The following is a 72,089-nucleotide window of genomic DNA, read 5'->3' as shown; positions in this document are numbered from 1 at the left end:
TTGATAAGTAGCTCCGGCGTTCTTCAACCCAAACGGTATTACTCTGTAGCAGTATGTTCCCCACGGGGTGGTGAATGCAGTCTTTTCTCTATCTTCTGGTGCCATCACTATCTGATTGTACCCTGAGAAGCCATCCATGAATGAGAGCAAAGCATGCCCTGCTGTGAAGTCCACCACCTCATCAATATGCGGTAAGGGAAAGTCGTCCTTCGGACTAGCTCTGTTCAAATCCCTGAAATCCACGCATACCCGGATCCTGCCATCCTTCTTCGGGACTGGAACGATGTTGGCCAACCAAGTCGGGTATTCGGATACCAGCAGGAAGCCTGCATCAATCTGCTTGGTGACCTCTTCCTTAATCTTGAGAGCCCAGTCCAGACGGATCCTTCTGAGTTTCTGCTTGACAGGTCGGGCTTTGGGGTCAAGGGGGATCCGGTGCTGTACAATCTCAGGATCGATCCCAGGCATGTCTTCATAGGACCACGCGAAAACATCTTTGAAATCTTTTAATAAAGCGACTAAGCGCTCGCGTTCCTCCGAAGACAGCATGGACCCGATCTGGACCAGCCGCGGGTCCTCCTCAGTACCAATGTTCACGATAATGATTTCATCCGTTAAGGGTTTGACAAATCTCTCCTGCTCCTGCTCAATTAAACGTTGCAAAACTGGAGGAATTTCGTCCTCGTCGTTTTTATCAAAATTTTGAAAGTCTGAGTTTATGCAATAAATTAAGGGCACAAAAAAGTACTCAAAAACCACAGTTACTTGATTCTCATTAAGCTCATCCAAATCGTCCGAATTCTCGGTTACAACAGACTCAAATGAGAAAGAAAAAGACGACCTGGACATAACTGTGGCATCCGGGTTATCATCCCTAGGATTACCAGACTTAGACTCAATCGAGCTGGAACCTGATTCTGACTCACAGGACTCGGTGGAATCAGATTCCGGCTCACTACCTAACCCGGTGTTGCTGGACAAAAATCCCTCCTCGTACTGCCAAGTGAGAGAGGGTGCGATAGATGCATCCAAGATAGTCGCTGGAAAGCCCGCAGCTGTTTCATCTCCAATCATGGAAACCGAGGAGTTATCCCCCAAGCACTTTTGGTCGATCGAAGGATCTGAAAGTAGACACGCCAGCGCTACCCCCATCTCAAGTTCGGTGCTCTCAGAATCCACTGTCTTGTACTGCTCAGCCTCAGCTGATGGGTCTGTCTGCTCTTCGGCAACGTCATCCCCGGGTAGTTGCAAGTCGAAGAAGATCTCGAAACCAAGCACGCGCTTCTTCTCCGCGTTCAGCCATGGCTCTGGGAAGCCGCAAAATGAAAAGTCTTCCCCCTCCCGGACGAAGCGTCCGTTTAGGGTACCCTGAATGGGCCGATGCATTAATTCGAAAGGCTTCCCAGCCTTCTTTGCTCTGGCTCTTCCGGCCATCTCTTTCCCCTTCCTCACCCAGTCCTCTTTGGTGGGCAAATAACCCAATCCAAAGGTGTGAGGGTTGTGTGGCACTTCGGCCAATGCTGCGACGTCTTTCCGGCCGCTTCTTCCCAATCCCATTCCGGGGATGTGTTGTAACTTGTTCATGACGTAGACAGATTGAGCGCTGACGTACACCCCCTCATTCACAGCCATAACATTCTGTACCACTCGAGCCTCAGCCAAAGTGAACCCTGACAAGAACACATCCTCAATGCCATGCTCGATTTCCAATACTGGTGTGGACACTTCCGGCGGCGGATGGATTGATGAATTCCCAAAGACAATAGCTACCCCCTTCCCGTGAGGGTACTTCAGCATCTGATGTAGAGTGGAAGAGACTGCCTTGACTTGGTGCAACCACGGTCGCCCCAAAAGTAGGTTAAAGGTTGCGGGAACGTCTAAGACATGGAATTCAATGTTGTGTTGTCCTGGACCAACCTTGGTTTGAATTTTAATAGTCCCCATCACTTCCCTGCTGGTATTATCGTATGCTCTGATTACTTGAGTAGTCGGCACGAAGTCCGCAGGCTTCAACCCGATTGCATACGCTGTTCTGGTTGGGCAGACATTAATAGCAGACCCGGTATCAACAAGTACCACCGGTATCCATTTGTCTCTACACTCCACGGAAATGTAGAGGGGTTTGTTGTGATTCGTGCCCTCAGGCGGTAGTTCTTTGTCTGAAAAGGTTAAGGCCGGGGAACCTCCTCCTAGAAAAACCAGCCCAACCAGCTGCTCTGGTGTGGTATCTATGGAGAGTTTGGACTTGTCCATAGCAGATAGGACAGCTTGCCTATGTACTCGCGATGCCATAAGCAGTCCCCAGATGGAGATGTCTGCTTGTATCTTCTTTAGCTGTTTCAGCACAGCTTCCTCTTCAATCTGCTTCTCCTTCTGTTTCTCCGCTTCTTTATCCTTCCCGGATGCCTCGGGTTGGTCTAGGTGCGGGGGCTTGAAGTACCGCCCGCTTCTCGTCATGTGATCCACCTCATCAAGGTACCAAGTGTCATCCGGTTGATTACTTCCCCAGTCTTCGTCTGTGTGGGCGAGACATAAGTCATCGTCTTCCCACTACATTCCGCTGGCATTCAGAAGGCACTCGTCTGGTTCGGGCATGTTCGTGCTCACAGCACTTTCAATCTGCATGCCCACAGCATCCTCTGTTCTTGTGCCCGCAGAACTTTCGATCCCTTCATGGATCTTGGCTTTCCCGGTTCTCTCAGAACCCTGTTGTTTTATCTGCGTCAGTACAGCTTGTTGTTCAATCTTCACAATGCTTCCATCCTGAGCGAAATTCTTCGTACCGGCGCTCTCCGGCAATGTAACTTGACTTCCGGCCCTTCCGGCCACAGCTGATACCCTCGCCCCTGCCGGGCCCTGTTCTGGTTGGGATTCTCCCACTACATCTGGTTGATCATCGAGCCATCCAGTGGCCTCTGCCAATTCCTCATAGTCGAACCAGTTGATTGCCGCGTCTCCTGATTCTTGATTATCGAAAAATTGTAGGTTGGCAAAGTCCCCCTCTACAGCTGTCAGATCATCTGCCCCTTGCTCAAATCCATCCCCCCAGATCACACACAGCTCTCCTGTCTCTGGCAATTCTATATCCAGCCCAATCTGGTCTGTTGATAAGATGTACTCACTTGGATCATAAGCTCCCCCAGCAAGACTCTGTTCAATCCCAGATTTAACAATCCCATTCTCTCCTGAAGTCTACCCTACCCCATCTTCGATGGTCACCACCATCGGCTCTGGTTGGGTTGTGCAGATGTTCAACATGCACAAGAAGTCAGTGCAGTCAGGGAGGAACACCTCCGGCTTGGGTAGATGGGTAGGAGTAATATAGATGCTAGGATCGTAAGACACGACCCCAGTCTGGATAAGATTGACTCTTTTAGGAGGTGGAGTTTGGTTGTGTGTAGGGAGGGAATTGGTTGTGACGTTGGGTTTTTCTGGTGGCAAAATCACATTTTTGTCAACGAGGTCTTGAATCTCGTGACGCAGCCTGAAACATTGGTCGGTATCATGGCCGTGCTGCTGGTGATATGCATAGTACTTGGCTGGGTTGTGAAAGAGAGGGAGTGGATTCGGCAATGGCCTCGGCTCTAGGGCTTTTAGATGCCCCTTTCTGATCAAGACCCCCAGAGCCTTAGACAAAGGCATGTATAGTGGGGTGAAGGTTATTTGGCCTCTGGGGGGGTATTTGGAGGTTTGAGTATTGCTTCCGGATGCACCGGAGAAGGGTGTGGCTGCCATGGGCCTTGGAAGGGGAGGGGGAATGGTGGTGACCATACTGACCTCCGAAGCTCTTGCAGTTACAGCGCCACTCGGGCCTGCATTGTTGTTACGGTTGAAAATCCTCCTCGGTTGCTCCCTATCCTGGTCAATCAGACCTTGTTTCATTGCGTCTTCGATTTGTACCCCCATCTCGTGTAAATCTGAGAAAGTAGGAAAGGGGAGTACAATCATTCTCTACATCAACTTTGGTTGGAGATTGCGCACAATCATCCGGATTTGGTCCTTATCAGTGGGCCTCAAAGTCATCATCGACGCCTTTGCCCTCCACCGGGTCACAAAGTCTGAGAAAGTTTCCTTGGGCTCCTGCCTTGTCGTTTCGAGATCACGAGTTGTAATCTCGATCTAAGTGTTGTACGAGTATTGCGCGACAAAGGCCTCAGCCATTTCATCCCAGCTTCTTTTTACTTCATCCTCTAAATTTGCGTACCAGATGGCGGCCACACCGGACAGGGTTCGGCCGAATAGTGAAAGCTTTTATGGTCGGGTCAGGCCCATTGGCCGCAGGATGTCTGAGAATAGCCGAAGATGGACCATGGGGTCGCCGGACCCGTCAAAGCGGTCAATTTGCGGCATCTTGAACCTATCAGGCAATGTCACGGCCACGTCGGTATATCCGTCCTCGATATCCGGGATAGCCCTTACCCCTTGCGATTTCTTGAAGAGCTTCTCAAGCTTGCTCAATTTCAGAGCTGTATGGTCAATCTCGAACTCAAAGGGGGAGTCCGGGTGGTTGGGTGTATGGGTTTTGGACAGTTGAGGCGGAAGCGAGGGCGGAGTTGGCCCCGTTGGAAGGTTTGTGTCCTCTTGTAGGTTCTGGATATTTGGCACGGTGTTTTGGGTGTTTGGCAGAGCGTTCTGAATAGTAGGCGCCTACTCGGGTAAGGGAGTCCCTGGCGGATGAGGAACTTGATGTGAAGCAGATGCCGCATTTTGCTGTTGCAATCTGGTAATTAGCTTGGCCTGTTGGGCCACGATCTCAGCCTGTTGTTTGGCAAACTTATCCCGGTGAATGGCATCCTATTGCATGGCTCTCATGGTTTCTTGCATCTGACGCATCATTTCCTCGACTCCTGTCGGTGTTGCCATACTGCCCTGGTTTGTCCGAACTATTGGCAAGTCTATTTCTATAGCGGTAATTGGGATCCCAATCTAACTGTCCACTGACGGGGTAGTCCTCTGCTCGGATACACTACGCTTCCTCGGTCTTTGCCTGATAACCGGGGGTAGAGAATGGAACACTGGCTGTCCTTCAATTAGATCCTCAGATCAATTGAGTCGACGACCTCGTGTCCAAAGTGCTTGGGGAATGTCTGCTGGGTTGGAAGCAATTGTTCTAGAACTGCCCCTAGCAAAAGATAAATAAAGCGAAAAGGAAATAAATAAACAGATAAACGGACAGCATAACAGCTTAAAATAAATGCATGACACACAGCCTGGCATAACAACACACGGTCGACAAGCTGAATACACACTGTCCTCAATCACTGATTATTATCCCCGAATCACTGTCCCCAAAGACTGAATTTGATACCCGCAGATAACTGATTCTCAAATACTGACTGATGCCCGCAGGCCGGATACCCACAATACTGAACTGACGCCCGCAGGCCTGATGCCCAAACCCTGTAAACTGATACATGCATTCGTATGGAGACGCACCCCAAAGCACATAACAAGTAAGTGAGAGCCAAAACACCCCTATGTTGGGGTAAGGTTTCCCTGCCCTATTTTGTCAGGAGCTAGGGTTTCACTACGCACACAGCGGTTTCAAACAACCTATAAACGGATAAGCAACCTGTCCTAGTTTGGAATGGTTACTACGGATTCGAATATGCACTAGGTCGAATGGTCAAAAAGGATGCCCCGGTAAAATCGGGGTTTGTGTTCCCATACTGGCAGAGCCCACAACCGGTCAGCCTTATGGTCATGCCTTGACAAGACAAGCCTCCGGCAAACCGTTCAGGAATAGCATATGGCAAACACGGTGTCCTAGGCGCACCAATGCAAATGCAATGCAAAGAAACACACAAGTGTAATCAAAACAAGATATCATGAGTTCGAGTCAAGTCCTCTAAATCCCGAGCAGAGTAGCCAGAAACTGTAGACGTCCCCGAACGCCCCAAGAGGAACGAGCTCCCGTTCCGTTCATTTGGGGTCACTACAGCTCAGGACTCTCAAATTGTCATGGTTCTAAGTCTGAACCAAAGAGTCCAAATCCAGCAAATCGTTTTGAGAAAATAGATTTTTTGAAAGAAGTGCCAAACATGGACTGCTTTGCCAGATACAGAGTCGCCACCTAAATATTTTATTTTGGGAGGAATTTAGGAAACCCTGACTCGTTTGCCTAAGGCCACGTATCCGTCATCACCAAAGTTGCCTCGGCTCGAGAACTTGGGTACGATTGGGGAAGGTCACTTCGTGAGCACCCCCGCTCGCCCGATCAAAGATCGGCCTCTACTAACCATGATATCTAGTTTTGAAAACATTGTGTGTTCTTATTCCGGTTATTAGCCTAGATTTACTATGTGATGCGCACAGCATACAAAAATAGACTGGATCGCCTGAATTGGAACAAAACATTTCCTGCTTGTTTTTTTTTGAAAGACGGTTTGCTACTCGCAAGTAGGCTTAAAATGCAGATTTTGCCACCCTCAGGTGGGCTTAAGAAGAGATGGTTTTGCCACTATCTAGTGGACTTAAAACTCACAGTTAATGATTTGTTCCAATCCAGATAACCCAACCTTCACCCACAGGCATTCAGGCAGTTATATCACATAAGCACATAACCTCATGGTAAGCATGCTATTCATGGCAGTCACTCACACGCATGCAAGGATGCTAAAGCATAAAACTCACCGAGTACTCCAAGCCAAAACAAAAGCTCATTAGAAATCCATGCATGATCCTAATTATACAGAAATGCCTAATGCAACACATGCAAAGTGCAACTATAGCAGGCTCGGCTATTCTAAACATGGCATATGGAATGCTACAGCTAACATGTATTCAACTTGGAATTGAAATACAAATGCAGTTATTATGATGCGCCGAGCCCGGTGCATGCAAAACAGATGAATGAATGCAAACATGCTATCATACTGTATGCTAATTGAAATATGCCCTAATCTAACCATCATAAGCAGGTAAATAAAAGGGAAGAAAGACGTGGGGTTGGAAGACATACATCACACTCACGCACACTTATTACAACATTGCCCTCGCGCAGAGGGTCTGAATAAATATACAGTCCCGAATAAAAGAATAGTACAGTCCAAATAAATATTATAGTCCAAATATGTACAAATTCCTAATTAATTAACAAATTAACTAAGAAAATAAATAAACTGGCATGCAAGCCAGGGACTGCCTTGATTCCATTCCGGATGATGAATGATGCATGCCCGGGTTGCCTTTGCGCGGAAATCCATGACGATGCCCCAATTAGCCTCTGTTTGCACCTGTTCTTGAAATGCGTGCCAAGCCTCGGAAGACCGCTGATTCTTGATTTGCTGCAACAGAGAACAGGAAAGGGGCATAGCAATGTATTTTCACAAATATATGCATGCCTCGATCCTCGTGCCACCAATCACGCATCTCGATGCATGATGGTCGAGGGGTCGAATTGCACAATTCAATATAGGATGAATGCACATGAAAACACAACTAAAACCTAACTCCATCATGGACAATCCGGAGTGTCGGTGACTGGGGAATTGAGACACGTTCCGTCACTCGGAGTACGAAATGCACCTCGTTTCCCGTGCCCGGGCTAACTCCTATCCCGAACACGATGCAATATGCATGACATGCATGAGATGCAATATGCATGACATGCATGAAATGGCATACACAATCCTAACATACACAATGTTATGGAATGGCATACAAGCTGCACGAGGTAATACACAACTGAGCATACACAATGCTATGGATGAAATGGCATACACAATGCACAATGGACTTACACCAACACGAGTGGACCTCAGCCACACTCACACAGGAGGCCATTAGATGAAAACAAGACAACTCGTGCACGCGTGCACGCAAACCGAGGACCGACCTTCAGGCACCGAAATGCCACTCTAATGAGACATGGAAAAGACATGGAATATGATATGCAAACATGCAAAAATCAGTAGCAAAATGAGGGGCAAAATAGCCCCGAAACAAGGCGAAATGACACCCGATGTATGGAATTTCTCCCGAAATGCAAAACTAGGTACATGAAATGGCTTACAGCTATACAAAGCATGCATAATTGGTACATGAAGTATGAATACAGAAGCTAGGAAGCCCCAAAACAAGCATGTTTACAATTTAAAGCATGGCCAAACATGGAACACAAATGAGGCTAGATTAGCATACAAAAATGGGGCCAAGAGAGGGGTAATGAAACAACTCACAAATGCTGGCCCCAAACAGAGAAGGGGCCTTCTACAATATTGAAGAGGGGCCAAAAATATGATGTTTTAAAGTTGATGGCCAAGCCCAAAACAGTATACAAGTATGCTCAAAATACTATGCAAGATTAAGGCCAAAAAAAGAGCTACAACATAAAGTGTACAAAGGGTGTCTCAAACAGCCATAGACCCTTAATGAAACATGAAGAGGGGGTCAAAATAGGGCCATTTTTAGTTCGGACCAAAGTCCAAAAACAGAGACACAATAGGCTAATAAATCATGCAAAAATGGGGACCAAAGAGGGGTATAACGACAAGTGGCACATGGAGGTCCCAAACAGTGATGAGCCCTTCTTCAATGTTGAAGAAGGGCTCAAAATAAGCCTATCTACAGTTTACATCATGCTCCAAAACTGTCACGCCCCAAACCCGCCCCTAGAAGTTTGGGCATGACCACTTCAGAAACGGACACTTAACCTGTTTTATATCTATATATATGGGGCCTGAACGGAAGCACTAAATATTAAAATTTGACACTGGAAACAAACTCCATCGAGCTACTACTATCATGCCAAGATCACAAACTTTTAACAAACAAATAAAATCTAAAACATACACCTGAACATCGGTTATATACATATATATATATACAGACCCAGCCCTATTATTGGGCATATACAAAAACATGAGAGCTATATACATCACTCTTAGATAGACATTCAAAAAGCAAGCCAGCATCTTATCAGCTTAACAAAATCAATGACTGTGTATAGTGCTTGGACACACGAAGGTTGACAAAAGAAGGCAGCGTCATGGCTAGGACTGACCATCTGATTGGTGACCTACAGAAACAGACATAACAGAGAGTGAGCCGGACTCAGTGAATAGTAATACATAAATAAAACGATGCTTAATTTGAAACATAACGCAGGGCAATGCATATAAAGATGTAGAGTTCACATAGTTAGTCTGATTCTGTGCTAAGTACATAATGGCCTTAGGTTCAATCTTGCAACATAAACATGGTGGCTATAAGCCCTTGAAACATGTGGCATGAAGCCCTTATAACATATGGCACTAAGGCCCTTGAAACATGTGGCATAAAGCCCTTGTAACATATGGCACTAAGGCCCTTGAAAAGTTGGCATGAAGCCCTTGAAACAAAGAACTTGTAACATCCTTGAACTTGTGACAGACTTAAACTTGTAACATACATAAACTTGTAACATACATAAGCTTGTAACAACATAAACTTGTAACATACACTTGAAACATACCTGAATATGCTTGAACTTGTAACATACTGGAAACATGCCTAAAATATACTTGAACATCATTCATTAATTCGAACGGAACATATCATAACTAGAGCATTTCTTGTTGTATCATGTCATTATCGTACGCTTAACAATGAGAGACTAATTCACATTCTCATGAGGGTCACACAATGATTCTAAACTTTGCACTTATAACGTAGATTCTGAATAACTTCCAATTTATAAGCATCATAGCAAAATAACTTCAATTCATATGGATGCACATAGCTACTCTTATATTTACTCAGAATCCATCATTCAAGAATGAACATAAGTTCTTTTGGGTAAATGACTTACTCTACGTGCTCTATTAATCAATAGCATACACCTTTGTTTAATCATTCTTATATGTTAACATAGTTGCCTTGCCTTGTAATTAACAGAGTCCTAATGGTAACCGTTACATCATTCCCATGAGTTGACATAATGAACGTAAAGTTGACAGGACATTCCTGATAACTAGTAACGAAAAGTAAGCATATTTTCATTAGATTACAGATGACTTTATCGGTGTCACATAACTTCATATTTCACAAATGGCCCTTGGCCACATAGATTCATAATTCACAAATGGCCCTTGGCCACATAGATTCATAATTCACAAATGGCCCTCGGCCACATCGTTTCATATTTCACAAGTTGGTGATCCATACTTCACAAATTCAAGATGCATATTTCACAAATCCTTTTTGATGTTTCCATAATTTCACAATGTTCCTCATATAGCATACACCTTTGATGTTTCCATAATTTCACAATATTTACGTAGCATACATAACATACATGTCAACATAATTCTTATGACGAAGGTCATAACGTCAATAACAATAATCATTAACGGTTAGAGATACATCGAAGTACTACTACTCACAGTGCTATAACGGAGTGCTCGTCCTTCTCAGGTTATGCCCTACACGTGTACACAACTTATACAGTAAGGCATTAAACACAAATTCCAGGAATACCAGAGGGTTAAGCATGTAAAACAGAGCAAACAATATTTTGCAGCATGAAGTTTCAAACCTACTTCTCCAACTCAATATATATATATATATATATAAGATTACTAGTCTTACAAAACACATTATGGAATCTACACCCATTCATCTTCTATTCAAAGAAAGAAAGGATTTTTATGAACATTTCCATGTTCCCCAAAACTCCTTAAATTTCTAGTGTTTTCACCAAAAACCAAACATTTCCCCATCCCCATAAGAAATCCTATTAAATCATTCTCTTGGTTTAATAACTAAGCAAGCCCACAAATATTTAGTAAAATGATTTGGGATTAAAACCATTCTTGAAAACTTCACATTTTAGGTCACAAAAATTAATATCAACATAGTTAATACCATCCCACATAATCATCACAATTCAACATATCTCAAAAGGAATTCTTAAATTCCATTTCAACATTCCATAATCGAATTTATATCATCCACATTATCAGTAAATCTTTTCCCCCAATTTCCCTTTTATTAGAACATAATTTACAATGTATTTAACAAAGTTCAATCGCAAAATTTAAACATAATTTTCAAACATAACCAAATTCCAATTAAACTTGAACACATCTAATTCAACCTACCACTTTCATGATTCAACTATCAATTTGGGCCAAATCATGGATTATCATCAAAAATCAACCTAGGGTTTCTAAGAAATCTACAAATTTCAAATAAAATTTTAAATCTTCTTAACCCATTACTTTTTATTTCAAATCTTCCTATTTATTAGGCACCCTAGGTCCATAACCCATAAACCATACTCTAAACCCCATAATAGAACCCCAACATACCTCAAAAATTTCGAAATTCCATTCGGTAGAAAGTGGTGATCTCCTCTTATTCTCCATCCTTGATGCAAGATCCATGGTTGATTTGTTGAGAAAAGTGGAGGAAATCAAGGTTTTGGGAGCTAGGGTTTCGGACATGGAAGAGGGAAGAAGAAGAGAGGAAAAGAAAATCTAAGAAATGACTCAAAAATCACATTTTTGAGCTGCTGCCCCGCACATCGCCGCACGTGCGCCGCATTTCCCACACGTGTGGTCCTGCTTCCAGCATAGATATGGAAACTTCAAACATGCGTAACTCTCTCATCCGGACTCCGTTTTAGGTCATTCTTGTGCGCAAATTGAAGCCCCGAAAATAAGCTTTCCAATGGTTCTAACCTCACATCCAAATTCCAAGTGTGGAACAAGAAAAGGGAAAAAGAGTGACGGTAAACGAATTATTCAAATTAAAGTTTTTGATCCAATCTTACTTTACCATCATCTTATCATCTCAATCAATACCCCAAAATAAGGTAAGAATATTCCAAGCACACTTGGCCAAAAATACTATGCAAGATTATGGCATACAAAGGGGTAATGAATCAAGTGTAAGATGGGGGTCCCAAACAGGGTAAGACCCTTAATGAAACAGAAAAAAAGAGCTCAAAAAAATGATATCTCCAGTTATGGTCGGAGCTCAAAACAGTAAGCAAAAGGGGCTAAGAAAACTTGTAAAAATGAGCTAGAAAGATGGAGAAATCAACTCACCCTTGAAGACCAATCCTTTGCTACCTCTTGGACCAAGAAAAGTTGCCTCCTAGCCTCTGAGAAGACCTCCAAGCTGCTGAATGGAAGTGGTAGTGTGGTGCTAGGTGGTGATGAAGAAAAAGGGGTAGAACTTGGTTGTTTTTTAGGGTTAAAGAGGGAGATGGAGGGAGGTATGTATATGCAAGCTCAAGGCAATTTTCTCAACCCTCAAGACAGAGCTGGAGGCTCTGTTATGTAGACAAAAATGGGGGAGAAATTGAGGGAAAAAGTGGGAGGAAAATGGATCAAGTTTCCCCCCAAAAGTTGTCCCCCGGATACAGGTTTTTTGCGGGGAAAACAGATATACAGCTGGAATATACACACCCTGAGGAGCAAGGCCGGCCAGGTTTTGGAGCTGCAGGTGGCCGGCCGGCCACCCCCCATGGCCGGCCGGCCAAGGGTCAAAATGGTCAAAAAGATTTTCTGGCCGGCCACCACAAATTGGTGTCCTCCCAGGTGCCCTCAACACAATCCTGTGGTTCAAAATTGTCAACTGTAAAACAGGAGAGAGAATAGGCCATTTTTAGGAAGGGTTCAAAAGGGTCAGGTGGAATTGCTGGTCGGCCACCAACTTTTGGTGTCCTCCCATGTGTGTACAACACAAATATGGGGGTTAGGATTGAAGAAAGTGACCCTAAGGTGGTCAACATTGGCTTTCAAGTGAGAAAAACAGGCATCGGAGGACGCCAGAGGAATATAACTGGTTGCTGAAACAATTGCTGGCCTCCCACCCTTCTACGGCCTTCCTGGTGATGAAACAGAGGTACCTGCCAAAAATGAACGAAAATCGATGCAAAACGAATGTTCGAGGGCCAGAACGCGCAGTTCGGGGCCCCGAAAACTGCCTGTTAAGCACCGAAAGTGGTATTCGACCACGAAGTGGGTCTCTCAGACCTCAGTGTCCCTCAAAAGGGAGTAAATAAGATGCATGCCAAAAATCGGAGCAATCGGAGATAGTTAGGCGGTCCCGAACCGAGCCACACGGCCTGACGGCTCCGAAAAATCGGGAACCGGGCTCCGAAATGGGCAAAATGGCCTACAGCCACAAAATGTAGCCCACGGCCACTGAGGGATGGTCTACGAGACCTCTCCCTCCCCTCAAGAAAAGAAACAAAGAAAACCGAGTCTGGTTCGCAAACCGAGGCAAGGCACAGAAGAGGGTTCGGAAATCCGGAGGCAGGGCTCACGGCCGCGACTCTAAGACTTCTGAACGAGCACAAAACGCAACATCACCGAGCACTCAATCGGTGACGTCTGAGTCTTAAGGTCGGTTAAAAATGGGGTGTCTACACCAACTTAGGCGATCTAGTCTATACTTGTGTGTTGTACGCATCACATAGTAACTCTAGGCTAATAACCAGAATAAGAACGCTTATGTTTTCAAAAACAAGATATCATGTTAGTAAAGGCCGATCTTCGATCGGGCGAGCGGGGGTGCTCATTGCATGACCTTTCCCTCTCGTACCCAAGTTCCCGAGCCGAGGCAACTTTAGTGATGACGGACACGTGGCCTTAGGCACGAGTCAGGATTTCCTAAATTCCCCAAAATAAAATATTTAGGTGGCGACTCTGTATCTGGAAAAGCAGTCCATGTTTGGCACTTCTTTACAAAAATCAGTTTTCCAAAACGATTTGTCAGATTTGAACTCTTTGGTGATTTATCAATCTCACATTGCACATTGTGAGGTCAGATTAAGAACCGTGACATTTTGAGTCCGAACTGTAGCACTGTATAAAGCCCCTCGAGGCGCATCTACACCAGTGAATAACATATGCGTAAAGGGGTTAAGAATGAATGTCATTTTAGTAATTAGAACAGTCAATTGTATCAGTGAATCAATCATTTAGAACCATAATAGTCATATGTGGTACATCCATTAGCAAAACAGTACAGTAGGTCTTAATAGACCAAACAGTCAGTTGATGGCCATCATAACAGTAAACAGTAGTGGTTCCAAACATGGGAACCGACAAAAATCTCTGTGACAGTAGCAGTAACAGTAAATTGCTATGGATGCCACAGATACAGTTTACAAATAGGACAAACATTCATTCATTAAACAATAACAGTTCAGTAAGCAGAACAGTTGATCATTCAGAAAATAATCATAATTGAACATATCTTTACAACATTGTTACTCACAAAGCACTGGGCTAGAGACAAGCTAACGAGCGTCCTCGGATGTCAACCCTACAGTTGCAGAACGAACACACACTCGGGATCAATAACTTAGCCCCTAACTATACAAGTGTGGTTCTATAACATTATCCTCATTAAGATGCCTTAAACTTGGCCTAGAAATGCCTAGGATGGAATGAGGATGCAAAAATGCACTTTAAAACACTTTTCAAATTTTTGCTGAAACATGGGTCTCGCTCGAGCGTGGCTTTCTACGCTCGAGCGGACATGCAGACAAAGGAGCTCCGCTGGAGCGTAACGTCCCTCGCTCGAGCAGACTGTAAACTCATAAAAAAGTACTGGATGCACGATTTTCACGCTCGACGGACACTCGACCTCCACTCGAGCGTGAGACTCAGATCCTCGCTCGAGCGTAAATTCTCTCGCTCGAGCGGACTGCAAAACATATGAACTTCTGGGCATATGCATTTCACGCTCGAGCGTGACTTCCTACGCTCGAGCGGAAGTGCATGTACTCAAAGTGTACGCTCGAGCGTGAGGTCCTATGCTCGAGCGTGGGTCCAAAATCTGGAATTTCCAGATTGATCCTCAAGCATGAAACTCGACTTTTAAAGCTTTAAATTCAATTTTTTTGGGCTAATTTTTTGGAAAACACTTGAAAACCCATAATATAACATGTTTCAAAGATCAATTTGTAAAATCAAAGCCCATAGGTAAGTCAATTGAACACAAATTCAAAGGAAACTTGAAGAACAATGCAAGAACATCACATGCAAGTGTTCTAATGGATTCCAATGTTCCAAAACATAACCAAATGCAAGTTTGAACTCCAAAACATGATGAATTCATGGATTATAACCCAAATGTAGACATGCATGTGGAAATTCTTATGAAAACAACCTCAAAATGCTAGAGTATGTGCATGCATGCAAGAATTCACCCTCAACTCAACACTTTAAATCAAATCTTGACTTAGATCACTAATTTTCCCATGAATCATGCAAGAACAACTTAAATTCACAACCAAGAAGGTGAATTCTTTACCTTAAGTCTTGAATTCCAAAAGTGATAGCTCAATTTTGCAATTAACCTTCAAATCTTCTAAGTTCAAGCAAAATCTAGGTGAATTCAACCCTTTTCTTCTACTCTTCCTCTCTCATACGGTTTGGATCTAGAAAAGGCTGAGGAGATGATATGAAATGCAACAATTAAGTCTAAACAAAGTTTGTAGTAAATGGCCACTCAATGACAATTTGGTAATAACCTCAAACTAATGTGATTTAATTATATTTAATCTAATTTAATCTTTCCGAATCAAATTTTAATTTAACCTATCATAAAATCATATAAATTCTAATTAGCATATAACACTAATTAATTTCTGGTTCGATCGCCGATAAGGCCTTCAATTCGTTGTTCAAAGTTAAAACATAAACAGATTCATTCAGAAATCAAATAGATAGAAATGCATTCAAAACAATACACTCATACAATTGGTTCAAAATTTAATTCTTAATCAGTTACTTATCATGCTTAATCATAGATTAGCACTAATCAGAGGTGAGGGTTGTCACAGTCTTCCCTCCTTCAAAAGAGTTTGGTCCTCCAAACTCGAATTACCTTCATTTTGGAAGAACACTAGATTCAGGGGGGAAACAGTTCAGGATATCTTTTCATCATATCGTCTTCCCCTTCCTAAGTGGCATAAATGCCACCATGGTTTTGCCAATCCACTTTCACTAACAGGATTTCTTTATTCCTCAATTTCTTGATTCGTCAGTTTACAATCTGGATAGGCCATTCTTCATAAGTGTAGTCATCACTTAGCACTACACGGGTAGGTTCAATAACATGAAAGAGATCCCGAAGATAATCCCTCAACATTGAAATATGGAAGACATTATGCATATGCTCCATTTCAGGAGAGAGCACTACTTAATACGCCACCGGATTAATCTTTTCAATGATCTCATACGGTCCGACATATCTCGATGCTAGCTTACCCTTGACTCCAAAGCGAGTCTGACCCTTCATTGGTGTCACTTTAACAAAAACATGATCACCCACTTCATATTCCCTGTCTCGCCTTCGGACATCCGTATAATTTTTTTGTCGACTTTGTGCGGTTTTCAATCTCTGTTGAATTAGTTTCACTTTTTCTGTGGTTTCATGTACAATCTCGGGCCCAAGCAAAGGCCCATCTCCAACTTCTGCCCAGCAGATAGGAGATCGACATTTTCTGCCATATAAAGCCTCGAAAGGCGCCATACCAATGCTCGAGTGAAAGCTGTTGTTGTAGTCAGATTTGGCTAACGGTAAATGATTTTCCCAATTTCCTTCGAAATCAAAAACATACATACGCAGTAAATCCTCCAGAGTCTGGATGGTCCTTTCTGACTGGCCATCTGTCTGAGGATGGTATGCACTACTCAGTCTCAGTTCAGTACCCAATGCAGTTTGCAGACTTTGTCAAAATCTCGATGTGAACTTCGAATCCCTGTCAGAAACAATAGATACAGGCACTCCATGCAATCTAACAATCTCGTCAATATAAATTGTAGCCAATTTGTCCGCATTATAGATGTAGACACCCTATTTTTGACTGACCTTAAGACTCAGACGTCACCGATTGAGCGCTTGGTGATATTGCATATCGTGTTCGTCTAGAGGTTTCAGAGTCTTGGCCGTGAGCCTTGCCTCCGGACTTCCGGACTCTTTTGTGCTTTGCCTCGGTTTGCGAACCAGGCTCAGGCTCTGTTTTCTCTATTTTCTCTTCGCAAAGGGAGGGAGAGGTCTCGTAGATAATCTCTCAGTGGCCGTAGGCTACGTTTCGTGGTCGTAGGCCATTTTTGCCCGTTTGGAGTCCGGTTCCCGATTTTTCGGAATCGTTGGCCGTGTGCCTCGATTCGGGACCGCTTAACCATCTCCGTTTGCCCCGGTTTTTGGCATACTTCTTATTTTCTCCCTTTTGAGGGACACTGTGGTCCGAGAGACCGACTTCATGGTCGAACACCACTCCCGGTGCCTAACAGCCGGTTTTCGGGGCCTCGGGCTGCGTGTTTCGGCCCCCGAACCTTCGTTTTGCATTGGTTTTGGTTCATTTTTGGCAGGGACCTCTTTTTCATTGGTAAGAAGGCCGTAGAAGGGTGGGAGGCCAGTAATTGTTCTGTCAACCAACTTTATCCCTTCGTCGCCCTCCGTCGCCCGATTTTCTTCACTTCAAAGCCAATGTTGAACACCCTTGGGCCATTTTCTTGAACCCTAAATCCCATATTTGTGATGTACACATCTGGGAGGCCACCAATATTTGGTGGCCGGCCAGTAATCCTTTCTGACCCTTTTGAACCCTTTGAAAAGTGGGTTGTTCTCTCTCCTGGTTCACTTTTTTCAGTGTTTAACCACAGGGTTGTGTTGTACACACATGGGAGGCCCTCTTTCTGTGGTGGCCGGCCACTAATTCTCATTGAACCTTTTGACCCTTCGCCGGCCGGCCATGAGAAGTAGCCGGCCGGCCACCTGCAACCTAGATAAGCAGCCGGCCATGCTCCTTGCATCAAGTACGGTACAGCTGTGTATCTATTTTCCCCCCAGATTGTGTATTCGGGGGGGGTGCATTTTTGGGGGGAAACTTGGTTGTTTTCCCTCCATTTTCCCCCCCCCCCTTTTTCCCCCTTTTCTTGCCTATATAACCAGCCTCCAGCTCTGGTTTTAAGGGTTGGAAAAATTACCTAAGAGCTTTGCATACATACACCTTCATCTCCCTCTCTTCCAAGCTCCAATCCTTCAAACCCTATACCATTTTGCACTACACCTCATAGCACCACATCCCCATCTTCCATTCCAGCAGCTAGAAGTTGTTTTCCAGAGCTAAAGAGCCACCAAACTCAAGCCAAGAGTTGCCTAAGGCTTGGTCTACAGGGGTAAGTTCTATTTCCCTCTTTTTCGTCCATATTTTGCATGCTGTCTAAGTCATATTTGCTTGCTGTTTTGGGCTCCGACCCTAACTGGAACTAGGCTTATTTTGAGCTATTTTTCATGTTTGTTTAAGGTTATTTACCTGTTTGAGGTCTCCTTGTTTCACTTTCTTCATTATCTCCCTTGTACGCCATCTTCTTGTGTAGTATTTTTGGCCTATGTATAAACTGTTTTGAGCTCTGTCATGAACTGAAAAGTAGCTTATTTTGAGCCCTTCTTCAACATTGTTGAAGGGCTCATTTCTGTTTGAGGCTTTCATTTATCAGTTGCCTTTATATCTCTCTTTTGGCTCCATTTTTGCATGATTTGTTAGCCTCTTATGCTTCTATTTTTGAGCTTTGGTCCGAACTACAAATGACCTTATTTTGACCCCATATTCATGTTTCATTAAGGGTCTTTCACTTTTTGAGGCATCCTTTATATACTTTGTGTTATATCTCTATTTTTTGCCTTATTTTACATAGCATTTTGAGCATTCTTGTACACTGTTTTGGGTCTAGCCACCAACTGTAAAACATCATATTTTGGACCCCTCTTCAACATTATTGAAGGGTCCTCATCTGTTTGGGGCCAGAAGCTATGGCTTGCTTCTTTATCTCACATTTAGGGCCATTTTTTGCATGCTAGTTTTGCCCTATTTGTGTTTGCTGTTTGGCCTTGCTTAAAACTGTAAACATACTTTTTTTGGGTCTGCCTTGAATCTGTCTTCACATGTCATGATCAAATAATGTATGCTTGATGTAGCTACAAGTCATTTTATGTGCTTAATCTTGCATTTCGGGACCATTTCATGCATCGGGTGCCATATTCCTATGATTCGGGGCTGTTTTGGGTCATGTGTTTGCTGCTGAAACTTGCATGTTTGTATGCCATTTTCCATGCCTTGCCATGTCTTGTTAGAGTGGCATTTTGTGCCTTAGGATCGGTCCTCGGTTTGCGTGCATGCGTGCGCGCATCTCGAGTTGTCTCATTTTCATCGCATGGCCTCTTATGTGAGTGTGGCTGAGGTCCACTCGTGTTGGTGTAAGCCCATGTTGCATTGTGTATGCCATTTTATTTCATAGCATTGCATATGCTAGGTTGTATGTTAGAGCATTGTGTATGCCATGTTACCTCGTGCATCGTGTATGCCATCTCATAGCATTGCGCATGCTAGGTTGTATATTAGTTGCATTCATGCATCTCATGCATATTGCATTGTGCTTGGGATAGGAGTTAGCTCGAGCACGGGAAACGAGGTACGTTTCGTACTCCAAGTAACGGAACGTGTCTCAATTCCAAGTCACCGACACTCCGGATTATCCATGATGGAGTTAGGTTTTAGTTGAGTTTTCATGTGCATTCATTCTATATTGAGTTGCACAATTCAAATCCTCGGCCATCATGCATCGAGATGCGTGATTGGTGACACGAGGATCGAGGCATGCATACATTTGTGAAAATACATTGCTATGTCCCTCTCTTGCTCTCTGTTGCAGCGAATCAAGAATCAGCAGTCTTCTGGAGCTCGGCGCGCTTTCCAAGAATAAGTTGCAAAACAGAGACTAATTGGGGCATCCCAGTGGATTTCCGCGCAAGGCAGCCCAAACATACATCATTCATCAGAGTCAAGGCAGTCCCTGGCTTGCATGCCAGTTTATAGCTTTCCTAGATTAATTTGTAAATTAATTAGGATTTTTGTATTTATTCGGGACTGTAATTATTTATTTGGGACTGTATATTTATTCGGACCCTCTGCGCGAGGGCACAACTGTAATAAGTGTGCGTGTGTGCGTTGTATGTCTTCCAACCCCACGTCTTTCTCCCTTTTATTTATCCGCTTATGATAGTTAGATTAGGGCATATTTCAATTAGCATACAGTATGATAGCATGTTTGCATTCATTCATCTGTATTGCATGCACCGGGCTCGGCGCATCATACTAACTGCATTGTATTTTCAATTCCAAATTGAATACATGTTAGCTGTAGCATTTCATATGCCATGTTTAGAATTGCCGAGCCTGCTATAGTTGCATTTTTGCATGTGTTGCATTAGACATTTCTGTATAGTCAGGATCATGCATGGACTTCTAACCTAGCTTCTGTTTTGGCTTGGAGTACTCGATAAGTTTTATGCTTTAGCATCCTTGCATGCGTGTGAGTGACTGCCATGAATAGCATGCTTACCATGAGGCTATTTGCTTATGTGATATGACTGCCTGAATGCCTGTGGGTGAAGGTTGGGTTATTTGGATTGGAACAATTCATCAAATGTGTGTTTTAAGCCCACTAAATAGTGGCAAAACATCTTTTCTTAAGCCCACCTGAGGGTGGCAAAATCTGCATCTTTAAGCCTACTTGCGAGTAGCAAACCATCTTTCAAAAAACAAACATGGAATGTTTTGTTCCAATCCAGGCGATCCAGTCTATACTTGTATGTTGTGCGCATCACATAGTAAATCTAGGCTAATAACCGGGATAAGAACACACAATGTTTTCAAAACTAGATATCATGGTTAGTAGAGGCCGATCTTTGATCGGGCGAGCGAGGGTGCTCACGAAGTGACCTTCCCCAATCGTACCCAAGTTCCCGAGTCGAGGCAACTTTGGTGATGACGGACACGTGGCCTTAGGCAAACGAGTCAGGGTTTCCTAAATTTCCCCCAAAATAAAATATTTAGGTGGCAACTCTGTATCTGGCAAAGCAGTCCATGTTTGGTACTTCTTTCAAAAAATCTGTTTTCTCAAAACAATTTGCCGGATTTGGACTCTTTGGTTCAGACTTAGAACCATGACAATTTGAGAGTCCTGAGCTGTAGTGAGCCCAATATTGAACAGAACGGGGGGGACTCATTCCACCCTCCCGGGGCGTTCGGGGGACGTCTACAATAGATTGTTTTGACAGGTAAGAAGTGAGCAGATTTAGTCAATCTATCAACAATAACCCAAATTGAGTCCATACCTTTACTGGAGCGAGGCAGTCCAACAATAAAGTCCATAGTAATATGTTCCGATTTCCACTCTGGTATTGGTAAGGGTTGCAGTAAGCTTGCGGGTCGTTGATGTTTAGCTTTAACTTGTTGGCAATGTAGACATTTCGACACAAAGTCGGCAATCTCTTTCTTCATTCCCGACCACTAGAAATTGAGTTTCAAGTCTTGGTACATTTTTGTATTTCCTAGATGGATGGAAAGTTTTAAATTGTGGCCTTCCTACAAAATTCCTCTTTTCAGTTCAGAATCATTCGGTACACACAATCTTCCCTGAAACTTCAATACATTGTTTTCAAATCCAAACTCCGGCCTTGGTTTGGATTCCCGTTCATCAATGATCTTTTTCAGAAGGTTATCCTGCTGTTGTTTCTCTTTAATCTCCTCAATAAGTGCCGGTTGAGCAGAAATAGCAGCCAATGTCCCACCTTGTTCACGCAAAACAATCTCAACGTCAAATTTGTTAAGATCATGCAATAGTTCTTTCTGTTTGGTGAGTAGACAGGCTAAATTTCCAATTGATTTCCGACTCAGTGCATCGGCAACAGTGTTGGCTTTCCCCGGATGGTACAAAATTTACAAGTCATAGTCTTTTATCAGTTCTAACCACCCCCGCTGCCTCATGTTCAATTCTTTCTGTGTAAAGAAATATTTCAAGCTCTTGTGATCGGTATACACTTCACATGTAGCCCCATATAGGTAGTGGCGCCAAATTTTCAATGCAAATACCACTGCGGCAAGTTCCAAATCATGAGTAGGGTAGTTCTTTTCATGTGGCCTCAGTTGTCGGGAAGCATATGCGATAACTTTACCATTCTGCATTAAAACACATCCCAAACCCTTATAAGAAGCATCACTGAAAATAGTAAATCCATCCGTACCTGAGGGTAGGGTGAGAATCAGTGCAGTCACAAGTCGAGTTTTCAATTCCTGGAAAGATGATTCTCTTTGATCGGTCCAGTCAAATGGTTTTCCCTTTTAAGTCAACTAAGTCAATGGTAAGGCAATCTTGGAAAAATCTTTTACAAACCTTCTGTAGTACTCGACTAAGCCTAAGAAACTTCGAACTTCAGTAACATTAGTCGGTCTAGGCCAATTCACTACTGCTTCAATTTTCTGCGGATCAACTGAAATGCCATCCTTATTAATCACATGTCCCAAAAACATAACATCATCAAGCCAAAATTCACATTTCGTTAGTTTCGCATACAGTTTCTGTTCTCTTAGGGTCTGCAATGCAATTCTCAGATGACGTCCATGTTCCTTTTCACTCTTGGAATAAATCAGAATGTCATTTATAAAAACAACTACAAATTTGTCGAGGAATGGTTTAAAAATTCTGTTCATAAGGTCTATAAATGTAGCAGGTGCATTAGTAACTCCAAAAGGCATAATAAGAAATTCATAATGTCCATACCTCATTCGAAAGACAGTCGTTTCAATGTCCTCTGGTTTGACTTTCAGCTGGTGGTATCCGGATCTAAGGTCAATTTTGGAGAAAACCTGGGCAGCCTGTAACTGGTCAAATAAGTCATCAATACAAGGTAATGGATATTTGTTTTTCACTGTTACCTTGTTCAGTTCACGGTAATCAATGCAGAGTCTTAGGGAGCTATCTTTCTTTTTCACAAAAAGAACGGGTGCGCCCCATGATGAAGTACTGAGCCTGATGAACTTCTTATCTAATAATTCCTGCAGCTGAACTTTCAGTTCTTTCAATTCAGTAGGTGCTATCATGTACGGAGCCTTGGAAACTGGCTGTGTACCTGGTAATACTTCAACAGTGAACTCTATTTCCCTATCAATCAAATCCCCTGGCAGATCATCCGGAAAAACGTCTGGGAATTCTCTGACTATATGAATACTGTCCACATTAGATTGAGTATCAGTAGGTACAGTCAATATACAACATACATACCCTTTACACCCCTTTCTAATCAGTTTGAATGCTTTCATGGATGAAATTAGATATGGGGGAGGTACTACACCAACTCCGTTAAACACAAATTCAGGCAATCCCGATGGACGGAAAACAACTTGTTTTGTTATACAGTCTATGGTAGCATGATATTTTGTTAACCAGTCCATCCCCAATATTACATCGAAATGATCAATATTCAAGGGCAGTAAATCAATATATAAATGCACGTCCCTAATAACAATCTCACATGCAAGGTACACGTAAGCACAAGTCATGGATCCCCTAGCGGGTGAAGATACAGCTAACAAATAGTTCATGGGTTCTAGTGGTCTATTTAATTTCTATGAAAAAGCATGCGAGACATATGAATGTGTAGACCCCGAATCAATCAAAATATATGCGTTTTGGGCACAAATTGAGAGTATACCTGACACAACTGTCTCGGTATTCTGTAGATCTCCCGGTACGAGTGCAAACACCCAGTCTTGCCTTAAAGGCTCCTTTCCAATAACTTTGGGGTTGGGTTTCGGTAGGGCAGTTGATGGTGCAGCGCTAGCTGCAGCTTTACCAGTGCCTTGAGAAGTGGAAGGGCAATCATGACCATGTGGCCCACCTTGCCACACCTGTAACAAGCACCCGAAATTTTGTAGCAAACTCCCTTATGCCTCTTCCCACATTCAGAGCAGAGTGGTATCGAACCACTTCCCTGACTAGAACTATTCGTTGACCCAGTATTCTGCTTTGTATTCGATGAGCTATTCCGACCTTTCTTAAACTTGAAGCCCCGTCTCTTACCGCGCCACTCAGACGCTGGTGTTTCAGTCTGTTTCAATGCCTCGATGTTCGACTCAGCTATTATTGCTCGGTCGAGAACATCCACATATTTAATCAATTTCAGGACATTAATTCGATCAAGTATCTCAACATTAAGCCCGCCTTCAAACTTCCTGGCCTTTTTGTAATCAATATCCACCATGTGTGGTGCATATCTGGCGAGTTCAGTGAATTTAGATTCATACTCTGCTACCGACATGGTGCCCTGTTTCAACTGTTCAAACTCAGTCACTTTGCGATCTCGGACACACTAGGGAAAGTATTTTCAAAGAAGGACTCCTTAAACTGAGCCCAAGTCATAACATTGTTGGTGTCACGGACGAGCATCCACCACCGTCTAGCCTCTTCTTGTAGAGTGAAGGTAGCCAGTAACACCTTATGTGCTTCAAAACATGGAAACACTTCGAACAATTTTTCAGTTTCAAGAACCCATGCTTCGGCCTTTAATGGTTCAAGGCCTCCTTGGAATGATGGTGGTTTCATTTTGCTAAACTTCTGTGTCAGAGCAATTATATCATCATTAACATTCTGTTCTGGCTGTACTAAAGGAGATGGGGGCTGTTGGTTCTGTTGTTGCCTTAGGGCTTCAGTCAACAGTTCAACTGTCCTTTCTAACCTTGTCATTCTTGCCTCAGATGATTCAGATTCATCGACATTTCTTGCGTTGTCCATTTCATTATAGGCAATATGGTAATAATAAACATAGGAAGTTGCTGACTTAAGCATATTAGCATATTAGCACATATATTCATATCATAGCCACACACACTTTTATTAATGCTCATGCAATGCCCTAATCACTTTTCTAGGACATCCTATAGCTCATTTGGACACGTGTGTACGGTATAACTCGCGCTTGGTATCGCTCTAATACCACTCTGTCACGACCCAAACCCGCCTCTATGGGTTTAGCATCGCAACCGGCCAGTAATCCGTGATTACCGAAGGCCTGCTTAACAGTAACGACAGAAATACAGAGTAAAGGGGCTGGCGGAAGCCAAAACAGTAAATAAAAGATGTCCAATGAGCTGTAACAGTCTAAATGCAAAAAGACTTTTTATAAACATGCCACATTGACAACCAAAACATATATATATATATATATACATGCAACATATACACAAACATCCATGTCAGTGATCAAATTCCTAACTATAACTGTATAGTCAAGTCTATAACATTTGTTACAAAACGGAGATAGAAGGGTGGAACTGAGACACCCCAGAGCAGCCCTAGCTTGAACAGACATGGAACCTCAAAGTGAGGCATAGAGGTTGGCTTTGACAAAACAAGAGCTAACCCGACGCTCCTAGCTTTGATCCGGTGCCTGGACACCTACATATATATATAAACAGTGAGCTAAAGCCCAGTGAATAACATATGCGTAAAGGGGTTAAAAATGAATGTCCTTCCAGTAATTAGAATAGTCAATTGCATCAGTGAATCAATCATTTAGAACCATAAAAGTCATATGTGGTACATCCATTAGCAAAACAGTACAGTAGGTCTTAATAGACCAAACAGTCATTTGATGGCCATCATAACAGTAAACAGTAGTGGTTCCAAACATGGGAACCAACAAAGATCTCTGTGATAGTAGTAGTAACAGTGCAGTAACAGTAAATTGCTATGGATGCCACAGATACAGTTTACAAATAGGACAAACATTCATTCATTAAACAATAACGGTTCAGTAAGCAAAACAGTTGATCATTCAGAAAATAATCATAATTGAACATATCTTTACAACATTGTTACTCACAGAGCACTGGGCTAGAGACAAGCTAACGAGCGTCCTCGGATGTCAACCCTACAGTTGCAGAACGAACACACACTCAGGATCAATAACTTAGCCCCTAACTATACAGGTGTGGTTCTATAACATTATCCTCATTAAGATGCCTTAAACTTGGCCTAGGAATGCCTAGGATGGAATGAGGATGCAAAAATGCACTTTAAAACACTTTTCAAATTTTTGTTGAAACAGGGGTCTCGCTCGAGCGTGGCTTTCTACGCTCGAGCGGACATGCAGACAAAGGAGCTCCGCTCGAGTGTGACTTCCCTCGCTCGAGCGGACTGTAAACTCATGAAAAAGTACTGGATGCACGATTTTCACGCTCGACCTCCGCTCGAGCGTGAGACTCAGATCCTCGCTCGAGCGTGAATTCTCTCGCTCGAGCGGACTGCAAAACATATGAACTTCTGGGCATATGCATTTCACACTCGAGCGTGACTTCCTACGCTCAAGCGGAAGTGCATGTACTCAGAGTGCACGCTCGAGCGTGAGGTCCTACGCTCGAGCGTGGGTCCAAAATTTGGAATTTCCAGATTGATCCTCAAGCATGAAACTCGACTTTTAAAGCTTTAAATTCGATTCTTTTGGGCTAATTTTCTGGAAAACACTTGAAAACCCATAATACAACATGTTTCAAAGATCAATTTGTAAAATAAAAGCCCATAGGTAAGTCAATTGAACACAAATTCAAAGGAAACTTGAAGAACAATGTAAGAACATCACATGCAAGTGTTTTAATGGATTCCAATGTTCCAAAACATAACCAAATGCAAGTTTGAACTCCAAAACATGATGAATTCATGAACTACAACCCAAATGTAGACATGCATGTGGAAATTCTTATGAAAACAACCTCAAAATGCTAGAGTATGTGCATGCATGCAAGAATTCACTCTCAACTCAACACTTTAAATCAAATCTTGACTTAGATCACTAATTTTCCCATGAATCATGCAAGAACAACTTAAATTCACAACCAAGAAGGTGAATTCTTTACCTTAAGTCTTGAATTTCAAAAGTGCTAGCTCAATTTTGCAATTAACCTTCAAATCTTCTAAGTTCAAGCAAAATCTAGGTAAATTCAACCCTTTTCTTCTACTCTTCCTCTCTCATACGATTTGGGTCTAGAAAAGGCTGAGGAGATGATATGAAATGCAACAATTAAGTCCAAACAAAGTTTGTAGGAAATGGCCACTCAATGGTAATTTGGTAATAACCTCAAACTAATGTGATTTAACTATATTTAATCTAATTTAATCCTTTCGAATCAAATTTTAATTTAACCTATCATAAAATCACATAAATTCTAATTAGCATATAACACTAATTAATTTCTGGTTCGGTCGCCGATAAGACCTTCAATTCGCAGTTCAAAGTTAAAACATGAACAGATTCATTCAGAAATCAAACAGATAGAAATGCATTCAAAACAATACACTCATACAATCAGTTCAGAATTTTATTCTTAATCAGTTACTTGTCATGCTTAATCATAGATTAGAACTAATCAGAGGTGAGGGTTGTCACATATGAAGGACCTATGTTCAGAGTTACTACGACTGTTCTAACTCGGTCAAGCTCGCCTGGTATGGCAAATATAGGTAATGACCAAGCCCTTGAGGAAGCACAGAAGATGGTGAAGGTGGGAAAATCTCTGGGCATCAGTTTTAAAAGGAAGGAAAATGAAGTATTACAAAGAATTATGGAGCTAAAAAAGAATGATACGGAGAGGGTCGCTTAAAGGGATGAAGCAATTCTAGTTTAAACAGTTTCATGGGTGATATAGGTGTTCAATTTCATGTTTCCAATGAAGTTATTGTCTTGGAATGTTAGGGGCTTTGGAAGGCCGAAGAAGAGAAGAAGAATCGGGGCATTACTTAAAGAGAGAAAAATTGATTGTGCCTTCTTTTAAGAGACTAAGAAAGAAGGTATGTTAGATGATTTGGTGAGATCGGTTTGGCATGTTGATGAAATGAAGTATATGTTTATGGATGCGAAAGGTTCGACTGGTGGTTTGTTGTGCGTTTGGAAGCCTTATGTGTTTGCATTATCTCAGTGTTGTGGTTCTAGAAGGTTCATCTTGTTGTCAGATACATTACTTCCAGCTTTTAGGTGTGTTTTGATTAATGTTTATGCGCCAAATGATGCAATAAGCAGACGGCAAGTCTGGAAAGTTATTTCCAGCTTCAAATCAGGATTTCCAGATCCTTGGTGTGTGGAGGGCGACTTTAATGAAATTAGAAATGTAGGGGAAAGAAAAGGGCACATAAGAAGGGATAGAGGGATGGTAGAATTCAATGAGTTTATTGAGGGGTTAGCTTTGTATGAAGTTCCAATGCATGGAAGGCAATTCTCATGGAGTAATTCAGAAGATGAGGGTACAGAGTTCTCCTAGCACCTGAGTGGATGAGAAATTTTAAATTTATGCGGCCATCCAAGGAGTGTGTTTGACCACTATCCCCTAATATCGATGGAGGATGAAAGGGATTGGGGGCCAAAGCTGTTTAGGTTCTTAAATGCTTGGTCATTACATCCTAAGTTTCTAGATGTGGTCAAGCAGTCGTGGGAGGCTTCAAATGTCTCTGGGTGGGCTGGGTTTATCATAACAACAAAACTTAGATATCTCAAGTTGGAATTAAAGAAGTGGAATGATGAGGTATTTGGCAATGTTTCTTACTCACTCAAAAAAGCTGAGGTGGAGCTTCATGAGCTTGATCCGTTGGCTGAGTCTAGAGATTTGACAAAGGCTGAAATAGTCAGGCGAAGGGAGGTAAGGAAGGAGGTATGGTCTCTAAGGAAGAGGGACGAGTGGTTATGGCTTCAAAAGTCTAGACTGGACTGGAGCTTGAAGGGGGACAAGAATACAAGGTATTTTCATACCACTGCATCTTGTAGGCAGAATCGAAATTTACTGAATTCAATTACAGTTGAAGGAGTACTCCATAAGGATCCCACTATGGTGAAACATGAGGTGTTTAAGCATTTTAAAGGTTTGTTCACTGAAAATTTGAGGAATAGGCCAAATTGAAGGGTCAATTTAAATCTATTGGCCACGACCAACTAGCTGGAAATCTGGAAGCAGCTTTTTTTGAAGATGAGGTGTGGGCTGCTATTAAGAGTTGTGATGGAAATAAGTCTCCTGGTCCTAATGGGTTCAACCTAATTTGCTTTCAGAAGTGCTGGGAAATTTTGAAGTCTGATGTCCTTCAATTTTTCAAAGAATTTTATAAAAATGGGAAATTGGTGGCTGGTGTGAATAATTCTTTTATCACTTTGATCCCAAAAATTGAGTGCCCAACTAGTTTATCAGATTTTAGACCAATTAGTCTTATTGGGTCTTTGTATAAGATTGTAGCTAAGGTTTTGTCACATAGAATCAAGAAGGTGATGCCCAGGGTGATTGGAGAGGTACAATCATCCTTTTTGGGAGGTAGAAATATTATGGATGGTGTCCTCATTGCGAATGAGATTGTTGATTGGTAGAAAGGAAGTCGAAGAAAAGGGTTGATACTCAAGCTTGATTTTCAAAAAGCGTATGATTCTGTCAGTTTGGAGTGTTTGTTCTCTATGATGGAAAAGTTTGGGTTCAGGGCAAGGTGGTGAGGTTGGATCAAGGAGTGTTTAGCATCGGCCAAAGTGTCTGTGTCAGTGAATGGCTCCCTTACGGCTAAGTTCATTCCTGAAAAAGGCCTCAAGCAAGGTGATCCGTTGTCTCTATTCCTTTTCAATTTGGTAGCTAAAGGTCTGAACATGTTAATGGAAAGAGCCAGATCACTGGGGCTGGTTAGGGGAGCTATAGTGGGTAAAGATGAAGTGGTGGTCTCACGTCTCCAATTTGCAGATAATTCAATAATTTTTTGTGAAGCTAATATGGAGGAGGTCATGGTAATTAAACGAATTTTGAGGTGTTTTAAACTGTTTTTAGGGTTGAAGATTAATTTTCATAAGAGCTCCATATGTGGAAGTGGAGTGTCTAATGTTGAGGTGATGAAGTTTGCTTCCAGACTTAACTGTGCAAGTCAGAAGCTTCCACTAATGTATCTTTGTCTGCCTTTGGCGGCTAGTCCCAGGTTAAAGAAAACATAGAAACCAGTAATCGAAAAGTGCAGAGTCAGATTAGCTTCTTGGAGAAGGCAATTTTTATCTTTTGGTGGGAGAGTGACTCTTATAAAATATGTGTTATCTAGTCTTCCTATCTATTACTTATCTATCTTTAAGCTTCATGTATCTGTAGCTAAGCTAATAGAAAGGATTCAAGCAAATTTTCTCTAGGGAGGGTCTGAATTGAAGAGAAAGGTCCACCTGGTTAGCTAGTTGGAAGCAACCAAAAGTAAAAAGAATAGGGGGTTGGGTATTAGAAGAATCAAGGTGGTTAATGATTGCTTGTCAGCTAAATGATGGTGGAGGTTCGGGGCTGAATCAAACACCTTGGGGAAAAGAATATTGGCTGCCTATTACTACTTTCATTGGTACTTATTCAAAAATCTAGGGTGGAATCATTAGCATAGGTCAATCTAATCGTCAGCTTTTGAGTGTTTTCCTAGATAATAATCGGGTGGTGGTGGGTAATGGGAGTAGAATTCATTTTTGGGCTGATTACTGGATGGGGGCATGCTGTGTTAAGAATGAATTTCCTAGGTTGTTTAGTCTATCAATAGAAAAAGAGGTGTCTCTGAGATTAGTGGTACAGAGGAATGAAGTCTCAACTAGGTGGAATTTCAAGTTTAGAAAAAAGTTATTAGGATGGGAGGCTGATGAACTTAACAGATTGATTACCTTTTTAGATCAGAATTTGGTTGGCCTCTCTGATAGGGAGGATGGTCTTGGGTGGTTGGCATCTTCATCTGGTGAGTTCTCTGTCTCATCTTTGTATTCTTTGGTTGTGCCTTCATCTTCACTAGTGGTAACAAAGTTGATTTGGAATAATTTTTCTCCCCCAAAGGTCCAATTTCTTGGTTGGCTAGCTTGGAAGGGGAGGCTGAAAACAGTTGGTTTTTTACAAAGGATTGGAGTGTTGGGGCCAGATGCATCTACTATGTGTGTGTTCTGTAATGGGGAGCTTGAAACTGTATTTCATCTTCTCATCTGGTGCCCGTTTGCTTGGAGAGTTTGGTGTAATCTGATGCAGTGGTAGGGACTGACATGGGTAATCCCACAAACAGTGAAAGGAATCCTTAATTGGTGGAGGGGCTTCAAGTGGAGAAATTATTTGAATATGATCTGGCAAATTATACCATTTGCAGTATTGTGGTCTTTATGGAAATTTAGGAATGAGAAAGTATTTTGTGAAAGTTAGATGCACTTGGAGGAGCTGTGTGAATTAATCAAGACAAGGATTGCATTGTGGGCCAAATCTTATTCCAAGGATTGTTGTTACTTAGTGCAGCAGATTATTTGCAACATTCAGGAGATTCGGCTTGGTTTCTAGCTATCATTGGTGTTAAGCTGAGGATGGTTAATGGTCAGACTATGTTTGAGGTGAAGGGTGAATTTCTGGCGTTTTTTCAGCTATTTTTGCTCTATGCTGATTTTTTTGCAGGACAATTTTGCTGTCATTGGATGCTGGATGTCTTCTTGACTCCTTGGATCAGGAGATGTCTCAAGTGAGGTGTGATAGGGCTGCTGATGCATTGGAGTGAATCTAGTTGCTGTTAGTTGTTGTTGCTGCTAATGGTTACTGCTCTTTTTGGTTTTGGGTTGATGGTAGTTGTTGTTGAATTTTGCTGCTGTGTTGTTCTGAAGGGTTTGGTGTTGTTTTCATTTGCTTATTGTTTGTCTGTGTCTTGGTCTTGCAAATAGTGGATCTATGGCGGGTTGCTGCTGTGCTATGTTGGTGGGGTTTTTGTTGTATTTTGTTGCCCTTTTTTCTTTGCTTTGGTTGGTTTCTCGCCAACTTTTGATGGTGTGCTGGCAAGGGATTAGGCGGGTTTATCAGTGCCTAGTTGGAATTGGTATGTCTCGCGATGATACTTTTTGCACCTATCTTTTTTCCTTTCCTTTCTTAATGTAAAGAGTTCTTTGTTCATCAATAAAAGTTTTTTGGCTGATCAAAAAAAAAATCTCAACCACCTAACAAAATTGGGATAAAATGTATCCCTCTTCAATTTTTTTTTTTTGCTACATGATTTGTTTAGGGGATCCAATTAGAAAGAGAATTGTTAACATGATTTTAAATAATTAGTTCAAATCCATCGTGATAAAGTCATTGAACTTAATTTTAAAATTCATAAGTAAACTACTTTATTTAAATTTAAGTTATTGTCCATAAATGATTAAAATTAAATCTCTTGATTTAAAATGCACGCTAATCTTAATCTAAATGGACCCTAAAATTATGATTATAAAAAATTTAGTCAAAAATTTTGTTTGGATTAATTTTTTGAAACTATATTTTTAGAAAAATAAAAATTAATTTGACAAAAATAAATATTAAAAAAATATATTTCTTCCCTCCAAAAACACAAATTTATATAAAAATAATAAATGTTATAAATTTTTTTTAATGTTTTTCACCAAATTAACTTTTAATTATTTATATATTTTTAAATCTGAAACCAAAACAGAGTCGCCGTCTCTCTACTAAAAATTCTGTGAGAGTTGTTTTGTATATTCATATTGCTGCTGCAATTGTCAGCGTTCGTGAGTTGGTGGTGACGATTGGTCACGTCTCTTCGTGTTTTTCATCTCTCTCTGGATCACTTTGGTATTCATTCGATCGGTAGCACCGTTTCACTCTCTTTATAATCTCATATGGCCCTTCACCACCAATACCCCTCACTCCTCTTCTCCAAAGGGTCTCTCTCTCTCTCTCTCTCTCTCGTTTGATTGATCTATCTCTATCTGTATCTATCTATGTCACTTGTTTTGATCTCATTTATTAATTGTCTTTTGCAGAAACGGCCAGGGAAACCTTCTAACAAACCTTCCATTGCACCCACACCCGTTTGCAACTCTCATTCACTCTGCGATGTTCCTCAACAATGGAGGTCCTCTCTCTCTCTCTCTCTCTCTCTCTCTCTCCTCTTTACTTCTTTAAACAAAAACGTAACTGTGACATTGTTACTTCCTCTCTGCAGTGGCAATCAATTCTCGCAAGAGGAGGAGAGAAGTTGCCGATACTGAATTATCTCTAGCACCCACTAACCTCTTCTCTCTACAACCACCACCACCACCACCACCACCACCAACACCGTCACCACAACCAGCACCACAGAAGATGTGTACGCCATTGTCATTGCCATTCTTGTCCTTCACATCCATGTTGACTGAAGATCGCACTGCCCAAATCGTAGAACAGAGTGACCAAATCGACGAAATCATCAAAACCCATGTTATTATCTCTCTCAAATTCAAATGGGTCTCCCTTTTTTTTTTCTTTTTTTTTCTTTTTTTGAACATGCAAATGGGTCTCCCTTAATTCTTCATTTTTCTCAACTTCAAAAACCATGTTTGTAAATTGGAATGTAATGCAGGCTGACCAGTTGCGGCGCACGTTAGCGGACAAGTGGCAGAGGCACTACAGTACGCTCATATACGCAGCGGAAGAGAGAGCGTCGAAGAGGCTGAAAGAGAGAGAACTTGAGTGCGAACTGGCGGTGCGAAGGAACGCAGAGTTGGAACAGAGGGCGGCGCAGTATAGCGAGGAGGCGCATGTTTGGCAGGCAAAGGCGAGGAAGTTGGAGGAGACAGCGGCGTCGTTGAGGGCGGCGCTGAGGCAGCAGGCTAATGTGCACGGAGGGGGAGGAGGGAGTAGGCAAGGATGCACCGGGTGCGGAGGAGGAGTGGCGGAGGACGCTGAATCATCGTACGTGGACCCGGACCGAGTTGAACCGGTGAGCATGGCATGTAAAGCGTGTGGGAAGAGAGTAGCGACGGTGATGATGTGGCCGTGTCGGCACGTGTGTGTTTGTAGGAGATGTGAAGCCGTTACTAAAGTATGCCCTGTTTGCCTCTCTCTTAAAACCGCCAGCCTTGAAGTCTTTCTGTCCTAGGCCCCACCACCGCCCCACCACCATCTGTTTATTTCTCACACATTTTTTTTTTTTTTTTTAAAAAAAAAAAAAAATTGGCTTCTGGTTGTATTTTGGGTTGGAGAATCAATGAAATTCATTATTATTATTTTTTTTTTCTTTTCTTTCTTTCTTATTATACTAGAATCTAAAAAGAAGTAGCAAGTGTGTCCCTCTAGTGTTGATTCTTAAGATATGGCACTCTAATAAAAGTAGTAAACTTGAATCTAGGTTAAAAGAATTCATTTCTTATATATAAGATTTAACATCTTAAATTTGTCACGTCTTAAAAATGATAATAAATTTGATTTGTCATTTGATATGTTTATTGAAAAAAATATATATTTTGAAAGTATAAAAAGCAATTTTAAAGGGTTATTTGACAAAAAATTCATCAGACAAAAGATAAATTAGTTAATGCCATTAATGCACTTGAGTTTCAGTGTGTAGGAGGCGCTGATCAAAATTCACTCACAATAAAACTTCAATACATTAAGGAAAAGTATAAAAAAAAAAAAAAAATCTTAAAAAGTTCAACACAAATTAAAACATTAAACTTTAAAATAATATAACTTTTGTTGCAGATGTCAATTTTTAATAAAATTAGTATTTTTAAAATTTTCTTATCATATCTATCAAATAAAATCTATGTTCATTATGAAATTCTTAAATATATATATATATATATATATTATTGTTACAGTGAAAATTGATATAAACAGTATCAGTAACATGTTGCTCTGGTAATATTGTTTAAGAAAAAAAATATATATTTTATTTTGTTCTTACTCAATTTTATGTTTTCTCCTTAAGAGGTTTATAAAGCAAAATAAATTGGGTTACTTTTTCACCAAATAAGGGTCCAATGGAAGGATTTTGACTAAATTTTCCAAAATTATACACCAAAGTGTTGTTGAATTTGTAGAGGGAAAAAAATGAAAATAATATTTCACTTCCTCTTCATTCATTTCTCTTTACTTTTCTGTCTTTGTTGCTATTTAGAATTCAAGATCAAATGGATTTGTTTCCAATTATGCAGAAATTATTGATTTTTTTAAAAACAAATGTTGATAATCTGTTGAAAATGTTAAATCTTTTCTGAGATGGTATATTGCAGTAGTATAACATGAGCAATTAGATAAGCCAAATATGCACAGTAGAATCTTCAATGAACAATGATTTAGGAGAATTTGGGAGATAAATCTCATACAACAATAATATTTGCTACATTCACGAAAAAATTTAAAGAAAAATAGTCGTGGCTCATTTTCGTTTTGGACATGATTCCTCAACCATACTTGGAATGAATTTAAAACACCATTTTTCTTTCACTTTCTGTGATTTTGACCTAAATTTTGACATGAGATGCAATTATGAAAAAAAAAAAAAATGAATTTATTTAAGGGGGATGCACCAATAAATCCCAAATTAATAACTTATATACATTATTTAGTCCTAAAAGTTTTCTTATAAACTGAAAAGTCCCATTACAATGTTTCAAACATCAGATTAATGTTTCGAACATTAGATTTCGAACATCAGATTAACGTTTCGAACATTAGATTTCGAACATCAGATTAATGTTTCAAACACTAGATTGATGTGCAAATGGGACTAAATGGAGCATAAAAAAATTTTTAGGACTAAATGGTTCAACTTTTCAGAAACTAGGACTTATGGGTAAATTTTCCTTTATTTAATTTATCTGACAAAGAAAATAGGTGAATATTGATTTATATAAGCCAACTCCACTTGAGACACTATTATTTGTTTGGTTTGGTTTGGTTTGGCTTGGTTTGATAAACACCGACCCCCAAATCAACCCATCCCCTCCTGCTTTAGATGCGACATACACAAAAATATTCACAGAGAGATATGGATAATATAGATCACAGTAAAAATAAAAAATAAAAAGAAAAAGAAAGATAACAGCTAACAGAACACTGAAACTTAAATTAAAGATGGAAATGTTTTTCTTTTCAATTACTGTACAGACTCAATCCACACTCAAAATACATTACAAGCGATTGAAATGAAAAATGAATTGGTTTACACACTACCCATAAGCTATTGAAATGAAAAATGAATTAGTTCACACACTTCCCATATTTATTAAGTGTGTATTGATCTCATCCAAAGTAGTGGAACCCACTATTTTGCACAAATGAAAATTTGTGTTTTGTTTGCAAACTTCGAAAGTATTTCAATAAAATCCGACTCAATGAAATGGGACAATGCTCAAAATAAGACCATAAGCGATGAAAAGAGACAAAGCTTTACTACATTATATGGAGAAAGGCTTCGAATACACATCGAATGCTTCATTAGCTGTTAACTGCGGTTCCTGCAGCAAAAGAATCAAAGTTTAAAATTAGCCTCACGATCACCATTGTCGTCTGACCAAGTTAGTGAAATATATATACACATAACTACTAAGATTATGCATGAGAGAATTTTGATATTAAACTACGGTTATAATCAATGAGTTTAACACTTGCCATCTTGAAATTCAGCATATTTTGAAAAGCTAGATAAGATAGATATTAGGAAAAAAAGAAACAAAAAAAAAAAACATGGATGCTTTTGCTCACATATTTTCAACAATACGGATTCTTTTTCATGTTATCCAGAAAGAATAAGCATACATAATCATACTATATAAGCTGGGAATCTGTGTTGGCCAAAAAAGAGAAAAATAAAATAAACCTTTTCGCCTTGCTACAAGAAACAAAAAAAGAAAAATGATCTACTACATGGGTTACAGGTATACACTGAATGTGAGATGTAGCAAAAAACTGAGAGAAGCCAATGAATAATGCCTGAGAAAAGGTAACGTACGATCTAAGTTAGATCATCTAACTAATAGTTCCATACTACAATCTCTCCATTTGATTTCTCGTAGAAAATAAGTAATTTCATCCTTTTAAATTATTACCTTGACCGTGCCTGAAGTGAGCATAAAATCATAACACGTATATTTCTGATTCTAAGAATTTTAACCAAGTGTATAGTCCTGGACAGAAATAACGAAAAATGATTCATATAGCTAACCCCATTTGATTATGACACAAGGCATAGTTTGGTTTGATTCTGATTCTAAGAACAAGAAAAAGCATAACATACTTCTTGTCAGTTCCTATGGTCCTAATATCCAACAATCATTTATTGCCTCACACATTGATGCTTACAATCTAAACCACAATTCTTAAGAAATTGGTTCAGCTTTAACGAAATGAAAACCAAATCCATCTTAGCAAATTGTGCATGATTATCATGATACTTGAACAATTTTATATGCCTTGGATATAATTATGAATATGTTACTATATAAGACTGATTATTATGGCTCCAAGGCACTTGAAACAAGCTTATGTTAAAGCAAGTTTAAGGCAGGTTGGTTGGTATGAAGTGCATGAATTATTGTTACGAGTTTCTGCTATAATTGTCTTGTAATTTCCTAAATTAGATATGCATAGTTAACAATAAGTTGGAGCATGACGCAATACCAATTGATAAATTGACTACTAAGGTAATAAAATAACATGAAGATCTTGTGAGGAAATGAAAACCACAATACCATATCTTTATAATGGTTGAGCATCATACATGAGTCATAAGGAATAAAACAGTTACATCTTGAGTATTTCCTTTCATTCTCAAGGTTCTATTTAGTGAGATATCAAGCACAATCAGAATAAGTGCAGCCCTTAGGGATTACCTAGAATTATGGATTTCAGGTGTCCCCGAATATTTGGGACAAATTTTGTTGAGTTGTATGAATTTCAAGAGTACCATTCTGTTTTCTAAAATTTTAACAGCTAGAACCACAACCTAACAGCCTTGTATCTCTCGCTAACCTTGTGAACCACAGTTGGTAATTTCTGATTTTATCATATAAACAGTAACTTCCGGATTCAGCCAATTAGTGTCGACCAACCATTTCATATTGTTTGCACCTATGCTACCTAGAACCAAGGTTGTTAAAATCGGGATCTTACGTGGGATCGTTGAAAGGGACTCGTGGATCGGATCTTAGAATTGGATCGAGAATCATAAGATTCTACGTTCAATATAAAATAAAATAAAAAATTATCGATATTGATAATATATGTTACGTAATTTTAAAAAGATTAAAGAAAAATGATAAATTTGATATAATGCATCTTTTATGTTTCAACATCAATTAGAAGAGACATTTGAAAAAAATATTTATATTCAAATTTTTTATGTAGATATACACATATACATAAATATATATAAGAATTAAATAATGACAAAAAAAAATATTAGGACCGGGATCGTAATAGAATCAGCATCGTCTGCAATTCTATACGTTTTTATGAATAGGATCGTAATAACTTTAAGATCCTACTAAATTTAAGATCCTAGTGTGATCTGGATCATTTGGCACAATTGAAATCGTAGAATTGTAAGATCCTACGATCCGGATCGAGATTCTGATAACTATGCCTAGAACGTGGAGTGTTGGGGTACATAGAATGGCAACGGCAACATCGTATGCCACATGCTATAAAATGTGGTTTAATAGGAGTAGATTTACACAAATTACATTATCAATTTTGTTTTAACAATTAGACATCCCATAGAATAAAGTTTACTTCTTTATAATAAAAAATTACGTGTATCATGTTTTGGAACATGCATTTCAAGATGTAAATTGCTAGGGTCTAAGCATTTGGTAGTAACACTGACTTTATCAAAGACTTATTTATTTAATTTTTGGAAAAAATCCACTTTACATTGCATCCCCGTGGTTTAACACTAGAGAACTTTACCCTTGCAATTCAAATATAGACAAATTGCAACCTCCGTCAATGATAGATGTGAAATTAACTTCTAACACCACAAATCCACTTTACATTGCATCCCCGTGGTTTAACACTAGAGAACGTTACCCTTGCAATTCAAATATAGACAAATTGCAATGATAGATGTGAAATTAACTTCTAACTCCATAATTTATAACTTAAACAACATTAACATCCCATGAAGAAAAAAAAAATTATTCAAATAAATCACAAATTAAATCTACTTAATTCAATTAAAAACAAAATTAATTCAGTTAAATCACTTAATTTTAATTTAATTATATTTTATATACAAACTGATACATATATACATATACACAATATTTATTTATATATACATACACTATATTTAACAACAAATCTTTTGACGGAGATGATCGGGGAGGAGAGAGGGGGCAACAGCGATGGTCCGGGAGGGGATAGGAGGCAAGAATGCAAATCAAGGAGGGAAGAAGGGGCGGTGGTGATGGGAGGGAAAGGGAGAGGAGGTTGCGAGACAACGGTGGACATAGGGGGTGGCAGGGAGAGGCCATCGTGCCTACAAAGTTTTCAAGGAGGGAAGAAGGGGCGGTGGAGGGAGAGGAGGTTGCGAGACAACGGTGGACATAGAGGGTGGCAGGGAGAGGCCATCGTGCCTACAAAGTTTTCAAGAATCCCATAGGATACTATACAATTTTGTTTTGTACGACCAAGCGTCAATGAAATGAACCTCCACGTTTGTTATAATTAATAAACTAATATGCCTCATTGTAAATTTTTATTAAGTATTTTGTTTTGTATGTCCAACTGTCAATGAAATGTCCCTCCATGTATTGTTATAATTAATAAACTAATATGCCTTGTTGTAAATTTTTGTTAAGTATCTTCAAATGAATTTTTTTTTTTTCTTTAAAGTACTAATTGGTATTTTTTAAGTGGTATCTGAATTAATTGTGATTGGTTTAGATAGTGCAGTCGTTATATTTATTTTAGGTAATGTTTGATTTATTGGAATAAATGTGGAATGAAAATTCCACAAGTTCTCTAAGAAATGACCACTTACAATAGTGAATGATAATTTTATTTATAAAAACATATTTTTTTTATTATTTTAATAAGCCAAACATGAAAATTGGCATTCTAATAGAATTATAATTTTATTTCATCTTCATTTCGATAAATTGAACACTACCTTAGTGTTTCTTTAATATTTGTAACTTAGCATAATTATTTTCGCCACTTATCAATTTTTTATAGAAGCAATTATGGATGCCTTTGACAATTGGTAAATATAGCCAAAAAACTTTAAAAAAAAAAAAAAAAAAATCGCTTAAAAAGTTAAAAATTCAAGAAGTCATACAAAAAATCAAAATTCATTTTTATACTCTTTACTTTTTATACATTTTTTTGTTTAAAAAAAAATAAAAATCAAAAAGTCATTATCAAATGTTTTAGTTTTTTTTACTTCATATTTTAGCTAAAAAACCAAAAAGTCACTTCCCAAACCAACCCTTAGTTTATGATATGATAACAAAAGTAAAATAATTAGAATTTTATTATCAATTTTTGTAATTATATAGTTTGATCCCTTGTGCACAATTTCATAAGAATTTTATTATCAAATTTTGAAATTATATAAGTTGGCCCCTCCTATGCACAATTCATGCTTCTGCCACTGCTGCAGGAGGTTGGGGAGAAGGCGAGGGCAGCAGTCTGGGCACCGAGGGAGGCGGGAGGAGATAGGTGGCGGCAGGAGGGGCATGAGGACGTGGCTGATGGAGGAGAAAGGTTAGGGTTTGGAGAATAAGATGAAGGGAAGGACAAACTTGCCCTTTAACATTGTATTTTGACTTTGACTGACATTTTTTCATTGCCAATTCTCTATTTGGTGAGTGTGGAACACTTCTGTCTTTTTGGATGGAATTAATAACAAGGGGCAAAGTGCAAAATGATCAAAACGATAAGGGGGTTTATTGGCAATTTTTAAATCACAAAGTGGATAAAGTGCTTCAGGGTGAAACCATAAGGGGGTAAAATGAATTTTGTCCTTTAATTTTTATTCAGCTGAGCAAAATAAACCACATAATCCTTGTCAAACCAAATTGATTGTTCTATGCCCTAACTTCTTTTTTGGGGGTAAGTATCTGCCCTAACTTGGTTAAGCTTCTAAGTAGATAAACAACTAAAAATCATGGACGGAAAATTATTTCCATGAATCTTCAATTTTTCTCTAGTACAACTATATTTTTGTAAAAACATAAAACATCTTACTATTTTCACTCCTCGTTGACACGTTCAAAATTAAGCTACATTTGGTACTATCTTTATTTTATTTTTTTTTTTGGGGTAAATTAAAATTTCATGCAAATCAAGCAACCCAGGTACAAAACAAAACTAGAACATACCCCAGGTCATCAAGCAAAAGCAAACCAAAAACATACTGGGTTCGTTTGGTTTGTATTTCTGAAAAATTTTTGAGAAATTTTCTCTACAAATAAGTTTTTAAAAGTAATCAAACCAAACAAATTTTTCCAAAAAAATTTCTCAAAACTTGTAAACCAAACAAGTTTTCAAAACAAATCTCTCTCACACACACATCAAATCAATCACTTTTTCCAAAACTCTCTCTCAAAATAATTTTCCAAAACATCTTTTGAAAAAAACCAAACCAAACAACTTTTCGTACTTTTTATCTCTAAAACACATCTCTCAAACACAAACCAAACATACCCACTATATTTCTAAAAAAAACAACAACAACGCACAATTAGTACACATTAATGTATGTTTGGGAGGGGAAAGACTGTATACACACTTAACTTTTGACATAATGCACAAAGTGGTGGTTCCAAGACTTGAACCCATAACCTCAAGGTTATGAGGCCAAGTCTTAATTATTGAACCAATTGTCACCCCTAAAAACATATTATATTTCTGTTGATTATAATATAATTTCGTTATGAATTCATAGCTTTCCTGCAGTGATATGCATGAAATGTACAACTTTGACGTAATGTGGGGAATTTTGTTCTTCAATTATTCTAAAATATAACCATCCCTATTTACAATTTGTTATGATGATTGCAATCAAATATAAACATTTTCATCGGCAAACATTCACAATATAAACATCTAACTCTGTTGCAGTAAAGAAAAACATACCTGTCTCATCCCGACACCCAAACTCCCTCCCGTCAAAAGCATAGTGAGAAGTGATGTGACAATGCCACCACCTAAATCATTGTTGTCTGTATTGCGGATGGTAGACCGCATTGCAGTTAGCATATTCCCATATGTAGTTGCGTTGCCACGTTCAATTGCTTGGATGAAAGAAAAGGTCATTGCACCAGTTGAAGTGACCTTAGATAGAGCCTGTCAACATAAAGATTTCCTGGTTGTTTATTCCCAATTGTGAGCTGAAAGACATATATTTGAATTCTTGAAAAAAAAAATGAGGAAGGAGTTAATTAAATCAGTAAAGCATTACAGCTGTATCAGCAGAGGTTTGATCATCATCACAGCCACTGAAGGAAATGACCTCCCCACCACTTGTTCCTTTCCATACACCTGATCGGGGACGATGGTCCTCCCATATATACCGCCCAGTCCTATATCCCCAAAATATACATACATTATAATAATGAATATTAACTGCACATCAATAATTTTTTTAGAGAGGAAGAGAGGAGGAAAGCAAGAAAGGTACTAATGTTACATTTGGTTCACTAGAATGAAGTGGGAATGGAATGATCATTCCATAGTCTGGAATGACCATTTCCTTATAATGATGAATAATGATTCCATTAACAATATACTTTTCATCATTTTTGGTAGCGAACCAAACGTGTCCATTCCATTCCACATTCATTCCAATCAACCAAATACTACCTAATTCTTTCAAGAAAGAATTAAAATACAATAGAAGGCCAGACTTCAATTTTTCCTTACCGACCTGTCCATCCTACAAAGGAATGGCAAATCTAACACGGTGCCACTATGACAAGCATCTATGATTGCATGAAGCTTGACCCCAGGAGGAAGAGGCCTGACAATTGTTGCATTAATCTCATCGTCGACAATCATTCCCTGTGTTTCAAAATCCAGGGGACAGAGTGTTTCATCAAACCCATCTATCTCATCCCCAGTGTAGTTCCTTTGCTGTGAACCATGACCGGAATAATGCAACACTAGTGAATCTCCTGGCTGACAACCTTGTACGAGCCAATACATTGCCATTCTGATGTTATGTTTTGTTGGACGCCTAAGAGGATCAGCTTCTTCTTCTGAAATACAACTTTCGTAAAAGGACTTGGGTTAGAAGTGGCACACATGAAACAGTTCAAAAAATAGAATATATATATATATATATATGGAACATCAAAAGGAGTCTCAACAAAAGTCCATGGTGTGTGAGTGAACCTGCTGCTAAGTCATACCAAAAAACAAAAAAAAAGTCAACGTTATTAAATATTCAATGACAATGAACAAGGGAGCCATTTAATTAAATTATAAAATTATCTTCAACATCTTTATGTGTTGCAATTGGAAGGTTCCTTCCTTATACAACAGACCTGAAGCTGAGAGTTGAGACCATAGTTAACTACATTTTAAATTCACATTCAACAGTGTGACTAAGGCTTCATGTTCAACAGTATCATTTTTTTCTAGAATGGATATCAAGGTTGTAATATTCAGCGTGCATGGATTCATATCTCAGGCTTTTAATTGAACTTAACAACGAACTGATCATAGCACTGGACAAGACAGCATCCTACACTCTCATATCAGTATGTTTGTAATGTACAGCAACGTTACCAAAACAAACTAAGCTTTGTGTCCCAATTAGGCGAGATAGGCTACATGAACAATTTTTTGTCATTCCATTCTATCAAGGATTATATGTGCAGTTAAACTAAACATATTCCTATTCTTCTTTTGTACCGCATTCCAAGTTAGTTTAGGCCTTCCCTTCTCCCTATCAATATTTGTTTGGGTGGACTATCAAAAGGGGCTTTATGTGAGTTGCATTTTAGTATTTTGATACAGGGTTCTCCAGCATCACAGAAATACTCAATCACAACCAATGGCTTCATCTGATGAAACTCTAGATCTCTGACATGGAATAACATGCTGCTGTCTTATCTGTCCTGATTTGAATAACATGCTTCAATTTTATTCAGCTAGGAGCTGGTGAACTTCCTGAATATTGCAGAAGCTCTTGTTCTCTTGATAATGAAGCAAATTCACCTTTTTGAAAAATTCTGGGCCAAATTACTGCATTATCTTTGTTATGGTACCTAGTTAACATTATTGATGATCATTGTTCATCACCAGCTCATAACATTTTTGAAGCAGTCTATCACATAAAAGGTAAATTATATCCGTAAAAAATAATGGCTTTAAAGAAGAAAAGGCCCAAGTAGATGCATCAGTTGAAGGTTCCAAGGCCACTGACTAAAAAGCAGCAGATGAGACTACTTGTACTGGCAAAGAGGACCAGTTGTAAGTTCCAATGTAGAAAAGTTCTAAAAAAAGTGATGAACTGATAATATTTTAGGGTGTATGATAAACAATTTTAACAAAATGGAATGACGAAGAATAAAAAGGAAAAAGAATATGGAACACCTGCTAGTTGCAGTACAAAGATTTTTAGTATAAAGAAACCATCCCAAGGGGAATAACATTTTTTTACACAATCATGTGATCCATGAACTCAGTGGAGCAACATTTATCTGAAGGAAGAAAATCAAAAAGCAAATGGGCATCCAGAATTTGTAGCCAAAAGATTACATTTGACAATCTTCCTGAACAACATAAGCAAGAACAACAATCAGCAAATCTTATCGAAAATTATACACAACAAACTAGATAAGACAAATGATAATTCAGAAATGTTAAATGAATAAGCAATGAGCGTTGATAAAAACAAGACCAGAGGGCATGGACTCCAAAAAACTATCACAAAACAACCTATAGGGTTCTCAGATAGTGGCATATTCAGGATCCAAGGAATCAATAAAGCACATTTTGAAATAAAAGAGATGCCAAGTGCTACAAACAAACATATTAGCTACCTTCTTCTTTTTTTTTTTTACGTGAATGAGTGTTATTTATTGGAGGCATCCAACCCAAAATCAATTGGAAGAAGCATGGAAACCAAACACCGAACCAGACATAGAAAACAAATGGATGGATAGGGTTCGATTTTCTGTTCCTACCATTGTTGATGGTTGAAGGGGCAGCTTAGAGAAGATGTATGACAAGTCCCTAAACATTCGACCCGGTCTAACACTCCCCGCTACACATCTGACGCGGTCTAACACTCTTGTACAACCAACCCGTACCCGGTGATATGGAGTTTATAAAAATATCATAGAAACGGATTTGGGGCAAAGACTTTGCCCACGATCGACCACCAAGACTTGGCTCGAATATCATGTTGGATCACCAATTGGGATTATCCCAAAAGCTTAAGATAACGATGTGAACAAAGCAGTATTACTCTGGGAAATTCAGTTTAAAAAAAACAAAACAAAACAAAACAAAACAAAACAAAAAGATAATAATCTGTCACAATCGATTCAGAATAATTCACAATGATCATTTAGCAAATTATAACAAATTAACAATTAGCAATTAAATTAAATCTCAGCAGCTAATTAACCGATACACGACGATCAACAGAAATTATATATAAACTAAATTACAACGAGAGAGAAGCGAATTACCAGTGAGCATGAGAATGGAGGGTTCAGGGAACTTGAAGCGATTGATCAACAAGTGCTTCATACACTTGGCATCATTGATGCAACCTCTGAGCTCGTGTCGAGAGTTCCGATACGAAATCCCACAGATCACAGCTCTCTTGCGTCCGTGGACCGATGGGGATTGACCGGGCGCGTGGTTGTAAGGAGACGGAACAGCCGGCGGAGGAGGAGGCTGAGTCTGCGGCGGAGGAGGGTAGTGGTGGTGGTAGGAGGAAGAAGGAGGCGGCGGAGGAGGGAGGCCGCGAGGGTCAGCGACGTTAGTGACAGCCTGGCATAGGGCGCATCGGATGGACCTGGCCCCTGGTGGTAGCTGTAAAGGTGTGCGGCAATTTGAACAGTCCACCAGCATCATCATTTTAGAGAGAGAGAGAGAGAGAGTGTGGGTGTGTTTTAGAGAGAGAAACGAGAGAGATGAAAGAGAATTTACAGAGAGAGAGAGAGAGAGAGAGGAAATTGAAAGGGGTGTGTATGGGGACAGAGATATAAGAAGGAAGAGGGTCAATCAGGAAAGAATGGCAGTTGTAATAGAAGAACACGGAGATAGAGAGACTGACTTCGAAAAGGGAGAAGAGGGAAATATAAAAAATAATAATAATGACATCGGGCAGCTGCCCATCTCCGGCTGTATTCTGTGCAGTGCGTACGTGTGAATTTTTTTTTTTTTTTTTTGAATTTAAAAGCTTCATTGTCGTGGCCTTCTATGTTTTTCCTTTTCCTTTTCCTTGGGTGAATCTATTTGTGCCCATCATCATCTTGTTTGGTTTTTGGAATTTTTTTTATTTTTAATATTTTTTTTTGTATTTTTTGTTTTTATTTTTTTAAATACACTTAATTTAGATATGTTTTTAAAATACAATATTTTTAAAAAAATCTTTAACCAATGGGGCGTTCAGGCAAAAAATTCATCTTGGATTTTTTTTGCCCGAAGGTCTACATACTAATTTTTAATGGTCTTTTTTGGTATAACTGTTACGGCAGTGCTACGTAGCTCGAAAGCTACCCCCGAATCTCCCTAAACCCTAAACGACGCCGTTTTTGTTTTGTTTTATTTTGTTTTTTTTTTTTTTTTTTTTTTGCAGAAGAAGAAGGAAGATCAGAGAAGAAGAAGAATGAGGAGGGAGGAGGAGGAGAAGGAGGGACTGGAGGGGGCATAATATTCGGGGGAGGAGGAGGCGAAGGCGGGGGCGGGGAGCGGAGGCGACGAGCTGCTGCTGCGACGATCGGCGACGGCGGAGGCACACGCGACGATCGGCGGCGAGCTTTCTCCCTCTCTCCTCCTCTTCCTCTCTCTTCTCTTTCTCTCCCTCTGCAGACTCGAAAATGGAAGGGGAAAAAAAAAAGGCTAATGCCCAAAACGACGTCGTTTTGGGCATTAGGGGGATTCGAGGGGCAAACTCTCGAGCTACCAAACATTATTTTAACTGTTAAAATAGATTATAAATTATAACTTAGCAAATTATAGATTATAACTTTAATCAGAAGCTGTTAATCTGTTTGGTATAACTGTTGGAATATACATTTAAGTTATTGAGTAGTATTTGTTAAATAAACTGTGAAGTAACTTTTTTAATTAGCTTTTATTTTTTATTATTCACTATTTGTCTACATTTCTTATAAAAAATAATAATAATATTTTATAATCCATTTGTGTCTTTTTCTATTTTTAAAAAAAATAAAAAATAAGTTAAAATAAGTAAGGGGTGAGCAGCTTCTCAGAATCAACTTTTTTGACTTAAAATAAGTTATTACAATCACAAGCTGTTTAAAATAAGTTTAACCAAACAGTCCAAAATAACTTTTTAAAAGCCAAAAGTACTCAAAAAAATCCCACCAAACAACCCCCTATATCCATAAAGACAAACTATCATACAATGACCAAAATATCCTTCCACTTCTACCCCTCACTTTTATCCCCTCAAATCTCTCTCTTTGTTCAAAAAAAAAAAAAAAATCAAACCCTCAACTCTCTTACACACAAATTGACTGCCTCCTCTCTTTTCTCCTTCACCGGTGCCTCCTCTCTTTTTTCTCTCTTAAAAAAAGTTAATAAATAAATTAAGAGATAAAATTATAAATAAAATATCGTTTAAAACAAACAAAAGAAATTTTTACCAAAACTATTTTACAAAAGTTAAACATTTTACCAACAAAAAATGTCCATTTGACATAACACCTTACAACCTCTTTCGATTGAATTTATCACCAATTTACTCTTAAAAAATTTACTAAATACAAAAATTATATAAAAGAATACAAAAATTTAATATATTTTCTTATTTTTGTGTATTTATTGATTTTTTTATATATCTTTGCAAATATTTTACTTTTTAAGTGTACATAGGTTAGTTGTATCTAAAAAGGTAAAGAATTGTTTAAAATATTAAAAAAATTCACTAAAAATAAAAAATATGAAAAGTAAAATAAAATCATTTTTAGAAAACCAATCAAAACCAACTTTCTCAATTTACATACACATGACTTGAATTTTTTATTTTTTTTTTAAATCCGCACCAATATTTTTCAAGTAATACTAAACTATATTTATCTTTTCCTATCACAAACCTTAATCCTATGAGTAATGTTAGAGATCCTAAATAATTTATTAAATATTTTATCAAATCTCTCACATAGGTGTGAGACCTACACACATGTGAATTTGTGTATAGCATTACCGAGAGATTTGGTAAAACATTTAATAGATTATTTGGGATCTCTAATATTACTTTAATCCTATTGACATTTTCACACCTCGTCACATATTTTCACACGCTTTCCCATGACCCTTCTCAACTCTAACATCTCTCTACGCCCCTTCACATTGCACCTACTACTTCCCTCTGCCTCCATAGCTTCCCTCGCCTATCGTGCCACTACCGCTTAACCCATCCTTAATTACCTACCCACTAATCCACACACACTATTTCTTTTTCTCACTCAATTGCAATTGATCAATTGCAATCTAATCTCTCTTTTTTCTAGATCATTGTCCAAGTTATTGGTGGCAAGCTAAAAATGCAGGGTTGTGAAGGGGTAGGGGTGGGTAATGGGCCTGCGATGGGCTATTAGGGAAGGCATTGCGCTAAAGACGAGGTGGTCACCAATAGTGGAAAGCATTGATGGTGGTCGCACAATGGCAGGGTAGTGACTAGATTAGGAAGGGTGTGGCGGTGGTATGACAGAGTTAGGGAGGAATGGCAAAGGTGAAAGATTCCAAGACAGTAAAAATGGCGATTGTTGATAGTAATGGTGGTTGTTGATAATGTGTACTAAGAATGTTACATATATTGTCTATAATGGTATGTTAGGAAAAAAGAAAAAAAAAAAAAAAAAAAAAACCAAGCAATGATATGAATACATATGAATTGTGAGGATTAGTGGTCTTTAATAAAATTGTCCATGATAATATTCTGTCAAATTATTAACTTTGGCCCCTGACTTTTTAATTGTAATACATTTGATCCTGAATTTTAAATCTTGTTCCAAATAAGGACAATTAAAGATACCATCGGTTTTTTAAGGGCAAAATCGTCAATTTGATAAAATATAAACTAATTTGACAAAAATATATATCAAAAAAATATTTTTGAATTTTAAAAATACTAATAAAGATAAAATTATGTAAAATTGATAAATCTTTTAGACATTTATTTATTTATTACCAAATTAATTTTTATTATTTGTTTGGATAATAATCATGTAAATTTAATTTTTAAAAATTAATCATGTAATTTTTATTAATTTTAATCAATTTTACATAATTTTATTTGTGGTGATTAGAAATAATTTTTAAAAATTTGAAAATATTTTTTGACATTTATTTTTGTCAAATTAGTTTATATTTGATCAAATTGACGATTTTGCCCTTGAAATTAAACAATGATATCTTCAATTGTCCTTATTTGGAATAAAATTCATAATTCCGGGTCAAATGTGTCACAATTGAAAAATCAAGGGTTAAAGTGACACAAGTCTCAAACTGTAGGGACTGTTAGTATAATTTACTATAATTTGTCTTCTTTTTTTAAGGTTTTTCGATTAAAAAAATAAGATTTTTTAAGTTGTAACTTGTATTTTTTTTTTCCCTCTTTGCTTTACTTATTTGAAACTCTCAAGTACATGTTGATAAAAGAGTGACATGTCTTTTCTTAATTACTGGTGTAAAAATATTTTTGAGAGCATTTGGAATATTTACACAACAAAAACTATTTGATAACATATTTAACTAGGCATGTTAACTTATTTTATAAATTATCAAAAGTTACGCCAAACAAATTTACAATTTATTTTAATTATTTTAAACTAATTATCTAAAAGTTTATAATCATAAAAACTAGATGGTAATATATATATACACACACACTATTATATAAAAGCACACGACTTGGTCGGTGTTAAGGTGCCTCTAGTGTACCTCACAAAAATCCCAGGCATCTCATTTCTTAGGACATCCCACGCCCAAATTTAAATTTTGGTGAATTGTGTTGGACATCCTAAATATTCTCAACCTATCTCTCATATATTCCGCTCATACACCAAGCTGCATACGCCGCCTCTACCATTGACAGCATGGCACCTATAGGTCTTTACCCGCACCAAAAATAAATCACTAAATTATACTAAATTTTATTAGAATAATGGCAAATTTAGGTATCGATTCACAGGGACAAATGTGAAATTAGATTAATTCAATCGCAAAATTTTTAAATTAATTTTGATTAAAAAGATAGGATTGATTTTATAACTAAACAGCAATTAAATGAAATAGAGGAATTATACTGACAATTAAAATTAGGGTTTGAGATATTAATTTTCGAAAAAAATCCTAGGGCAGAGAATTCACCATTAACCACATGAATTCGCCATTAACCACAATGAGACTTAACATTGGCCAACAATTGCAATTCGGTTTGAACTACCCAATATTTCACAACTACAAGTTTAAAATATTGATCAAGAGGGTTATCGCATTCAACATACAAGCACGAATCATCCCGAGTAGTACAAGTCGTTTGCTCTAAACTATGGTAGCAATACGACCCGTCTCTCATAGCATAACTCGTCTCGTACTTCGAATACAAACACAAAGAAAACTAATGTATGGAAAGCATTAAACAATCACAGAGAGTAAAATGCTTAAAGAGATGAAACAAACCAATATTAAAATCTTCTAAATCATCCATACATCCATTCAAACCAATTCACAATTAAAGCTAATGAAAAATCCTATTACATGGCTAGGATTTCATCAAAATCCTAGAAAAGACGACTAGCCACTCATGGAGGAGTGGGAAAAGGAAGAAGATGAGGAAGAGACCCCCATGGAAGTGTCCTTCAAGCTTTGGTAGAATAATCACCCCTTTAGAACCCTAGCCTTCATTTTCTCTCAATTGATTTTTCGAACCCTAATTTTGGCTATTTTTCTGTCTTTTATTCTCAGCAAAACAGACCAAAAATTTCGTGCACGCGTCCCTAGGTGGGCCGCTCAAGCGCCCATGTGGGCCGCACGAGCGGTGGTAGGCCGCACATACGTTGAAGCTTGGCCGCACGTGCGGTGGTTTGGCTGGCTCGGATTCTTCACTTCTCGCACGGAGAATCTGCTTTCGTACCCTTTTTGATTGAATTTTCATATTTCCTGCCAAATCTGTACAAGTGCACGAAACACATCATCTCCACCAAATAAATAAAATTGAAAGACTAAAAATGTAACTTAAGTGGCCTCAATGTAGTACCTTTCGGCTCACATCAGCACCCCTACTCCATTCTCTCATATCTTAACCCTCCTCCACTACAATATCCTTTCCCCATTACGTGACCTCCTCCCATTTTCTTATTCTTGTCTTTCTCTTGCTGTTCACCACCCATTTTCGTTCTCTTTTTCTCCTCCACCTACTGTTTGCAGCCTTATTTCCTTCTTTTTCTCCTTCTCTTCTTCCTCTCATTTCTCTTTTTTTTTCCCCCTCTTTTGTTATTTCTTCTCTTAGGTCTTCTTTCTAAACCCTAGATTTGAAAACCCTAAATATAGGGTTTGCAATGGAAAAGGTAAAGGAAAGGATATGTGACGAAGGGATGGGTTGCATTGGACGGTCATAGTGAGGGATTGAAGGTTAAGTTAAGGTTCCATGACAAGAGAGGGGGGTCACAGTGATAAAAAAGAAGAAGGAGAAGGATGTGGCCATAAATGGAGGCTACTTTTGAAAGAAGAAAAAGAAATAATAGGGGTTGAGATGGCTACAATGAGAAGGGGGACTAGCCAAAGTTTGAAGGGTTGGCCAAAGAGAATACAACAGCTAAGGAGGAAATGTTGGAGCTAGGGTGTAACAACCCTCACCACTGTTTATCGATAAACTACCGATTACTGCTAAACTGAGACTGATTATGAAAAGTAATTGAACTGATTGAAATACTGAACTGACTGACTGAAATCTGAAACTGATTGATTAACTGTATCTGTTTAAATGCATTATCTATCTGTTGACTGTTTGATTATCTATTCATGTTTTATGTTTAAATTGCGAATTGAAAGCCTTATCGGCGGCCGAACCGGAGATCGATTTGTGTTTCATGATCATCATAATTTATGTGATTTTATGGTATAATTATCTGAAAACTGATTTGGTATGATTAAATTAGATTAAAATGAGCTAAATTACATAAGTTACTGTATTTACCAACTTGCCCTATTAGTGGACCACTATCTAGCATCTATTGAAGCCTTGTTACATTACAACAAAACATTTCACCGGCCTATTTTCTTGAGAGCAACCGACTAGAGAGAGAGAGCCTTGAGAGAAGATTGTTCATCTAGAGAATTGGCTTGAAAGACTTGAAGAAATTATAGGAGATTTGCCTAATTGAACTTCTACACTTGTAATTGAAGACCTAGGTAAGGAATTCAACCTCTTAATTGTGTCTTTAAGTTGATTCTTGCATGATTAATGGGTCTTTAGTGATCTAAGGCTTGAATTGGTTCAATTGTGTTGAATTAGAGCTCAATTGTTGCATGCATGCCTATATTATTGAATTTTGAGTTGATTCCATGGAAAATTGTCACATATATGCTCATATTTATGTTAAGTCCATGAATTCATCTTGTCTTTGAAGATATTAGCTCAATAGAGCATGTATTTGAGGCTTGTAAGTTGTTTAACTTCATGCATGTTGCATGTTCATCTTGTTCATGAAAATTGGTTTGAAACTGGGTTTAATTCCCTCACCTTTGGGCCTTGATTTTATAAATTGAGCTTTGAATCATGTTAAACTATGAATTTTGAAGTGTTTTCCAGGAAATGGGCCCGAAGGAATCGAATTTGATACATTTGAAGTAGAATTTGAGCTTGAGGTTCAAATCTGGGAATTCCAGATTTTGGACTCATGCTCGAGCTTGGTGACTGGCGCTCGAGCGTGAAATTCGTGCTCCCAGTATTTTGCACTATTTTGATGTCCGCTCGAGCGGGGTACTTGACGCTCGAGCGGTAACTTGTGTTTTACGCTCGAGCGGATGTCGAGCGCCCAATCGAGCGTGATTTTCACCTATCCAGCACTTTTGACTGTTTTGCAGTACGCTCGAGCGTCTAAGTCTGCGCTCAGGCGGAAAACTTTGTTTGTATTTCCGCTCGAGCGGAGTAATCGACGCTCGAGCTGGAACCCTGTTTTCTGAAAATTCTGAAAATGCTTTTAAAGTGCATTTTTGCATCCTCATTTCATCCTAGGCATTCTTAGGCCTAGTTTAAGGCATCTTAATGAGGATATAGATGTAGAACCATACCGAGTCAAGATAGGGATTAAATTATTATCTTTCCCAACTGTATAGCTTAGTGTGTGTTCAATCTGTAAACTGTGTAGGGTTGGCGACTGGGGACGCGCTTTAGCCTAACTGTAGCCCTGAACTCTGTGAGTAACAACTGTGTAAAGATATGTTCAAAAATGATTATCCTCTGAACAATTGAACTGTACTGTTTCTGAATTGATACTGTTAATAGAATGAATGTATGTCCTCTATTCTGAACTGTATTGTGGCATTCTCAGCAACTACTATTACTGACTGTTACTGTTACAAAAATCTCTGTCGGTTTCCTTGTTGGAACCACTACTGTTTACTGATTGATTGCCATCATTGACTGTTCATTCTTTCAAGACCTACTGTTTACTGTACTGTTATGCTAATGGATGTACCACATATGACTGTACTGACTGAACGACTGAAATACTGATTTAATGAACTTTTTCATTACTGTAAGGACATTCATTCTAAACCTCTTTACGCATTATGTTATTCATTGGGCTTTAGCTCACTGCTCATATATATATGTAGGTGTACAGGCACCAGACCGCGACTAGAAGCGTCGGGGTAAGCTCCAGTTTTGTCAAGCCAACCACTGTGCCTCACTGCGAGGTTCCGAGCCTGTCAAGCAATGGCTTAGGAATGTTTTAATTTTCCCTCGTCTGTCTCTGTAACTGTTTTGTTAACTGTATAGATTGTTACTGTACTGTTTATCAGGGATTAGGTCCCTGCTCTAAATGATTATAAATGTCGTACATACTATTCTGCACTGTGTATATATATATATATATATATGAAAAGTCTTTTTGGCATACAGACTGTCACAGCTCATTGGATATTGTTTATTTACTGTATTGGCTTCCGCTAGGCCCCTGTACTCTGTTTTACTGTATTACTGTTAAGCAGGCCTTCGGTAATCTCAGATTACTGGCCGGTTACGGTGCTAAACCCATAGGAGCGGGTTTGGGCTGTGACATGAGGTTAGAATTTGGACATTTTAGTTAGGGTAAATTACACCTTGTACCCCTGCACTTTGCACCAAATTTCACTTTGACCTCTACACATGAAATTATGACAGTCAACCTCCTACACTTCTAGTCAAATCTCACTTTGGTTCCTCCACATGAAATTGTGACAATCAATCCCCTATACTTTCTGTCAAATTTTACTTTAGTCCCTATACAAGTGTTAGTGTCCCATTTTTGTTATTCAATTGTTTAAATTTTTAATAGAATCTAATTATGTGATAAGAATGTGACCAGACATGAGGGTAAAAAGTAAAATCATTTACAATTTTCACCAATACACACTTTATCCTAAAATTTAGATCAAAATATGACTGTATTAAGCTGAAAACAAAACGCAGATTGTGAACAATAAAAAAGATGAACTAAGGTTTTGCATAAATTGAAATTACGAAATTCTATTTTTTATGGTAACACAATTTTCTGTCTATTCATCTTTCTTTTTCTTTGATTTCTTTGTCGCATTTTTTTATTTCAAAATTTCTATTTCCTTGCCTTTTCATCCCAATTTTTATCATACGAACATATATATATATATATATATATAACTCTTATGCGCTTATCACGTAGGATAAAATGAATTGGTAGGAAACACGGATGATTTTCCTCTTTTACTCTCATTTTTGTCACTTGATTGGATTTTGTTAAAGATTTAAAAATGAAGCAACAAAAGTGGGACATTAACACTTGTATAGGGACCAAAGTGAGATTTGAGAAAAAATGCAGGGGGTTAACTGTCACGATTTCATGTCTATAGACCAAAGTGGGATTTGATCATAAGTGCATGGGGTTAACTGTCATGATTTCATGTGTAGGGGCTAAAGTAAAATTTGGTGTAAAGTGCAGGAGTGCAAAATATAATTTATCCTTTTATTATTTGATTGAGAGATAAAATGGTACTAAAAAATATTTAAAAAAGGAAAAGAAAAAGAAAAGTGGGTGTCCAACCAAGTAATTAGTGTGCATTTAGAGGCACCAAAGGTGTAAACTTCTGTGATACTTTTTTCCTTCCTAAATTATCACTATACAATTATCTCTATATAACTAAGATTGACTTTAGATTTTAATTTTTTAATAGTTTTTTTAGTTTTTTTTTTTTTCCTTCCATATTGAACTGGTTGATTTCTATAACATTGTCTAGCAAATATATTTACCTTACCATCTAAAGGTTACCATGTAAAGGAATCTATTAATAAAATTTATTTTATGTATGTTTTTAGTCCCTCCAAACCAAATCTGCAATAGAGGATATTGGTTGGATTTATGGGATTTATTACGAGTCTTATTTTGATAATTCAAACGTTAATTTTTGTAAGATTTTTTGTGCATGTCATTCATAGGTTGATCCAATAATTATAGGGTAAACTATCAATAGGTCATAATAGTTGCACTTAATTTATATCAAGTCCTATTGAAAATAAGTCATAGTAAATCTTCTCTCAAAATATTTTGTAACAATTTTTTACATGTCACTAAAAATTGACAATTAGTGTTTTTTTTATCACGATTTTTATAAATTGTGACTAAAATTTATAATTAGTGACTTTTTTCTGTGACGAATTTTCAAACTGTCACTGAAAGTTAAAATTAGTGACATTTTTTTAACGATTTTTTCAAATTATCGCTAAAACTTATAATTAATAACATTTTTTGTGACAAAATTTCCAAACTATCACTGAACATTAACAATTAATTAGTGACTTTTTTAATATTGTTTGATGAAAAATGCTATTAATTTAACTTATTGGATAAGTCTACCTATTAGGACTTACAGGTAAGTCCCACATAATTATAGTATTTTCATTTTATCAAGCTTGTCACAAAAAAAAAAAAAAAAAACAAACAAGCAAACAAACAAACAAACAAGTAGTCTATTTTCAAAAACACACTTAATGTCCATTTTTTGGACAGAAATGAGATGGATTGAGCTTGTAACGATTATTGAATCAGCCTGATATTTTCTGTGAATGATATATAAGAAAGACCTTATAAAATGAACAATCTGAATAATCAAAATATGACCCGTGTTGAATCTGAACTCAAATAACACCTTCCAATATTAATATTTTGTGTGAATGATATACATAAACGACCTTATAAAATAAATAATTTGAATCATTAAAATAGAACCCGTATTAAATCTCCGGACTCAAATAACTCCTTCCAATCTTGATCTTGGACTAGAGGAAAGTTAGGTGCACGAGGGAATATAAACCCACTTGCAAGATTTGGACAATAGTTACAATTATTTAGCCTCTATTTGAATTTTGAATTTCTTTAACAAATTTAAGTATTTATTATAAGTTTAATCCCTTCATAAATGTATTATTTAAATACATTCTCAAAATTAAAAGTCAAATCCAAGTATACAGTCTTATAAAAGTCACAGGTGTATGATAATTTTAAGAGCTCCAACTAATTTTATTTTATTTTTCGGATATGGAGTGGGCTAGTAGTTGTATTAAAGATTAATTTGGTTCCTATTTTTAGGATACACTTTTTAGAAAATTAATTTTTTTTTCTTATTTTTTTATTTTCATTGAATTTTTTTTAATATTCTAAGTAATTTTTTTTTAATTTTTAGATACACTTAACATAAATACACTTAAAAAGTATAATATTTGTGACAAAAAGTTTTAGAAAATTCACTATATACCAAAAATATAATTTAAAAAAATACCAAAATTCAATATATTTTTTATATTCTTGTATATTTATTAATTTTTTAAAATATTTTTTTACAAATATTTTACTTTTCAGATACATGTAAGTAAGATAAATCTAAAAAAATAAAAAAATTGATTAAAATTTTAAAAATATTCACTAAAAATAAAAAAAAACTAATTTTAAAAAAATTAAATCTAAAAAATTGAAGTCAAACCCATGAATAATGAAACTTTGTGATTGTTTGTGTGGGGATATATTTTCTGAGTACCAACACGTGGCAAGGTGACGCCGACATATCAGCCGAGGTGCCACGTGTCTTGGTCGTTGTGCCGAGGTCATCTCGGCTAGGCCGAGGTTGCCTCCGAAGATATCGGAATCCGAGATAAGCGGATAAGGGACAAGAGTCCTAGAATGAAGAGGGAACTCAACTTGGATATGGACAAGAGTCCTAGATTGGGAGAAGACTTCAGTTTGGGTAAAGATAAGACTCTTAGAGAGTTAATCCTAATCCCACTAGGAGTCCCAGATTAACAGTAATCCTAAGTCCATTAGGGCCAGGCTCCTTTTGGGACTAGGATTGTGTTGGCTATAAAAGAGAGGCACCTCCATGGGTATAAGGTATGCTTTTGATACTCAAGTTTGTGAGTTTAGTACTTGATTTATCTTTGAGAGATATACTGACTTGATCATCGGAGTGCCCCCGGGTGGTCGAAACCACTGCGGGATTCTTATATTTCTGTTGCAGGTCAGTCAGGTGCCATATATTCTGTCAGTGCTCTCCAGCCGGTTACTAAGCGGGCAGTGTGGTCGGAAAATCACCCACACAATTTGGCGCCGTCTGTGGGAAAGAAAGGAGAATAGATGGCCAATGACGGACAGAAGGATCAGATTAGAGACAATGCTCCTACTGGGAGTGGGAGACCTATCGATCTCGACATTGAAGGGACGATCGCAACACAGAAACTCGTGACCAGAGTCATGGAGTGAAAGACGCCGGCCAGAAAGGTGACGCACCAAAGACAACAGATCGAAGCGGATACTACAACAAAGATGACCTCCGGGTATGCAAGGGTAGATACCTGCGGAGGAACGAAGACCCTTCCAGAAGGGATGCAAAGACAGGGGGCATGAGCGCTCCCAAGGAGATAACATTCAAGTATAGAAGAGCTCAACCTGAGTGAGCAAATCCCGGATCCCAGATCCCAGATCCCAGAAGACATGATCTCGGCCTAGATGAGTAGGTCCGAGAAAAGAAGAGCTCAACCTGAGTGAGCAGATCCAAGATTCCAAAAGATAAGATCTCGGCACCTGAGTCCGAGAAGAGAAGAGCACAATGAGCAGATCTCAGATCCCAGAAGATAAAAAGGAAACACACAAGATCAGACTAAAGTTGGCCAGAATTGAGAAGTATGCTAGGGCCGAGGAGGACATGCCGGGAACAAAGGCGTCGGAACAAGAAAAGAGAAACGGCTCGCCGATGCGAGGCCAAAAATCAAACTCAGGTTGGAGCCAAGTAAGACTAATAGAGAAACCAAGGCCGACAACCTCGGCTTGAATTAAACCTCGGCGACAAGGTCGAAGCTACATGTATGATAAGAACCCAAATGGATTTTAAGTTCACACTGGAGGGGCAAGACGAATGCGTTTACCACTTGTTGAAATTTGTAGCAATTTACAAGTTGGTTAAACCAAGATGATGCTTAACCGAAGTTAAGCCGAGATAATGCTTAAACCGAAGTTAAGCCGAAGACGATGCTTAACCGAAGTTAAGCCGAGATGATGCTTAACCGAAGTTAAGCCGAAGATGATGTTTAACCGAAGTTAAAACCGAGATGATGCTTAACCGAAGTTAAGCCGAGATAATGCTTAACCGAAGTTAAGCCGAAGATGATGTTTAACCGAAGTTAAACCGAGATGATGCTTAACCGAAGTTAAGCCGAAGATGATATTTAACCGAAGTTAAACCGAGATGATGCTTAACCGAAGTTAAGCCGAGATAATGTTTAACCGAAGTTAAACCGAGATAATGCTAAACCGAAGTTAAGCCGAAGATGATGTTTAACCGAAGTTAAACCGAGATGATGCTTAACCGAAGTTAAGCCGAAGATGATGTTTAACCGAAGTTAAGCCGAGATAATGCTTAACCGAAGTTAAGCCGAAGATGATGTTTAACCGAAGTTAAACTGAGATGGTTCCTTATCTTCACTTGTTGAAATTTGTAGCAATTTACAAGTTGAAGTTAAGCTGAGATTATTCCTTAATTCACTTGTTGAAATTTGTAGCAATTTACAAGTTGGAGTTAAGCTGATTCCTTATCTTCACTTGTTGAAATTTGTAGCAATTTACAAGTTGAAGTTAAGCTGAGATTATTCCTTAATTCACTTGTTGAAATTTGTAGCAATTTACAAGTTGGAGTTAAGCTGATTCCTTATCTTCACTTGTTGAAATTTGTAGCAATTTACAAGTTGAAGTTAAGCCGAGATTACTATTTCTCTTCACTTGTTGAAATTTGTAGCAATTTACAAGTCGAAGTGAAGCCGAGATTATAGTTTGCACACTTATAGCAATCTACAGGTTGATCCAACCAAAGAAGATGCTTAACACTTGTTGAAATTTGTAGCAATTTACAAGATAATGTTAAGCCGACATGTGATCATTTGTTGAAATTTGCAGCAATTTACAGGTTGAGGTAAAAGCTAAGTATGTTGTTTAAACACTTGTTGAAATTCGTAGCAATTTACAAATAGATTATTGTTTAACACTTGTTATGTTAATCCTTGTTGATCCCTGTTACAATATATGTTAATCTTTGTTGAAATTTGTAGCAATTTACAAGTAGGCTAGTTCGAGATCACCGTTTAAACACTTGTTGAAACTTGAGAAAAAGTTTGCAAAATTAACATTGAGTAGTATATGTTTCACACTTGTTAGAATTTATGAAAAGTTTGCAGGTCAGTATCTTGCCGAAGTAAAAGTTTTGTAGCTATTATACCCGAGGTATGTAACCCCGAGAAGATTGCACAAAGGAGGCAAAGTATGAAAGGCATACAAAATATTCTAAGTATAGAATCATGCAAGAACAGTTAGAAGAAGATCAAAACAGAATTTGTCGTGATTGGCACGCCTTCACCTTACAACATCATCTTGGGAAGGCCATAGTTGCATGCAATGGGGGCAGTTCCCTCAACGTTGCATCAACTATTGCGGTTCCCCACAGAACATGGGATTGAAGAAGTCAGAGGAGACCAACTGCAGGCAAAGAATTGCTCCATGGCAGCAATGAAAACTACCTGCAAACATTCAGGAACTAGAGAAGGCAGAGATTGAAGACGAGGACATAGAGGTCCTAGATGATGTCGGCAAGGAGCCAGCCGAAAAAAGTGAAGAGACACTGAAGAAAATCCTCATCCAGGAGGGTGACGAAGAGCGCTTCTTTCTTCTCGGCTTAGGCTTAGCCGAAGAAGAAGAAAGAGAATCGAAAACAAAACTACTCGGTATCAATGGCAGGATATAGAAGATAGTTGGGAAGACTTCTCAACAGCCTTCTCGGCCTCGAGCTCAGCCTCGATCTCCTGAAGAGTTTAATCAAGGCTCTTCTCGGCGATTGGCACCTCGGAGTTTGAAAGCAAAGATCGAAAGCAAGAATCTAGAAAAAGACATAGAAAACAGAAACATGAATGTAATCCGTAATCAAGAATGGTGATGAAGCTATCAAGAAATCAAGACAAAAAGATTGCACAAGTATGTCAAGCCAAGAACAGTGGCAGAAATCAACAGATGTGTGAACAGTGTGTATTCAAGAAGATGATATGGAAACAACGGGTAAAACAGCAATGATGGTTAACAATGAAGCAGAGCTTCTTGGAAAGCAACAAGAAATAAAGCCATGAAGAACAGTGGCTTACCAGAAAGAGGGAAGCCGGAATGAGAATTACCGAAGTCTGACGACAATGACAGAATGACGTAAGCTTCACTGGAGGAGGGGAACGAAGACAATTGCAGAAGCTTGAAAGCTTGGAACAATGACGGATTTAAGCAAAAAATCTAGAAAGAGAAAAAACCAGAGGATTGAATGAAAAAAGAGAAAAACAGAGTCAAGAAAATGACAAAGTTCAAAGAATAAAGCCAAGTGCACAGGCGCTAAGTAAGTATGTGAAGAACAAGAAGGTAATGAACCAGATATGATGCTAGCAACAGAAAGCGGATATGACAAAGAACAGTTCCAGGCATTTTAGCAATAAGAAATAAAAAACTTGAAGACAGATGAGAACAGAAAGCAACAGATGGCAAATAAACAAATTCAAAGTAAATCAGAAGAGTTATAAAAGATTGAGCTAAATAAAAAAGTAAGAGTTTATGAACCTACAAAGTGAAATGAACGCCGATATGAAAATCGCCGGAGTCAAATAGATGACTGAAAATCGGGAACTCACCAGAGAGTGTGAGTGGAACAGTTGCAAAGCTCTTGGAGTTTAGGAATTAATGGAACCAGAACCTTGGCTAGGAGGTGCGATTTCAAGCAGCTTGGAAGGCATGAATCTTGATACTTGACAGAAGTCAACAGTAAAGTCCAGGAAACTTTGAGGTCGGCAAGTTTGATCTCGGACAGAGAGGCACAGATGAACGAACAGTGTAGGTTCCATCACCTCAGAATGCCGAGGTAATAGAACCTAGGGGGCAGTTGTGGGGATATATTTTCTGAGTACCAACACGTGGCAAGGTAACGCCGACGTATCAGCCGAGGTGCCACGTGTCTTGGTCGTTGTGCCGAGGTCATCTCGGCTCGGCCGAGGTTGCCTCCGAAGATATCGAAATCCGAGATAAGTGGATAAGGGACAAGAGTCTTAGAATGAAAAGGGAACTCAACTTGGATATGGACAAGAGTCCTAGATTGGGAGAAGACTTCAGTTTGGGTAAAGATAAGACTCTTAGAGAGTTAATCATAATCCCACTAGGAGTCCCAGATTAACAGTAATCCTAAGTCCATTAGGGTCAGGCTCCTTTTGGGACTAGGATTGTGTTGGCTATAAAAGAGAGGCACCCCCATGGGTCTAAGGTATGCTTTTGATACTCAAGCTTGTAAGTTTAGTACTTGATTTATCTTTGAGAGATATACTGACTTGATCATCGGAGTGCCCCCGGGTGGTCGAAACCACTGCGGGATTCTTATATTTCTGTTGCAGGTCAGTCAGGTGCCATCTATTCTGCCAGTGCTCTCCAGCTGGTTACTAAGCGGGCAGTGTGGTCGAAAAATCACCCACACAATTTATATTTTGTTAGGCAAAAAGCAAGATGGTGTGTGAATCCGAGTCACCATTTGAGTGGTTTGCTTTTGAATAAGTGAAAGATTATGAAATATGTACTGATCATACCGTATAGAGTTTGACCGGAGAGAAGAGAACTTTGGTGGAACCATCAAGGAAGATGGAGTTGGTGGAGTGGAGACACGCGATTCCACGTAGGAAAGACAAAGACTCAACGCAAAATAGATATTAAAAAAATAAATAAATTACACTCATAAATTTGAAAAAAATATAATTAATTTTATATTTTATTATTATATTGATTTTTAAGATTAAAATAATCAAAATTAATGATATAAATATATCCCTTAAAATTTATTTAAAATCAAATTATTCTTGTAATTTTAGAAATTACATCTCACTACTTCAAGCTTCTTATTACATAACAAATTATATTTTTTATTAATAAATCATTAAATTAATCAACAGTTTTTAATGGTATTAGAAGTATATTTCAGTTAACAATTCAGTTCATTTTATTATTGTATTAAAGAGTAGTTAAGAATTTTATTTTTTTCTATTAATTCTGTTAAATAAAAAATTATGACAAAGAGTATTTGTGATTTCCAAAATTATTAGAAATAATTTGTATTTTAAATAAATCTCAGTAGATGTATTTGTAATTTATTCTAAAATTAATATAAATGATAGGTAGATACTAAAATAAATTACATTGACAACTCCTGAGATTTGAAAAATATAAAATAAGCCCCATAATTTTTTTGTAATTCAAATAGGCCGCCCCACAAATTTAGCATAACTACACTAGACTCCTTTAAAATTTTAATTCATATAATATTTTGTCCCATTTTCATCAGAAATTTATTAGTTATATGAATAAAAAAATTATGTTGTCATCTCTATTATAATAAAATATGTATTTTTCGTTGTGTATCTTTATATTTTTATACAATCTAGATCAATTTTAATTTCTTTAATCTTTCTAAAAATGAGATCAGTTAATTATATTAAAATTATAAGAATTATTATATTTTTTTCAAATCTCAAAGGGCAATAATTTATCCATAAAAATAAGTACACGTTTTAATAAATATGTTAAAAATATAGGATTTATTATAGTTTTTTAAATATTAAGAAAAACAAGTGTAATTTGTATTAAAAAATATTTACAAAAATACTTTAGAAGAACGAGTGATGGAAAGCTCCTTGATGTTGACGTCATGAAAACGGCTTCGGCTTGTTTTTTGGGTCAAGACTTACCAGATTTGATTGCACTTAATGGTAAAATTTGTAACCGTTTCCTATATAATAATAAAATTATTTAAATTATTAATTAAAATAAAATTTAAATATTATTAAAAATTATTAATTAATTTAATAATTTATTAATAAAATGTCGTATTTGTTATAAAATTAGAAATCTCAAGCAGCATAATGTAATTTCTAAAATTATAGGAAGTAATTCGTAATTTAAGAAAAACCTCAGGGGGTGTGTTTGTAATTTATTTTTTAATTTTTTATGAAAAAACATACAAAAAAAAATAGAGAAAAAATGAAATATTTTACTTTTTTAGCAAATCAAATCCCTCATCTTTAATTTTAAATTTCTTTATTTTTTTTAAAACTTTCTAGTATTTTATCTCAAAAACATTCACAATTATTAAATTTTGTTTTGATATATCACATTAAAATTTTAATAATCCAATAACAATAAGTGTTATAAAAAAGTTAGGAATGTGAAGGGGAATTTGTACCGAACAAATTGTTTGAGCTAAATTTACACGATCCATGATGATGGGCCGAGCTAAAACCTACATGGTCTATAATGATGGGCCGAGCTAAGCCCATGCGGGCTGTGATGTTGCGCCGAGCTAGGAAGGGCCTGTGCTGTAAGTAAGAACCGGGCTAGTGTAAGACCAAAATGTAGTTGTCTTCGTGGTGAGCCAAGCTAGGCCAGGTTTGGGCCGCAAGCTTGGATAAGGTTGTGCACGGACCAAGCCATACCATGAATTGTGTCTCAGTCATAAGCCAGGTTGAGTCAAGGATAAGCCTAGCACATATGACCGAGTTGAAGATCTTCAAGCAGGTTGATCCTTAATGCCATGATGGTTTCGGTCAAGCTAGGAAGTTGGTCAGAGGTTAGCTCAGCAAAAAGACTTTTAGAGTTGGCACATTTGAGGAAAATAAAAATGATTGTTTGAGCATAGAGTTCCACGTGGTCCAATATATGATGGCGAGGAATCTACCTTAAAGTACGCGTCAGTATCGTTTGGTAGTTTGGCCAATGCTATTTGGAAGTATTGACGCACACGTATGTAAAGAAGAAAGAGGGGTAGTACAATCATGCGCCTAGCAAAGGACAACAGAGGTAGTGTGTGCACAATCTTGGGTTATAAGGCCAGCCTAGATAAAGTGCACGTCAACAACCAAAGAAGGGTAAGCAAACTTTACCCATTTTCTCTCTAGCGCTCTGTACTCTTTCTTCCTCAAGTGAACTAACTTGACCGTCGGAGAGGTGTTCCGGCAAACCACCTACCACTTCTGTTCTGTTCGCAGTGAATTGGAGTCCATTCGGAGTAAGGCGAGCTTCGTAGCAAGGCGTATGGAGGGCGATGAATATTTTGCCCCCGTACAATTGACGTCGTCTGTGGGAATCTTGACATTCAAAACCTTGTCCTCCAAGCTTTTCTAATCATCCTTAATGGCAAATAAAAACGACAACATTCTAGTGTCCACCATAGATGGCATCACGCCAGAGTCTGTTTGGAGGGGCGATGACTTGCCCACTGTTCCAACCATGGTTGGTCTTGAGACCTCCATGCGAGGGACTCACAGAGATGCGCGAGACAAACGCACGAGGAGTTTTAGGCACTCATAGAGCCTTTAAGAGCATCAATGATAGAGAGAGTACGATCATACTAAGCACCTGTAACAACCCTCGTACTGTTTACTGATTTATGACCGATTGATTACCGTTAATCACCGATTACTGTTAAACGAAACTGATAATGACTGATAACTAACTGATAATCGAACTGAATGAAATACTGAACCGACTGACTGAAATTGAAACTGAATTGACTGAGTATATGTTAGTTAATTGCATTCTATCTGTTTGATTGTCTGATTATCTGTTCATGCTTATATGTTTAAACTGCTAATTGAAGGCCTTATCGGCGGCCGAACTAGAAACCGATTGATGTTCCGTGACCCTCATAATTAATATGATTTTATGGTATAATTATCGGAAAACTGATTAGGTGTGATTAAATTAGATTAAAATAAGCCAATTGAAGAGTTGGACTTAATTACCGTTTTGCCATTGAGTGGGCCACTATCTCACACACATACTTGAGCCAAGAACAACATTTCCTCAGCCATTTTCCTTCTCATTGCCGACCAAGAGGGAAGAGAGGAGAGAGAGTGAGAGGAATTGAATTCTACCTTGGGTTTTGCTTGGAGAATTGAAGGAATTGAAGTATAGATTGCATATTTGAGCTCCTAGTCTTCTAATTCAAGCTCTAGGTAAGGATCTTATCTTCTTATTGATGCTATTGAACTAGTTCTTGCATGGTTCATGCTTCATTGTAGAACTAAGTCATGATTTGGGTCATTAATGGTGAATTAAAGCTCATTTCTTGCATGCATGGTTGAATTAATGAGTTTTGAGTTGAATTCATGGTAAATGGTTACATGCATGTCCATGTTGTAAGAGTAGACCATGTTTTCATCTTGTTTTGAAAAGAATGAGCTCATTTGAACAAGCTTTGAAGCTTTGATTTGGTTTAAATCCATGCATGTTTGCATGTTCTTCATATTTTTGAAAATGGGTTTGAATGAGGCTTTAATTGACTCACCTTTGGGGCTTGAATTCATAAATTGAGCTTTGAAACTTGTTATACATTGAATTTAATGATGTTTTCCAGAATTTGGGCCCAAGAGGTCGAGTTTGGAGTGGTAGAATGCTTGGTTTGAGCTTGGGAGGCAGATCTGGAAATTCCAGATTTGGCTTCCTCGCTCGAGCGAAGGATTCCCCGCTCGAGCGAGCACCTTTGTCCAGGGCTCCGCTCGAGCGACCATCGAGCGATGATCGCGCGTAAAATTTCAGCATCCAGTACTTTTACTGTTTTGCAGACCGCTCGAGCGAAGGATTACTCGCTCGAGCGAAGCCTTTGATTCTGGACTTACGCTCGAGCGTAGAAAGTCTCGCTCGAGCGAGGCTCTTATTTTCAGCAAACTTTGCGAAATGTTTTCTAAGTGTATTTTTGCATCCTCATCCCATCCTAGGCATTCTTAGGCCTAGTTTAAGGCATCTTGATGAGGATATCATTGTAGAACACACCAAGGCAAATTAGGGATTAAGTTATGAGATTTCCCAACTGTGTAGCTTAGTGTGTGTTCAATCTGTTAACTGTGTAGGGTTGGCGACTAGGGAGTCACGCTCTAGCATACTGTAGCCCAGAACTCTGTGAGTAACAATTGTGTAAAGATATGTTCAACTGATTATCTTCTGAATACTGAACTGAACTGTTTACTGAACTGGTATTATTTACTGAATGAATGTATGTCCTTTATTTCTGAACTGTACTGTGGCATCCTTAGTATCTACGGTTTACTGTTACTGTTACTGTCACAGAGATCTCTGTCGGTTTCCTTGTGGAACCACTACTGTTTACTGACTGATGGCCATCATTACTGTTCGGTCTTTTAAGACCTACTGTTACTGTTATGCTAATGGATGTACCACATATGACTGTTTACTGTACTGAGCAACTGAATTACTGATTGAAATGAACTGTTTTCATTACTGTAAGGACATTCATTCTAAACCCCTTTACGCTTTATGTTATTCACTGGGCTTTAGCTCACTGCTCATATATATATGTAGGTGTACAGGCACCAGACCGCAGCTAGAGGCGTCAGGGTTACTCCAGTTTTGTCAAGCCAGCCTTTGTGCCTCACTGCGAGGTTCCGAGCCTACTGTTAAGGCTTAGGGGTGTTTTAGAATTTCCCCCTTTTTGTACTGTTTCACTGTTTTGTATAGACTGACTGTTTACTGTACTGTTATACAGGGATTAGGTCCCTGTACTGTGTGACTGTTAATTTTGTATACTGTGTTGTACAGACGGAATGTTTTCTGTACTGTTATGTGGGGTTGAGTCCCTAGTTAAATGGATGTGAATATTGTGTATACTGTTCTGTACTGTTTTTGTATAATGTATGAAAAGCCTTTTTGCATACAGACTGTCACAGCTCATTGGACACTATTTATTTACTGTATTGGCTTCCGCCAGGCCCTGTACTCTGTTTCACTGTATTACTGTTCAGCAGGCCTTCGGTAATCTCGGATTACTGGCCGGTTACGGTGCTAAACCCATAGGGCCGGGTTTGGGTCGTGACAGCACCTGAAGAACAAACTGAGAGACCAAGACACCATCATTCGAAGCATAACGACAGAGATGGACGCTATGAAACGACAGCTGAAAGGGAAGGGCGTTGTTGTAGTGGGAAACCACAGTGAACGCTCTCAATTTCGTCGCTCTGGAAGTCAAAGTCGGCAAGAGATACCCTCACTTTCCATCAATAAGAGTTACAAATTGTAGACACCCCATTTTTGACCGACCTTAAGACTCAGACATCACCAGTTGAGCACTCGGTGATATTGCATAATGTGCTCGTTCAGAAGTTTCGGAGTTGCGGCTGTGAGCCCTACCTCCGAACTCCCGAACCCTTTTCTGTGCCTTGTCTCGGTTTGCGAACCAGACTCGGTTTTCTCCGTTTCTTTTCCTGAGGGGAGGGAGAGGTCTCGTAGACCATCTCTCAATGTCCGTGGGCTACATTTGGTGGCCGTAGGCCATTTTTCCCATTTCGGAGTCCGGTTCCCGGTTTTCGGAGCCGTCAGGCCGTGTGCCTCGGTTCGGGACCGCTTAACCATCTCCTATTGCTCTGATTTTTGGCATACATCTTATTTTCTCCCTTTTGAGGGACACTGGGGGCTGAGAAACCCACTTCGAGGTCGAATGCCATTTTCGGCGCTTAACAGCCCATTTTCGGGACCCCGAACTGCGTGTTTTGGCCCCGGAACGTTCGTTTTGCAACGGTTTTCGTTCATTTTTGGCAGGTACCTCTGTTTTATCACGAGGAAGGTCACTGAAGGGTGGGAGGCCAGCAATTGTTGCAGCAACCAGTTATCTCTCCTCCGGAGCCTCCCGGCGCCCGTTTTTCCAACTTCCGGGCTAATGTTGAATACCCTAGGGTTAGTGTTGCCAACTTTCAACCACATATCTGTGATCTACACATCTGGGAGGCCCATCAAAGTTGGTGGCCGGCCATTAAGGTCACCTGACCCTTTTGACCCCTTTCTTCCGGGCTAATGTTGAACCCCTTGGACCTTTTTTCTCGAACTTTGAACCACATATCTGTGATGTACACACCTGAGAGGCCCCTAAAAGTTCATGGCCGGCCAGTAATTCAACTTGACCCTTTTGACCCCCTCTTTCCGAGCCAATGTTGAACCCCTTGGACCAACTTTCTTGGAATTTTAACCACATGGTTGTGTTGTACACACATAGGGGTACCTCCCCAATACCTGGCCGGCCAGAAAATATCATTGACCCTTTTGACCCCTAGCCGGCCGGCTAGGGGTGTGGCCGGCCGGCCACCTCCAGCAAAAGTAAGAGGCCGGCCGTGTTCTTCTCACTGTACCCTTTACAGCTGTGGGGCAATATCCCCCAGATATTTTCTGTATCCGGGGGATATTTTGTGGGGGAGTTTTACCCTCCTTCTCCCCCACCTTTGCACCCCCTTTTGGATCCTTATAACCAACTGATGGCCTCCTTTGTTGGGGTTAGAAAAAATACTCTTCAAGTCTCCATAGCCATATCCATCTTCTTCCTTCTCAATTCTTCAAAAAACCCTAAGTCCCTAACCTTCATTCCTTATACACCACCAAGCCCTACCACCACCATCTCATTTCCAGCAGCAAGGAGGGATTCTTGAAGGCTAAAGAAGCTGCAAATCCATCCAAGAAGCAACAAAATCTCGAATCTTCAAGGGTAAGTTACACTTTTACCCTTTTGACCCTTTTTCTTGTTCTATTTCTAAGCCCCTCTTGCTTTTTGTTTCAAGCTCCGGCCCTAACTGAAAAGGGCCATTTTTTGAGCTCATCTTCACTTCTCATTAAGGGCTCAACCCTGTTTGAGCCCTCCATAATACACTTGCTTCATTGACCATCTTGTATGTCATAGTTTTGCATGCTATTTTTGACCCATGAGCAATTTATTTTCGAGCATGTTGTAAACTGATATAGGGCTTATTTTGAGCCCCTCTTCAACATTGGAGAAGGGCTCAACATTGTTTGGTGTCTCCATGTGTCACTTGTAGTTCAATCCCTTATTTGGCCCCATTTTTGCATAAGTTGATAGCCCTCTTTGTTTCTGTTTTTAGACCTTGGTCCGAACTGAAAGTGGCCTTGTTTTGGCCTATACTTCATGTTTCATTCACACTTTTTTTCTGTTTGGTGATTATTTTATATACTTCATGTTTTAGCACCTTTTGAGCCTTATTTTGCATCATATTTTTAGCATGTTTGTATACTGATTTTGAGGTTGCCATATACTGTAAATGTTCATATTTTTGGTCCATCTTCAGTGTTGTAGAAGGAAATTTTTCAGTTTGGGTTTAGCTTATACCACTTGCTTCATTACCCCTATCTTGGCCCCTATTCTTGTATGCTATTTTTGCCATACCTATATTTCCTGTTTGGCCATGTTTATAACTGGAAAAGTGCTTATTTTGGGGCTGTCTAGCTTCTGTCTTTGCATTGCATGTCCATGTTGTGTATGTTTAGCATGGCTATAGGCCATTTCGGGTGCCTAATGTTGCATTTCGGGACATTTCCTTGCATTTCATGTCATTTCGCTTCATTTCGGGACTGTTTTCCCCCATATCTTGTTGCTGAAATTCCATTAGCATGCTTGCATATCATTTTTGCCATGTTTCGTCATATTCTGCCATCGCCTCGATTTGCGTGCCCGTGTGCACGCATTTCGAGGCACCCCATTTTTTATCCGACGGCATCCGATGTGAGTGTGGCTGAGGCTCACTCATGTTGGTATAAGCCCATTTGTCGTTGCCATGTCATTTTAGCATCGCCTCGGTTTGCGTGCCCATGTGCACGCATTTCGAGGTACTCCATTTTTATCCGACGGCATCCGATGTGAGTGTGGCTGAGGCTCACTCATGTTGGTATAAGCCCATTTGTCATTGCCATGTCATTTTAGCATCGCCTCGGTTTGCGTGCCCATGTGCACACATTTCGAGGCACTCCATTTTTATCCGATCGGCATCCGATGTGAGTGTGGCTGAGGCTCACTCATGTTGGTATAAGCCCATCCGATGTGAGTGTGGCTGAGGCTCACTCATGATTTATTCCAATTTCGAGGCATCTCATTTTCATTGCATTTATCACCGCCTCGGTTTGCGTGCCCGTGTGCACGCATTTCGAGGCATCTCATTTTCATTGCATTTATCACCGCCTCGGTTTGCGTGCCCGTGTGCACGTACTTCGAGGCATCTCATTTTCATCGCATTTGTCATTTCCATCTCATTTGCATTGCATTTGCCATCGCCTCAGTTTGCGTGCCCGTGTGCACGCATTTCAAGACACATATCATCGCCTCGGTTTGCGTGCCCGTGTGCACGCATTTCGAGGCACCTCATTTTCAGCATTCCGTCATTTTCTCGGTTCGCGTGCCCGTGTGCACGCATTTCGAGGCATGTCATTCCATAGCATTGCGTATGTTAGGATTGCATATTAGTTACATTTCATGCATATCATGCATATCGCATCGTGTTCGGAATAGGAGTTAGCCCGGGCACGGGAAACGAGGTACATTTCGTACTCCGAGTGACGGAATGTGTCTCAATTCCCCAGTCACCGACACTCCGGATTACCCATGATGGAGTTAGGTTTTAGCTGTAGTTTCATGTGCATTCATCCTATATTGAGTTGTGCATTTCGACTCTTCGGTCATCATGCCTCGGTATGCATGATTGGTGGCACGAGGATCGAGACATGCATATATCTGTGCAAATACATTGCTGTGCCCCTTTCCTGCTCTCTGTTGCAGCAAAATCAGGAATCAGCAACTTTTTGGAACTTGGCACGCATTTCAAGAACAGGTGTAAACAGAGGCTAATTGGGGCATTCCGGTGGATTTCCGCGCAAGACGACCCGGACATGCATCATCCATCAGAAGCAAGGCAGTCCCTGGCTTGCACGCCAGTTTTATTTGCTTTCTTAGTTAATTCATTAATTAATTAGAAATCTGTAATATTCTTTTATTCGGGACTGTAATATTTAGACTGTATTATTTATTCGGACCCTCCGAGTGAGGGCACAACTGTAATAAGTGTGGGTGAGTGTGATGTATGTCTTCCAATCCCACGTCTTTCTCCCTTTTATTTTCCCGCTTTTGATGGTTAGATTAGGGCATGTTTAAATTAGTAAACAGTATGATAGCATGTTTGCATCATTCATCTGTTTTGCATGCACCGGGCTCGGCGCATCATACTAACTGCATTTGTATTTCAATTCCAAGTTGAATACATGATAGTTGTAGCATTTCACATGCCATCTTAGAATAGCCGAGCCTACTATAATTGCATTTTGCATGTGTTGCATTAGGCATTTCTGTATATTTAGGATCATGCATGATTCCTAACATAGTTTCTATTTTGGCTTGGAGTACCCGGTGAGTTTTTATGCTTTAGCATCCTTGCATGCGTGTGAATGAATACCATGATAGCATGCTTACCATGAGGCTATGTGCTTATCTGATATAACTGCCTGAATGCCTGTGGGTGAAGGTTGGGTTGCTTAAATTGGAATAAATCATCAAAATGTTTCAAAGCCTACCTGCGGGTAGCAAACCCTTTTCAAAAACAAACAAGAAGTGTTTTGTTCCAATCTAGGCGACCTGGCCTATACTTATATGCTGTGCGCATCACATAGTAACCTAGGCTAATAAACCGGAATAAGAACTCACAATGTTTTCAAAA

General features: G+C 38.9%; 3 protein-coding genes and 1 long non-coding RNA gene across 4 annotated transcripts; 2 read left to right on the top strand and 2 right to left on the bottom strand.

Annotated features, from left to right (window-relative positions):
* Positions 1–8,763: 8,763 nt before the first annotated feature.
* Positions 8,764–11,523, bottom strand: LOC145796516 (uncharacterized). Its single transcript, XR_014336980.1, has 3 exons — positions 11,292–11,523; positions 10,365–10,403; positions 8,764–9,019 (listed from the first exon to the last, which is right to left on the bottom strand). It is a non-coding gene; the product is annotated as an uncharacterized LOC145796516 (long non-coding RNA).
* Positions 11,524–28,177: 16,654 nt separating this feature from the next.
* Positions 28,178–31,346, top strand: LOC145797715 (uncharacterized). Its single transcript, XM_082885127.1, has 7 exons — positions 28,178–28,477; positions 28,726–29,115; positions 29,256–29,355; positions 29,444–29,592; positions 30,197–30,775; positions 30,951–30,985; positions 31,247–31,346. The coding sequence occupies exons 1-7, from the start codon at positions 28,178–28,180 to the stop codon at positions 31,344–31,346; spliced, it is 1,653 nt and encodes a 550-aa protein (XP_082741253.1).
* A 973-nt stretch (positions 31,347–32,319) lies between these two features.
* On the top strand, positions 32,320–33,834 carry LOC114293191 (BOI-related E3 ubiquitin-protein ligase 1-like). The gene is made up of 4 exons (XM_028237251.2): positions 32,320–32,501; positions 32,602–32,693; positions 32,784–33,037; positions 33,180–33,834. Exons 1-4 carry the CDS (start codon positions 32,458–32,460, stop codon positions 33,696–33,698), a joined length of 909 nt encoding a protein of 302 aa, XP_028093052.2. The 5' UTR covers positions 32,320–32,457; the 3' UTR covers positions 33,699–33,834.
* Positions 33,835–35,649: 1,815 nt separating this feature from the next.
* LOC114300812 (metacaspase-1) lies at positions 35,650–45,878 on the bottom strand. The gene is made up of 5 exons (XM_028245694.2): positions 45,253–45,878; positions 42,477–42,807; positions 42,012–42,132; positions 41,687–41,896; positions 35,650–36,060 (listed from the first exon to the last, which is right to left on the bottom strand). The coding sequence occupies exons 1-5, from the start codon at positions 45,644–45,646 to the stop codon at positions 36,001–36,003; spliced, it is 1,116 nt and encodes a 371-aa protein (XP_028101495.2). The 5' UTR covers positions 45,647–45,878; the 3' UTR covers positions 35,650–36,000.
* Positions 45,879–72,089: the final 26,211 nt, after the last annotated feature.

Source organism: Camellia sinensis, chromosome 8 (assembly GCF_055761805.1).
Source record: "Camellia sinensis isolate YWXY chromosome 8, ASM5576180v1, whole genome shotgun sequence".
NCBI classification, from domain to species: Eukaryota; Viridiplantae; Streptophyta; class Magnoliopsida; order Ericales; family Theaceae; genus Camellia; species Camellia sinensis.
The sequence above is the reverse complement of the archived record's forward strand: the minus strand, read 5'-3'. Positions and strand labels throughout refer to the sequence as shown.

What these genes read in the sequence shown, in the direction of transcription:
- LOC145797715 (XM_082885127.1), top strand. Translation starts at nt 28,178, where the DNA reads ATGGAGGATGAAAGGGATTGGGGGCCAAAGCTGTTTAGGTTCTTAAAT. An exon ending in TGCCCAGGGTGATTGGAGAG is followed by an intron (nt 29,116 to 29,255) that starts GTACAATCATCC and finishes TGATTCTGTCAG; the next exon opens with TTTGGAGTGTTTGTTCTCTA. An exon ending in GTAATGGGGAGCTTGAAACT is followed by an intron (nt 30,776 to 30,950) that starts GTATTTCATCTT and finishes TACCATTTGCAG; the next exon opens with TATTGTGGTCTTTATGGAAA.
- LOC114293191 (XM_028237251.2), top strand. Translation starts at nt 32,458, where the DNA reads ATGGCCCTTCACCACCAATACCCCTCACTCCTCTTCTCCAAAGG. An exon ending in TCACTCCTCTTCTCCAAAGG is followed by an intron (nt 32,502 to 32,601) that starts GTCTCTCTCTCT and finishes TGTCTTTTGCAG; the next exon opens with AAACGGCCAGGGAAACCTTC. An exon ending in GATGTTCCTCAACAATGGAG is followed by an intron (nt 32,694 to 32,783) that starts GTCCTCTCTCTC and finishes TCCTCTCTGCAG; the next exon opens with TGGCAATCAATTCTCGCAAG.
- LOC114300812 (XM_028245694.2), bottom strand. Translation starts at nt 45,646, where the DNA reads ATGATGATGCTGGTGGACTGTTCAAATTGCCGCACACCTTTACAGCTA. An exon ending in TTCCTTTGTAGGATGGACAG is followed by an intron (nt 42,133 to 42,476) that starts GTCGGTAAGGAA and finishes TTGGGGATATAG; the next exon opens with GACTGGGCGGTATATATGGG. An exon ending in TGGGTGTCGGGATGAGACAG is followed by an intron (nt 36,061 to 41,686) that starts GTATGTTTTTCT and finishes CTTTTGCTGCAG; the next exon opens with GAACCGCAGTTAACAGCTAA.